The 52,654-nt window shown below is 51.0% G+C and overlaps 2 protein-coding genes across 2 annotated transcripts; one reads left to right on the plus strand and one right to left on the minus strand.

The window, feature by feature from the left end:
* Positions 1-10,055: 10,055 nt before the first annotated feature.
* Positions 10,056-16,645, minus strand: Kiaa2013 (KIAA2013 ortholog). Its single transcript, XM_038335452.2, has 3 exons — positions 15,358-16,645; positions 11,877-12,730; positions 10,056-10,777 (listed from the first exon to the last, which is right to left on the minus strand). The coding sequence occupies exons 1-3, from the start codon at positions 16,388-16,390 to the stop codon at positions 10,760-10,762; spliced, it is 1,905 nt and encodes a 634-aa protein (XP_038191380.1). The 5' UTR covers positions 16,391-16,645; the 3' UTR covers positions 10,056-10,759.
* A 5,007-nt stretch (positions 16,646-21,652) lies between these two features.
* On the plus strand, positions 21,653-50,756 carry Plod1 (procollagen-lysine,2-oxoglutarate 5-dioxygenase 1). The gene is made up of 19 exons (XM_038334461.2): positions 21,653-21,810; positions 27,638-27,729; positions 28,693-28,826; positions 29,301-29,464; positions 31,167-31,279; positions 32,356-32,419; positions 33,816-33,913; positions 34,831-34,932; positions 35,455-35,586; positions 38,529-38,650; positions 40,861-40,965; positions 41,223-41,348; positions 42,049-42,190; positions 43,434-43,547; positions 44,156-44,221; positions 44,844-44,948; positions 46,348-46,494; positions 46,840-46,965; positions 49,931-50,756. Exons 1-19 carry the CDS (start codon positions 21,735-21,737, stop codon positions 50,084-50,086), a joined length of 2,184 nt encoding a protein of 727 aa, XP_038190389.1. The 5' UTR covers positions 21,653-21,734; the 3' UTR covers positions 50,087-50,756.
* The last annotated feature ends 1,898 nt before the right edge of the window (positions 50,757-52,654 follow it).

Here is a 52,654-nt window from a genome sequence, read left to right on the forward strand (position 1 = left end):
CACCTAAGAGCACTGACTGCTCTTCCAGAGGCCCAGGGTTCAATTCCTAGCACCTACATGGCAGCTCATAATTGTCTGTATCTCCAAGATCTGACACCCTCACACAGACATCCATGCAGGCAAAACCACCAACGCACATAAAAATTAAATTATTTTTTAAAAAGATACATTGTCAACTGGGCGGTGGAGGTGCACACCTTTCATTCCAGTACTTAGGAGGCAGAGGCAGGTGGATCTCTGAGTTTGAGGCCAGCCTGGTCTACAAAGTGAGTTCCAGGACAGCCAGGGCTACATAGAGAAACCCTGTCTTGAAAAACAAACAAAAAAGCAAGAAGTACATTGTCACTAGCTGTGGTGGTGTGGGCTTTTAATCCCAGCAGAGGCAGAGACAGGTGGGTCTCTGAGTTCGAGGCCAACCTGACCCTGTCTTGAAAACAAAACAGAACAAATTAAAGTACATTATCTTGGGTTTGGGATCTAGTTAGTAGAGTGCTTGCTTAGCATGCCTGAAGCCCTGGGTTTAGTCCCAACACTACATAAACCAGGCATGGTGGTGCACACCTGTAATCCGTGATTTGGTGAGCAGAAACAGGAGTACCAGAAGTTCAAGGTCATTCTCAACTATACAGTGAATTTGAGACCAGCCTGGTATGCAGAAGAACTCGCCCTCCCCAAAAAGAAAGCCTATTGTCATATCTGTCACCCTGACCTTGTGAGCCTGCCTGGGCAGGTTAGCTGTACCCATCTAACAAGCTGGGGAAACTGAGTCCCAGCTAAAGTGAAGCACTTTGAAAGCGTCCTGCAGCATCAGCAGAGTTCAGATCTAAGCTAAGGATGTCAGTCATTCCAAAGCGGTGCTCTCTCCAGTCTACAATGCCAAAGCCAGGGGAGAGGAGAGGAGCAGGTTGGCCTCCAGCTTGTCCCGGAGTGCTGAGCCACCCCTTCATCCTGCACCCTGCTCTCAGCATCCTCAGAAATGCTCAGCGTGGAGATAAAGTGACTGAGGCGCAGATGAGGCACGTAACAGACATCTCTAGCTCTGCTGATGCCCCCCCCCCCCTGAGGGGCCACTGTGGAATGCAGCAGGCGTCAATGATGGGCAGATTCCAGTGTCCAGGCAGAGACTGCCTCTCCCCTGAGGTTACACCCCATTCACAAACTTCCTGTGGCCCCTTGCCCCATCCATGAGCTTCCTTACCTGCCAGACCATAATCTCACCGCTGGAACTTGCTCGCCCTTGGGGTCCTGATGTATGGGACCTCCCACAAAGGAAGGACAGCTCAGCCGCCTCCCATTGGCTCCCTCCCTTCCTCGACAGTAAACTGTCTTGCTGCAGACCCTGTCTGTGAAAATGGACCTTTTAATGTCGGCCCCAAAAGAAGCTAGTGGAACCAAAGAAAGCCTTTGTCCACTTAGCCAGAGCCTGGGGTGGGATCTAGTGTCATTCTGCCAGGTAAGGAAAAGGCCTTCAGCGCCACCTGCTGGAGATACAGTAGCAACGTTCTATAAGGGACGTTTTCCGAGACTGTCTTGTGAGAGATTGGTGAGACTGAGTAGGGACAGAAAGGGGACCAGAGGCCTCTCTGGAGGCCTATACTTGACTCTGTAAATAGGCATGAGCATTCTTCTTGTAGTAACCTCAGGAAACTGAAGCTGGAGAGTTCAAAGCATGAGGTCTTACAAGGGTGGGTGGGTGGATAAATGCATGGAGGCATGGATGGATGAATAAATGTAGGGATGGAAGGATGGATGGAGGATTGGATGGATGGATGAAGGAATGGAGGGATGGATGAGGCATGGATAGATCAATGAATAAATGGAGGAATGGATGGATGAATAAATGGAGGGATGGGTGAATGGATGGAGGAATGAATGGATTAGTTTCCTCATCTGTGGTATGGGCTGGTGGTCACAGCGTAGACCCAGGGGGTCATATCACTCGGTCATCACAAATCAAAATAGCAGCCAATGTTAGTTTGATCTGGAGACTGGACTGTGTGCTTGTTGCAGCAATTTTTACATTTATTTTTATTTTTTATGTGTACGAGTGTTTTGCCCATGCATATGTTTGTGCATCATCTGCATGCCGAGTGCCTGTGGAGATCAGAGAGGATGTAGGTTTCCCTCAACCTGGAGCCATGGACAGTTGTGAGGCACCATATGGAGGTTAAGAGCACTGGCTGCTCTTCCAGAGGACCTGAGTTCAATCCCCAGTATCTACATGGTGGCTCATCACTGTCTGTAATTCCAGTCCCAAGGGATCGGATGCCCTCTTCTGGCCTTTGAGAGCATCAGGTGCAGAGACATACATGAAGGCAAAACACCCATACATGTAAAATAAATTAATAACAAAATTTAAGATTTTGGTGGCAGCATACACAAACTTAGATCACATGACTTGTTCTGAGTATGTTGGTAAACTTAGGTTCTACAGGGGTGTGGCAGGCAGCGGCCACAGTCATCTGCACCCAGAGAAGGTTTTTATTATAAAAACTATTAGGGGCTGAAGATATAGCTCAGATGGTAGTGTCTGCCCAGCATGCAGGAGGCCCTGTGTCCATTTCTCTTGCTGTGATAAGTAGGGGCAAGAGAGTGCATCTTCGCTGACAATTCCAGCTTGCAGTCCATTGTTATGGGGAAGTCAAGGAAGGGAAACCAGCCAGTCCCATCACATGCACAGTGAAGAGCAGAGAGACAAGGAAGCATGCATGCTTAGTGCTCGGCCCTCTCTCTCTACATGTGTGCAATCCAGGGCCTCACACCAGGGAACGGTGCTGCCTACTTTCAAGCTCCATCCTCCCACATCAGTAAAGGCAGTCAAGATGATTCCCTTCAACCAGGCGGTGGTGGTGCTGCACCTTCAGTCCCCGCACTCGGGAGTCAGAGGCATGAGGAGCTCTGTGAGTTCCAGGACAGCTAAGGATACACAGAGAAACCCTGTCTAAAAAACAAACAAACAAACGAAAACAAAAACAAAAACTGGCCCCTACAGACCAACCTGATCACAACAATTCCTCACCGAGACTTGTTTCCCAAGTGATTATAGGCTGTGTCAAGTTAGTTTAGTTAACAAAACTGACTAAACTAAACTAACAAACATACCCTACCTAGTACCTGAACTGCCAAGTACAGCTCCCTCACTTCATACGACAGGGGCCTTCTGTCATACAGAAGACTTGGGTTCAATTCCCTGCACCCACATTATGACTCACAACCATCCATAACCCCAGTCCCAGGGTCTGACACCCTTTTCTGGACTCCACAGCTACCAGGCATGCATGCGGTGCACAGACACACATGCAGGCAAAACACTCATACACAGAAAATAAATAATTAAAAATGAAAACTGCCCTTCGCTTTTTCTCCAAAGAGCCCATCCCCCATCCCAGCTCCAGTCTCTGTGGTTTAAGTGTGTGGTCCCCTCCACACCACAGCATTAGATGTTCCCTGACTTCCTCTGGGATATCTGGGACCCCAGGTTCCCCGGAAGCCATTTCTTCTGTGGTGGAGGGACTTTTAAAGTGTAAGGTATACCCCTGGGATGGAGAGGGACATGCTCTCCCAATGACAGCATTTGAGACCCTGGATCCAGCCACGCGTGGAGTTGCATAGCATTTTTCAGGAGCAGGGGCTAAACTATCCTCTTTTTCTGCTTGACCCACGTTGAACTGGGGTCCTCTTACTAGAACTGTGGTGCCTATAAGTGGTGCCACCCCTTCCTGCCCACAGCCCAGGGTTGGGATGTGTCTTACATTAATGTGGCCGTGTTTGCTTCTTTTTCTCAGTGTCAAAGGCAGCTCCTACACCTCTCCACCTTCAGCCCATTTCACGGTGGCAGCTTCTAACCCTTCCTCTAGGGCGTCCCTGGCCACCTGTCTTGACTTGATGACAAAACACTGGGTGCTGTGGAAAGGACAGAGTCTGGGCTTGGACTGGTCACCTGCAACATCCCAGGGTGTCCTCTGGACACTGGAGTGCCTACTTTCAGGGAGCCAGAATGTTTCCCTAGTCCCTTCACCTTTGAAGAAGAGAAAACACATGTTTCCCACTCCTGAGAGGGGAGATCCTTCAGGGGTCAGAATGAAGTCAACATTAGGGATGTATTTCTGGAATCAATGAATGAATGAGTCTTATTGGGCACTTAGTAACCCTCATCCTACGTAGAAACAGAAATCAGGATAATCCAGGGCCACAGAGAACCCAAGAGCCTTTGAGATGCTTCTCTCTGGGAGCTACACTGGCTGGTGTGTAACCAGTGACCCCGTCTCAACAGTTCCCTTTGGGGGCTTATGAGCCTGACACAGTTCATTCATATATGGTGTCTGAGGCTACACATGTGGTCTGCTGGCAAAGCAGGTCCAGCATGTTCCAGATGAGGACTGTTTTGAGGATGCCCTGGGTGGGAGATCAGGTTCTGTCCACGGTGCTGTAAACGATTGTTCACGACTTGCTCAGCTCCCAGATCTGAGACACCCATGTCTTACAGGAAGCTTCCTCTTGGCAGGATTTGTTTCAGTGGTTCAGAATCTCCACCCTCAACCTTGGTACTTGCATGTTCAAATACTGCCTTCTGCCCATAAAACTGTCTCTAGAACATTCTGGGTGCTTCTTTGAGTACACATCAGAGGCTGACCTCAAATTCACAGATCTTAAAAAAAAAATTCCATTTTAGAATTGTTTAAGAGAAAGCAGAAGCCACTAGTTCTCAGGGAACAGTTCCTGAGGCTGGAGAACTAGCTTAGTGGTTGAGAGCACCTTCAGAGGGCTGGAGTTTGGTACCCAGCGCCCCCGTCAGGTGGCTTTCAGCTGCCTGCAACTTCAGATCCAGGGGACCCAAGACCCTCTTCTGTTCTCTGCAGGTACCTTCATTCCTGTGGTGCTCAAACATATACTCAGCTCTACAGGCATATACATAAAATAAAAATAATAAAGTAATTGTTTACTTCAAGCTTACATTTTGCTATGCAGTGAGTTTGTAGCCAACCTAGGATACATGGGATCCTGTCTCAAAAATAAAAGTAGTAATAAAATAAAGGAGGAAATGTTAAATTTCATTTTGAATTTTTTTTTCATTTTGAAGTTAATAAATAAAACAAAAGATGGTTTTCAGATAGTTCACAGAACCCCTGAGTTCTGTCCTTGGCTTTCGGGTAAAGAAGGGCTGACCTGCTCCCACGGTATGTAATAATGATCATATTTACAGAGCACACACAGTCCTCTAGAGTCTCTTTTTTTTTTTTTTAAATATTTATTTATTATGTATACAATATTCTGTCTGTGTATATGCCTGACGGCCAGAAGAGGGCGCCAGACCCCATTACAGATGGCTGTGAGCCACCATGTGGTTGCTGGGAATTGAACTCAGGACCTTTGGAAGAGCAGGCAATGCTCTTAACCTCTGAGCCATCTCTCCAGCCCCCTTTTTTTTTTTTTTTTTTTGATTTTTCGAGACAGGGTTTCTCTGTGGTTTTGGAGCCTGTCCTGGAACTAGCTCTTGTAGACCAGGATGGTCTCGAACTCACAGAGATCCACCTGCCTCTGCCTCCCGAGTGCTAGGATTAAAGGCGTGCGCCACCACCGCCCGGCTCTCTAGAGTCTCTTTATCGGCACTTCCCAGCCATTCTGTGAAGTGGGAAGATACTATAGGCCCATTTTTTATAGGTGAGGATGATGTGTGTTGTATATGTGTTGCTTTTATTGGTTGATGAATAAAGCTGTTTCAGCCAATGGCTTAGCAGTGTAAAGCCAGGCAGGAAATCTGAACAGAGATATAGACAGAGTAGGCAGAGTCAGGGAGACACCATGTAGTTACTGAAGGAGACAGACACTAGAACCTTACCGGTTGGCCACAGCCTCGTGGTGATACACAGATTACTAGAAATGGGTTAATTTGAGATATAAGAGCTAGCTAGGAATACACCTGGGCTATTGGCCAAACAGTGTTGTAATTAATATAGTTTCTGTGTGATTATTTGGGTCTGGGTGGCCGGGAAACAAATGAGCAGTCTCCGTTTACATGGGGATGTAAAAGCTTAACTCACCAGTATGAGGTCATAGTTATGAGGTCACCTAATTACATAGCCCAAATGGGACTCATGGCCCACTCTTCGCACAGCTCCCTGGGAATGCAGCCTAGTGCCCTCAGAAGGTTTCATTCTGAGAAGCCACAGGCTCTTCTCCCACCCGCTTGCCAGTCCTGTTTGCATCTAGGAGTCAGGGTTTATAGTGCTTCTCAGGAAAGGCAAGGCAATCATTAACAAGAGCCTGCTAGGAAGCCCTTGCCTCCCAGCCAGCCCAGGCTCTCTCAGCCATCTCTCTGTGAACTTTGGCAAGTCATCCTCTTTTCCTTTGGTCTCAGTCTTTCGTGGGTGGGATTGGGGGTGGGGCTGCTCTCCTTTGGTTTTAGAGGGAACTGTGAAGACTGACTAAAAGCATGACAGTGATCAAGACAGAGGTGATTAGCATCTCTCCTGGATTGGGACCCCAGAGCCAACCCTCCCCCTCTGAGGTCATGGTGGAGGAGGCAAACCCCAGCTTCTGGCTCGTCGACTCCAGATTGGTGGGTATTTCTGCTCCCTTGTACCTGGACCTTCCCTGGATCTGACAGTGTACTCATACCACTCCTACCCTGAATGGGCACACTTGGGTGCCCACTCGAGGTCTTTCCTCCTCTGGTGAGCCACCCTGACCCTCCAGAGAGGTTAGGGACCGGCACAGTGAGAGGAGGGAACCGAGGGAACTACAAGCTGTTCTGACTTTCACATGTGTGCTGTGGGATACATACTACACACATACACACAAATACATGTATAAAGGGATGAAGGAGTTTCTTTAAGAAAGGAGAGAGGGAAGGAGGGAGAGAAAGAGAAAGAGAGACACTAACTGTGCATCCCAGAAACAGGACAACACATTGTAATATTCTCAGAGGTGAGATGTCGCCCCCAAGTAGTGTTACCCTCACAGAGCTTCAAAGTTACATCTGCAAATGAGAGTTCCCCAAACAAATGCTGTGGGGTTATCACACCTGTGCCACGGCAACAACAAGGATCAAAGGTAGCCTGCGGGGTGAGGGATGGGGTACAAGAAGCCATACTGTGGGTGAATCCTTTCCATTTTCCAGCTGTTGGGAAGGACCAGGTTGTGTGTGAGGAACCAGCAACGCTGCAGCAAAGATGGACAGCAAACAGACAGAGAACACATCATGGGAACAGCAGAAGTCAGAGTCTGCCTTAGACACCTGGATAAGTTGTGCATTTTATAGTTAATGCTGAGAGAGACTCCTGGGAAACTCAGGAATAGTGGCTCATGTCTATAATCAGCACTTGGAAGGCTGAGGCAGGAGGATTGTCAAGAGTAGAAGGCTAGCCTGAGCTACCACCTCAAAATCAAAACTCGGGGCTGGAGAGATGGTTCAGTGGTTAAGAGCACTGACTGCTCTTCTAGAGGACTCGGGTTCAATTCCCAGCACCCACATGGCAGCTCACATCTGTCTGTAATTCTAGTTCCAGGGGACCTGACACCCATGGCAGAACACCAGTGCACATAAAAATAAAAACAAAAGTTAAAAAATTTAAAAAGAGAAGAAAGAAAAGACGAAACTCACAAACTAGAGAACACAACTCAGCAGTTGAAAGCATATACTGCTTTTGCAGAGGACCCAGGTTTGATTCCCAGCACCTACAAAAGCTAAGTAACAATTGCAGTAACTCCAGCTTCAGGGCACATGTACTTACAGGTATATATCTACACACAGAAGCATACATATAATTAAAAACAATGAAAAAACAGTAAAAGTCACAAGCCACACTAGGCATAGTGGCACATGCCTACTGTCTCAACACTTGGGAGGTGGAAGCAGGGAAGTCCCAAGTCATCCTTAGCTACATACCAAATCCAAGGCCAGGCTGGCCTACATGAAACCCGTCTCAAAAACAAAACAAAACAAAACAAAAACAAACAACAACCAAACGAACAAAAAGGCCCAAGGAAAGGCTCATTGGGCAAAGCACTTGCATGCAAGCATGAGGACTTGAGTTTGGATCTCCAGCACTGATGTAACAAGTTGGGTGTTTGCTATGAAGCCATGGGTAACCCCAGCTCTGAGGACAGCAGAGACAGGGGCTTGCTGGCTTCTATCCTCCCTGAGATGCAAGCTCCAGGTTTAGGAAGAGACACTGTCTGAGAGAAACAGAAACAGTGCCCTCTTCTGGCCTCTGCAGGCACCTGCACATATTAAGGACACTGTGTCCCACCATCTCTGTCTCTCTGTCTCTCTTACACACACACACACACACACACACACACACACACACACACACACACACTAAAAAAGTCCAAACCCAAAGACCCTTCAGTGGGATGGCTCCTTTAGTAGCATGTCAGAGGTGCCCTGCAGACACCATGCCAGCCGTCCCACAGAAGCCGCTGGGGGTGCTGTGGGGAAGAGGGGCTGAGAGAAAGCCTCAATCAGTTTGCTTCTAGTCTGACACTAGAAAGTTGCATGGACTTGCATGCTTGCTCTCTGGGGCCTAATTCCTCATCTCTGAAATTGAGGGGCTTTTGTTGTTTGAAACAGCGTCTTTCTATATTGTCCTGGCTGTCCTGGAACTCGCTATGTACACCAGTATAAAGTATAAACCGAGTATAAAGACCATCTTGCTATGTAGCCCACACTGGTCTTGAACTACTGTCCACAGTGCTGGGACTACGGGTGTACACTACTATACCTGGTTTGCATTTGAGTTCTTAACCCCCCAACATGCTCCTCCCACATGAAGCCATACTGATATAAAATACCTAACACAGATAGTGAAGGGCTTTGGGTGTGGGGACATTAAGAGTATCTTGCTCCGTAGCCCTGGCTAGCCTGGAACTTCCTGGTACTTGTTATGTAGCAGAGGTTGGCTTCAAACTTGCTTCAATCCTCCTGCCTCTGCATCCTCACAGTGCTGCAATTACAGGTATATGCCACCATACCTGGCGTAAGAGTTTGTAAGCGAGAGCTGTAATTTACAGGTACTAGTTTAATTTGAAGCCAGTTTAACATTTGTATTATGTATTATGTGTGAGTAATAGTTCACAGGGTCCACGGTACATAACTGGAGATTAGAGGATAACTTTAGAGTGTTGGTTTTCTCTATCCATTACAGGATTGAAACTCAAGACATGAGGTTTAGGGCTGGAGAGATGGCTCAGAGGTTAAGAGCACTGACTGCTCTTCCAAAGGTCCTGAGTTCAATTCCCAGCAACCACATGGTGGCTCACAACCATCTATAATGAGATTTGGTGCCCTCTTTTGGCATGCAAGCATACAGGGAAGGAATGCTGTATATAATAAATAAATAAATCTTTAAAAAAAAAGACATGAGGTTTGCAGGGCTGGTTTCAAACTATGAAGTCAGAAATGACCTTCAACTCCTGGGATTCGAGGCCTGCAAACTGCACCTAGCTATGAGCAGCTTCCACTTTACTGGAACTGCAGGGCTTGTCACGCTGTAAATGACACTCCTCTCTGGAAGAGGCGAGCTGGCCCATATCCGTGTCTCTGCACCTCACAGTGCTGTGGACTGAAGCAGTAAAAACCAGGGCTGCCCACATCACAGCCCTACCCTCTTGTTTACTCTCGAGCAGCTGTGGTGGCACAGACACATGGGTCCTTGGCAAGCAAGCCAGGCTTTCTAGTGAGTCAAAGTCAGGGAAGCCAGGGAAACCACTAAACCCCAAGGATGACAGCTCCCACCAGAGGGCGGCTGTCCCCATTCTGTCCCTCTCTCTCCCCACAGTGAGCAGAAGGCTCATCACTGTCTGCCACCCTCTTCCCTCTAGCTAGAAAACCCCCGGGAGGGAGGATCCAGACCCTGAGGATGGGTAAGGGAGGAGGAGCCTGCACCACAGCAGGGAAGATGCTTTGGTCCTGCAGCAGCACAGCCAAAAGTCACATGAGAAAACAGCTAGTTGAGGCGGGGTATAGCACTGAAGACCGCCCCAAAAATCTAGTGATGGGGGAGGGTGTGATGAATGTGTCCAAGGGTTCAACCACACACAAACCAGTCATGGAAGTTTAAAAGATATTTATTTAAAAAAGAACAAAAAAGCTTTGGTATTTCAAAAGCCAACAACCATCCATCACTAGAAAGTTAAACACCTTTTTCCCAAGGACCCAAAGTACAAAAGGACAGATCCCACTGGCTCACGGTAAGAAAGAGGCAATGTGCACACCAGTGGAGGGCAGGGGAAGCACACCTTCCCCAGGCAGGGTGGCCGCCTGGAGCTCAGGCCCTGCCTCCAGACTGTGTGGGGTCTCTGGGTGCCGATGAAGTGGCAGGGATCCGTTGTTGCCACCAACAGTCCTGATCTAAGGTGGATGAAAAGCCACCCAAGCAAAACTTCAACAAAAATAAATTAGAAATCCATTCAAGAAAGAACACATTAAATTAGGAAAAGAACACGATTTTCCTCAGCAGTCTTTACAGAGGAGCTATTTCCTGGGATAAAAGACAAGGGGGAAGTGGAAGGAGTGCGCTCAACTTCAAGTATTCTCCCTACGGGTTTGTTTTATTGACTGGAAAACTTACACAAGTCCTCGGCCCTCTTTCCCCTCCAGTGCAAACTCTTGTACCCACAAGCGCTTCTGAGTCACTGTCCCCCACAAGGCACAAAGGGTTGGTGCTTCCAAAGGCTCCCTGTTCATGCAGCAGCAGGATGCTCAGTGCTGGGTGTCTTGTGCAAACGGTGGCCGAGAGCAGGGCTCGAGGTTCACTCAGACACTGGGATCTTCCTGCTCAATGAAACAAGAAGGTCACGATTCAGTACCAACCCAAAGCCCAGCTACAGAAGCAGCTGGGGAAAGCCAAGCACGGCGGGGCACACCACTGATTCCAGCACTTGCGAAGTAGAAGCAGAGGAGAGTTCAACTGCACTGCAAGTTCAAGGCCAGCCTAGGCTACACAAAGCCATCTCAAAATAGACAAATATACACACTGGCAGAGGAACAGACCACAAGGACAATGTCTCAGATTCAGCCAAATAGACAGTTCCTGGCCCAGGGCCAGGCCAGATAATTACTATGTAGCGCCCCATGAACCTCCTTGGGCTGATGTGGCATGTTGGCTGGGGCTTTCTCTGGCATGGGCAGTTCCTCAGGGAGGCAGTTTGTCTTCCCAATTGTATGTTGAACATATAAGAACATACATACCATGCAAGAACAAGGGCAGGAAGCCAGTGGCCAGTAGAGGAAAGAGTCTGCTGACTCCAGAGGCTAAAGAGCCTGCCTTTTCTACCATAGCTGGCCAAGCTGGCTACTGGGAAGGTCTTCTCCACACTGCTCCCTATCGTGAGGAACTCAGACCTGCCTCCATCTGCTGCCTTGCCCTGAGGGTCAAGCACTACTTTTTTTGTAAGCCTGGCCTGAAACCAAATACCAGTTTCTTGGTGGCAGAGACTGGCCCAACTCCTGCATGGGATGCTGGGCCCAGATCCACTCCCTGGTCTCCTATGGCTTGGGAGGAGCGGGGCAGGGAGGACCTGGCTCTCCTGCTGCTGTGGGCTGACAAGATGACCGCAGCACCCAGACCCACGCTGAGAGCCTGACCTCTGGGAGCAATGGGTTTTTTGGGTTTTGTTTGTTTTGTTTTGCCATGCAGCTCATGTTGGTGTCAAACGGACAACCTTCCTGCTTTAGCATCTTCAATGATGGGATAACAGGAGTACACTATCATAACTAGTTTGCTATCAAAACGGACTCCTCTCTGATATTGAGAGCTGTGGGCATGAGCACCGGCCTGAAGGATATTCCATTATTGCCTAGGCTGTCACACCCGTTCTGGATATGACAGAGAATGGCAGAAGATGGGGCTCTAGGAGTAGAGGGAGCTTACCTTGCTCCTGAAGAAGGGCTTGGCTCCAGGCCCACAGTACTCATTGTAGATGAGTTTGAAGAGGAAGAGGTGGAAGAGGGTGATGAGGGAGGCCACACTGAACCAGAAGAGGAAGGGCAGGCCGGGATCTTGCTGGGCCATGTGCTCATCGTGGGCCAGGATGGCCTTAAGGTGCAGCGTGTGTCGCAGGTCCTGCAGGTGTGTGAGGTCGGTGGAGATGTACAGCAGGGGTGTGATGGGCTGTGTCACCATGACGGAGAAGGTGTGGCCTCCAGGCTCCGAGGTCAGTTCCACAGGGTCATGGAGGCAGCCTGCCTCACAGGCGTAGATCTTGACAGGTTGGCCTCGGGACTCCACAGACACGTGCAGATAGGGCTTGCCCTCAGCGTCCACCAGCACGGCCAGGTTGATGTGGTCGTTCTTGTAGCGTATTCCATGCAGCGCATAGCTGTTGTGGAGCACCTCAGGGTCGGCCTGGAACTGCAGGTGGTTTTCTGTGAACTGTAGCCCGCCGAAGCTGAGCACCATGCCTTGTAGGATGCCTGGAGCGCCAACCTTCACAAGCCCCTTGCAGCCTCGCTTCTGGAGGGTCAGCTTCCACAAGTCAGCCAACTGCAGGATCTGCTGCACTGAGGAGAGCTGGCCTGGCCACAGGTTCTCAGCATGCATGGTGGCATGGCCACTGAAACAGTGGTCTTCGTAGTTGAGTGTTGCCTCCATTTGGTCTCGTTCCCTGTGGCTCAGAGAAGGGCTGAGCAGTGGGGCTGGCGAGCAGGAGAGCATGTAGTACAGTGTCAGGTTCACGGTCAGGCCAGACGGCGTGTGGGCGTCTGTGATCCTCTTCATCTCCACACCTGAAACACGGAAAAGGCTGCGCGTTAGGGAAGAAGGCCTGGCTGGAGGATCAGGGCTACAGAAGGTGGAGCTTCAGGTCCAGGAATAAAGGATAACAGCTGGGTGCCCTGGGTATGGTAGAGCCATCCTAACTTCCTGAGATGCCAAATCTTCACTCAACTTGGTGGGGTTTAGAACTGCCACAGAAACAAACTTCTGGGCACATCTATGGAAGAGTTTTTACATTTGATTGAAGTGGGAAGATGCACCTTAAATGTCGGGGGTCCTATAACATGGGCTGGGGTTCAGGAAACAGCAAGCTGAGTACCAGCATTCACCTCTCCATTTCCTGAGTTGCAGATGCTGTGTGACTGTGACTGGCCACCTCCTGATCCTGCTACCATGCCTTTCCCACTATGATGAACTACAAGCCAAAATAAACTTTCTTCAGTAAGTTGCTTTTGTGACAGCGATTAACAGAGGTAAGTAACAGGGCATCTAACATGACCAACTAGGGTCTGTGGGACTTCCTGTCAGAGCTAAGAACAACATACATGGGTTAGGTCTTCTCAACCCCATGGTCTAGAACCCTCAACCAGATGTCATTTGTGTCCTAGAAAATACTAGCTGGTTCTTTTACCACTTTCTCTGGTAACTATAGCTTTAAAAAGTTATTGCTGGGCAGTGGTGGCACACACCTTTAATCCCAGCACTTGGGAGGCAGAGGCAGGCAGATCTCAGTGGGTCTGAGGCCAGCCTTGTCTACAAAGTGAGTTCCAGGACAGCCAGGATGATTACATAGAGAAACCCTGTCTTGAAAACTAACCCCCACAACAAATTATTGTATGTATGCATATATGTATGTATGTCCACTTAATTTATGTGCAGAGCCCTTGGAGGCCAGAAGATGACCTTGAACCCTTGAAACTGGAGTTATAGTCCATTGTGAGCTGCCATGTGGATGCTGGGAATTAAACCCACGTCCTCTGAAAGAGCAGCAAGTGCTCTTACCCACTGAGCTATTTCTTTAATTCCTCCTATAGCTATTTTAATATTTTTTCTTTTGGAGGCAGGGTCTCTCTATGTAGCACAGGCTAGCCTTGAACTCGTCCTCCTTCTCCCTCAGTCTGAGTGCTGAGACTGTAGATTGAAAGTACCTTAATCTCGTTTAGTACACTGGCTCCGATTTAAATGATTCTAGACTCACAGGGCTGATCAAACCCTCAGCGTCTCCACCTGGATATCTGACAGGTACAAATGATCTGATATGAACTTTCACCCCAACCAAAGCTTCCCCTAGTTATCTCCAAGCAACTGCTCACACCCACACATCAGGGAGTTATTCTCCAGATCTCTCTTCCCTTAGCCAAACCATGGCCCAACAGTCCTACCTCCCAAAATATCAAGGTCCACCACTTCCATCTCCATGTGACAACCCAGGGACCTCCTCCTTCCCCTGGGCTCCCCAGGAACCGTTTACCTGTGTCCGTGCCCCGTCTCAGTCTACACTCTGACGACTCCCACCTTTCCGGCTCAGAACCAGACCTCTTGTCCTTCCTCATGGCTTCAAGCTCACGCCACCCCGCTCCTGCTCCGGGCAGTTTCCAGGCTAAATGCCCACTTCCCTGTCACATGACTGGACGTAACTCTGGCTCCATGTCAGGGGAGCTGAGCAGCCCTCCCAGCCCGCACTTGACTCCCACCAGCTACTCACTCTCTTCCACACCCACAGCACTTTCCAGTCTAGGAGTTCTTCTTCCTGACCCAGGCAAACACTGTGCAAACAAGAACTCGCTTGCTAACTTGTCCAACAGCCTACGGCAAAAGCACCCATTGAATGAACTAAACTCTTTCTGCACAACCTTACACATGGGTGCTGATATCAGTAAACCTGGAAACCAAAACTCAGTACTATGGATAGCAATATTTTTTTTTGGGGGGGGGGGGGTCCTCTATGTAACTCTGTCCTGGGACTTGCTTTGTAGACCAGGCTGGCCTAGAACTCACAGAGGTCCACCTGCCTCTGCCTCCTGAGTGCTGAGGATTGCATTTTCTTTAACAGTTGAGAGTAAAGGGTTTCATTTGCAAAGAAATTCGCAAATAAAAGACTTTAAAAAAAAAATAAAAGAAAGGAAGAAAGTTCTCATTTAGCACGCACACTCCAGCCGGCTGGAAGAAGCCTCCAGCATTCTGGTAATAGCTGCAGCCACAATGTCAAGATGAAGATCAAAGGTCAGAAGCTGAGGCCAGGTCCAGGCAGGTTGTGGGGCCCAAGCAGAGTGTCTGGGGGAGTGGGGTCTCCCTGGTGGTTTATTCTTTACAAATTGACCCCATCCCCACACAAAACAAAACCCTCCACCTGCTCACGTCAGACCTCAAGGCCTAGAACAGACAATAAAAGTGAAACTTAACACTCAGATCTTCAATAAAACCCTTAACATATACTGTTTTACTCAGAAAGCTAAGACCACAGAAACGAGGTCATACAGCTTCAAAGTGGTCAAGAAGAGAGAGTCAACCCTTTCACATCAAGACCAAGTTCCAACCCTCGGTGTAAGCGCTGCCTGGCACGGAGAATGTCTCTAACGTGGAACACAGGGATACTGGTGCAAGTGGAGACTGCACCGAGCCTCTACCAAGGCCTCACCTGGGCTGAACAGCTGGGCCCAGAGGTGCTGGTGATCCTGAAGCAGCTCCGAGGCTGGCATCTCTAACAGCTCTAGCATTTCCTTCCTTGCCAAGTCCTGCAGCGCCTTGAGTTCCTTGGTTCCTTTGCTTTTGAGCACCTGGGAGTGGATGGGACCAGAGACATGCACCACCCACAGCACCGTCTCATCCAGCTGGGTCTTGGGAGCCACCTGGAGCCGGTTCACTAACTTCTTAGAGGCCACAACTACCAGGTGCACTGGCCCCGATGGAGTGAGTGAGGAGTGGCCCGAGTAGAGAAGAAACTGATGATCCCCGACCTTCTCCAGAGTGCTGGTGAAGGACTTGGCAAGGGGGCCCGCGGTGGGCCCCACAGTCTGCAACGCGGCCACACGCTCCGTGGGATTGCTGAGCTGGATGCGCTGCAGATAGACATGGGGTCGGCCTCGGTGCGCCAGGAAGTCCTCCTGCAGTAGCACGCAGTCACGGCCCGACCCCGCGGAGAGACCGGAGGCCGGGGCGGGTCCGGCGACCCCAGCGGCAGGGCCCGAGCCTGGGGTCCCCAGCTGCAGGCAGCGCACTCGGCGCAGCAGACCCTCCCGTAGCAGCAGCACCGCCTCTCCAGCCTCAGCCAGCACATTCAGAGGGCGCAGCTGCACGAAGGGCACGAAGTCCGGCGCCACCGCAGGCTCCCGCTCCCCGGGCGTCACCCACAGCCGATTGGAGGCGGCGTCCAGAGCCAGAAAACCGTTGGCAACTAGGGCTGGCACCCCGGGGCCCAGCGGCACTGCCTCGCCGCGATCACGCAGGCCGCGCCAAGCGCGGGTGGCCGCTTCCAGGCAGGCGGACGGTTCCGCGGCGCCTGGCTCGCTGCGGGACCAGGACGGCAAGCGCAGGCCGCCCGCCGCCCTCCGCGCTCCGGAGCTCCCGAACCACAGGAGCAGCAGCAGGAGGCCGAGCAGGCAGAGGAGGCGGCGGGCCCAGCTGCTCGACAGCAGCCCTGGCAGCCCCTTCAGGCGCTGCTGCAGCCACATCGGGCCCGCCGCCCAGCCCACCTGCCCGGCCGCCGCCGCTTACTCACTGGCCCGCGTCGCCGCGCCCACCTCGACGCCCGCCACAGGCGCCCCGGCAGCTACCGCCACCGCTTCCTCCTTCTTCTAGGCTGCGTCCCAGCCGTCAAACGCCGCCAGCCGTAAAGCGTCGCCGAATCTTTTGCGACAGAGGAAAAAGCGGCCGGGGGTGGGATTTGGAGGAGAGGTGGAGTCTCTGGGGGCGTGGTCAGAACTCGGGGCGGGGTGGGGGAGAGGGAAGGCTTTGGAGAGCCTAGTGGTGGGCAGGCGTCCAAATATCCCGTTTAAAAAAGAAAAAAAGAGAGAAAGAAAAGAAAATCACAGAGCAAGCCAAACCCAACATGTGTTGCGCCTCGTTTGCTACTGATGGTTTCAACAGCCCTAAAGTTAAAAAATAAAAGCGTACTGTTTCTGTAAAACTATTTCTGGATGAAGAAAAGGCATAAGGGTAAATGGAAGTAAGGAAGGGAGGAAAGGAGACGGGGAGGAATAAAGGAAATGGAGGGAGGCGGGAAGGAAGGGGAGGAGGGGGAAGAGTAGTCAGGGAAAATTAATTTCTTAGGAAATATTTTATCAACATTTTCAAACTTTCAAATCTGCCTGTCTGAGAATACACCAGAGGGAGACATAAATCCAGCCCAGGACTGCCTGTCTCTTGAGCACACCGACTCGTTTTCTTGATGTCAATCCTGAGTAACTCATTAAATAACACAAAACATTAAGATCTCATTCTTTATCAAGGCCTGCAGCATCCATCTGGGGAAAAAAGTCAAGGGGACACTCTGACAGACGACAGACGACAACGGGCAATTTCCACTTTGGATTCTGGTCAATCCAGACCCAGACAGGCAGTTGCAGATTCGCAGCTGACAGTCATTTGAAGTGGCTTCTAGCGGGCTAAGCAGACAGAAAACTGTTTGCTGAAATTGTGAGCCAGTGTCCCATTGGAAGAGTGCTCATCCTGTTTTGATTGCATTTAACTATTTTTACTATTTTTGTTTATTTATCTTTCTTTTTTTTTTTTTTTTTTTGGTTTTTCAAGACAGGGTTTCTCTGCAGCTTTTTTAGAGCCTGTTCTGGACCTAGCACTTGTAGACCAGGCTGGCCTCGAACTCACAGAGATCCGCCTGCCTCTGCCTCCCGAGTGCTGGGATTAAAGGCGTGCGCCACCACCGCCTGGCTGTTTATTTATCTTTGAGACAGGATATCTTAATGTTCAAACAACTTCTGGGCCCAAGGGATCCTCCTCTTTTCTTACACGCTAGGATTAAAGGCATGCAAATGGCCACCAAGTGTGATGAGCTGAGTTCTGTACTGAGGGCCTGCATGGCTGAAGGAGAGAACTGACTCCTTCAAGTTGGCTTCTGACCTGCACATGCGCAGTGTGGTGTGTCTAAGTCAGAGGGTGGTGTGGGATCCCTGGAGTTGGAGTTACAGGCGCCTGTGAGCTGCCTGATGTGGGGTGCAAGCCGCCGAACCATCCCTCCAACCCCTTTTTAATTTTCAAAAAATATATCATTATTGTGCGTGTGTGTGCGCATGCGTGCACATGCATGCAGGCGAACATGATATTTGTATGTTTGTATATGTGCACTACATGAGGCCTGAGAACAATTCTGGGTGGTCAGTTCTTTACATGAATTCCAAGGGTCGCATTTAGGTTGCCAGGCTTTTGAAGCAAGCACCTTTACCTATTTGGCCATCTTGCCTACCCTCCATCTTTTGAAACAGTTACTAAGCCTAGAGCTCATTGATTCTGCTAGACCGCCTGGCCTGCAAGCCCCAGACAGCCTCCGGTCTCTACCTCCCAGTGCTGGAATTTCAGTGCCCACCACTGAGCTTAGCTTTCAGTGAGTACTGGAGATCAAATCCAGGTCCCCTGCTGAGCCACCATCCCAGCCCCTGTGAGTATTTTTGCTGCAAACTTTGGTGTAATCGAAGTATGTCTTGGCCTACTTCTGGCATGTTTCTTGGGAAACAGTTCATCAAGACAGATTTCTAGATCGAAGGCTTATTTATTACTTGTGTTCCTAACTCCTTGTCATCTTCAAACACCCCAAGACATGGCCATGGGAATGCCCAGAGGCAGGAGTCAGCCGCATAGCCACAGCAAGGCCATGGGAACATGATGGGTTCTACTTTTGACCTGACTCCTGCTAGCAAGTCAACTAACCTCCATGGGCCTCGGTGTCTCTACCTATAAAATAGATATTATACCACAAAGTAGGCTTGTTCTGAGACTTAAACTGGGCAAGTGCTTGAGGCTTTAACACACCTACCTGCCTGGCTCATATGAAGTATTCAGTATTTAGCTTAGAGTCATTTTCCTTTCTGAGGCCCCAGTCCTGGTGCAACGTACTTGTTTCTAGGACATTCTCCATCCAGTCTCTCTGCTTACAGATAAATATACGTATTTTTTTTCTTAGCCAGAAATTATAGCATAAATAAAAATCTTTATTTGCCTGGTTTTTGTTCTACTTAAAGAAGAAGCTGAGAAAATTCTAGTGTTCTATTGGGGCTAATTCCAGTGGGAAATGACAGCCCATCAAACACCTCAAAGTGTGGTCATCCCACTGAAGCTGTGGCTCCTCCCCAGACCAACAAAGGAAATTGGGGATACACACACACACACACACACACACACACACACCTACCTTCCCCCATCCTGTAGTTGTCCAGCACCTTCCTAATAAAGTGGCATCCTGCGCCTTTAACAGTCCAAAGCACGCGTAGCACGTACTAGAAATTTGAGAAGCAACATCTGGACAGCAGCCACCACCTCTTCTTAAAGAGACAGGCCATCCTGGACGATACTTGGACCAGGTTCAAGTTCTAGCCATTTGGTGAAACAAACAGGAAGCAGATACCAAGAGAGTGAAGCAAAGCTCTGTGAGAGTGAATTCTTCCTCCTGAAGAGGCAGGCAGTCTCTAAAACCGATCCCTCATCTAAGTCAGACTCTGGAATGGCCCAGGAATGTTTCCTGTCTGGGGTATATCACTGTTGAGCGTCTCCTTGGACTCTGGGAACTGTCCAATGCTTCCTTACTGTGGCCCAACATCAGGCGTGTGATGCCAAGCAGATGCTTCTCTGAGCCTCAGTTTCTCATTTTGCCAACAGAAGTAAACTGCCTGACTAGAAAGGCAGTTACGAGCATGAAGCGAGAGCTTTAAAAATGAACCAGCCGGACTGGGCAGTGCTAGCACGCTCCTTAATCCCAGCACTCTGGAGGAAGAGGCAGGCAGAGCTCTGACTTCGAGGCCAGCCAGGTCTACAGAGTGAGTTCCAGAACAGCCAGGGCTATACAGGGCACACAGAGAAACCCTGTCTAAAAACAAACTAAGCCCCCGTCCCCAACCCCCGTGCCTGCAAAAAAGAGCCAGCCAACACAGGTTGACTGTTTCTTCCTTCCTTCATCCTTGCTTTTCCTCTTCTAAGGGTTTGGAATCTCAGTCTGCAGTCTTCTGAGCCAAAAACAGCCGGTGGATGCTTGGCACCAAGTCCTGTCCCCAGCTGCAGCAGCTCCCAACCCTGGGTCCCAGCGAGGAAGTAAATATTCTAGATTCTGCCGAGGCTTCTTCCTCTGGCTCGTCTTGTGGCCTTGAGCTTGCTGCTGGGCAGCCCTGGGTCTCACTGCTACTGTGTGAGGGAGTCAACCTCTGTATAGCAAACCTCTGCAATTTTCCAGCCTGTTCTCATCTTCTCTACCTCAACTGTACAAATATGGTACATCTTCCTCAAGAAGGAAAGGAAAAAGAAAACAAGAACTATCCAGAAATAATATGTCATTGCAATACTGTGTAAATTATAAACATTTTTATACCACAATCTAGAAATAATCGTTGCAAACGTTTGTCTATAATTTTCTTTTTTATGGGGGTGGGGCGGTTGTTTTGAGATAGGGTCTCATACAGTTCAGGCTGGCCTCAACTAGCTATATGGCTGAGCATGCCTTGAACTCCTGATCCTGCTTCCACCTCCTGAGTGCTGGGATTCCAGCTTGGCCATGACGCCTCTCCCTTCCTACCCCTCTTCCTCTGACAGAGTCTGGCTGTGTGTTTTGCGTCTGAGGCTGGCTTTGGACAACAGATCTCTTCCCTCCACCTCCTGGGCACTAGGATTTGGCATATCTCACCCCACCCCAGCCAGCATTGTTTTTACCTGTCCACGAGAAGAATCTGGTTTTAACGAGTGAGCCTTACTGAAGAGACAGCCTTTCCCACTTAGAATCCTGAAGATTCACGTTTCCTTGCTGACACAGCAGCACCCGTGAAAGACCTCTGCTCCCCAGCTCCCTGACTCCCTCAAGTGCCTTCCCCACAACTCTGCCCCTAGAGTTTAATCTGAGGAAAGGAGGCTCCAGGGTCCCTGTTTGAGCTCTCTTTCCACAGCTGGGCAGGATTTGGTCCAGATGTGGATGTGTGTGGCTGACATCTGGACCAGGAGCCCTTGCTCTGGAAATGTTTGATGAATTTTTACTTTGGTTGTCTGTGAAATGCCTTGAAAGATTTCACTCCATCCACCTACCCACCCACCCACCCATCCACTTACCCATTCATCCACCCATCCACCCACCCACCCACCCATCCACTCACACATCCACACCACAGTTAACCTCTGCAGCAAAAATTTTCTTCACTCTTTTTCACACTTCCCCCTCGGGGCAGAAAGGCGAATTAAGTGATTCCCTTTTGGGAGCTGGGACTAGCCTTTCTATGGTTTCAGCAAAGGTGTCAACACCTGTGTCCACCCCAGGCTCAAACCCTCACTTATGGAGTCTGGTGAAGGCATAAAGAAAATGAAATCTCTGAGAGCTAACTCTGAGGTGCCCTACAGATCCCACCATCTCTGTGCAGATCCCAGTGAATATTAAGTCCCACTCTTCTAGACATCAAACCCTCGTCCTCCTAGCCCATTTCTTCCTCTGGGTAGCGTTGCATCCCTTGGAGAGAGATGGAGAGAGAGTTGGTTTTACCAATGTATTTTGTTGAACTTTCAGCTAATAATACAGGAGAAAGAAATGTTTGAAACCAAGCGTCTCTGGAGAGAGAGTTGGGAGAGCATGGACCGGCCGGCGACAGGACCCAGGGACCACAATGACCTGCCTCACGTCTGGAAGACCTGAGCGCCTTAGTGAGAAAAAAAAAAAAAAAAAAAAAAAAAAAAAAAACCTTCCCTGGGGCGGGCGGAGGAGTGCTCGACACCGCCCCCGGGGCGGGACCCAGTGCGTGGCAGCGCCCGCCGGCCCAGTCGCGAAGTTTCCAGTTCAGCTCGAGTCTCTGTGCAGGCGGATCGTACCCAGACCCGGCTATGCGGCCCCTGCTGCTCCTGGCCCCGCTGGCCTGGCTCCTTCTGGCCCAGGCGAAGGACGACGCCAAGCTGGAGGGTGAGGGCGCGGTGTGTGGAGTGGTGCCGGGACCCGAGTGTCCAGGCGACCTGGGAAAGGAGGGCGGGGGAGCTGGGTTGCGGTCATTTGTCCATTGCCCGCGGGTGACTCCGACAGATCACTTCCTCTCATGGGGCCACGATTCCCACGTTTGTGCAGCGGGCAGGAGAGGAGGCAGCCGAGATACACCTCCCCATTCTCCACCCCCATTCAGAGCACAGAGGAGCCCGTGATAATTCCCATAATAAGTAGCAAGGCTCCTGTTGTTCGGACAGGACCTACTGCAGCCCGGCCTCACCAGTTAAGTGTATTTGCTACTCTGGGAGTGTTTCCTTATATCGTCCCCATTTTTGAGCTTCACAAACTGAGGCTCCAGAGTTGATTGGTTTCCCCCAAGGCCACACAGCTTGTGGGCATTGAAAATGGCTTCTTTCCCCCTCTCTGGACGTGTCTGCTTCCAGAACCCAGCTCTGAGCTCTTGTTATCTTTAGGGTGAGGCAGGGGCTTTGGAGTGAAGGAGGTAAGCGTGGCTTGCAGCTGAGAGAGGTTGATCCCAGGTCGGCCAGACTGCTGGACAAGTGCTCATTCTGCTTCTCCAAGGGCTACTGGGTTCCTAACTGTGTCCCACTATCCTGAGTGGGTGCTCCTGTCATCCCACCCCTTGAGGGACCTTAGGCCCCTAGCACTGTTCTCTGCGTCCTTGAGATCCCCCACCCCAAGCCAGGAGGTCAGACTGGACCACCCAGACAAACAAAGACAAACTGACCACATTCTCCAGGGCATCCTGTTTCCCTCTCCCCATCCCGCTTGAAGACCCAGGAGGTGGCCTTGACATGGTGGGTGGTAGGGTAGTTAAAGGAATCTGGGTGGGTTGGAGAAGCTGCCCGGTCGGTAAGAACATATACCCAGCATGCATGCAGCCCAGAATTTGGTCCCCAGCACGGCTTGAGACACTGACACACACAGAGAGAGAGAGAGGAGAGAGGAAGAGAGAGGAGAGAGAGAGAGAGAGAGAGAGAGAGAGAGAGAGAGAGAGAGAGAGAGAGGAGGGAGAGAGAGGAGAGAGAGGGGGGAGGGAGAGCGGAGAGAAAGAGGGAGGAGAGGAGAGAGAGAGGAGAGAGAGAGAGAGAGAGAGAGGAGAGAGAGGGTTCTAGCTTTGAGACTCATACTGGGAACCAGGGATTTTTGTATGCCTCCCGATTCTGTGCTAAATTATACACAGGGTCACACGCCTCCCGCTGGTAACGTTGATGACATACAGTCTCTGAGACTCTTAGTGTTCACAACCTAGGAGCAGGACGGCAATACCTCGTTCCTAAAGATCGTGAGAGATGGAGGCCAGTTCCTGAGTCCCCTTAAAGTCAAGGTATTGGGCATAAAATCTCTCTGGGCTCAGAGCAGCTAGTTTTTCTGGAGGGTCTAATCCATCAGGGCAGGAGGACCGATAAGAGAATATCTGATGGAGAAGTCCAACCCCGGGGTGCAGCCGGTGATGTGTGCAGAGGATCCACTCCCTGGCAGGAGCCTGGAGCCCTGCGTTCAGCCACTCCCATCCACCTCCAGCATCTCACTTTCTCCTGCTGCTGCTGCCTGCCCTTCTACTCCAGCCCATCCCAGTTAGAACCTCGGCTGCCCTCTAGGACGTCAGAGACGACCCTGCTGGTGACCGGGCTCCAGGTGCCCTGATCTTACTGAGGCATTTGCTGAGCTGTCTGTCCTCGTCACCCTGCTCTGCTGTCTCTCTCTCATCTCTGAAGACCTGGGTCACAGTTTTTCCATCTGGGAAAATGGCTGCTGGACTTTGGGCAGCAGGTGGAAAGGCTAAGCTTACAGGGTGCCAGGCCCATGCTGCCCTGGTGGCTGTTGAACATACACAACAAGCAAGGAAGTAGGAGTGATATCCTGGTGCAACCCAAGCCCCGTGTTGACACTGGTTGGGTGGCCCAGAGCTCCCAGGCGGCTCATAGTGGACTGGAGAGGATACCTGCCCTGGAGGAGCCTGGAGAAGCCCCAGTAGTTCTGAATTCTACCTTTAGCGTGCTCTACCATGCTGGGTGCTGTGGCAGGTTAAGAGTGTGGACGTGGCTGGGCGTGGTGGCTCACATCTTCCACCCCAGCACTCCGGAGGCAGAGGCAGGTGGATCTCTGTGAATTCCAGACCATCCTCTCTACAGAGTGAGTTCTTGGACAGCCAAGGATGTACAGAGAGATCCTACCTCAAAACCACAACAAAAAGCATGTGGCTGTGATCTGTGCATGGTGGAACAGTCCTGTAATCACAGCCCTTGGGAGGCTGAGGCAGGAGGATTGTGAGTTTGAGGCCAGGCTAGGTGGAGCAGTTCTGTAATCACAGCCCTTGGGAGGCTGAGGCAGGAGGATTGTGAGTTTGAGGCCAGGCTAGGTGGAACAGTCCTGTAATCACAGCCCTTGAGAGGCTGAGGCAGGAGGATTGTGAGTGTGAGGCCAGGCTAGGTGGAGCAGTTCTGTAATCACAGCCCTTGGGAGGCTGAGGCAGGAGGACTTTGAGTTTGAGGCCAGGCAAGGCCACTTAGTAAGACACAGTGTTGAAAGCAAAAAACATCCAGGCATGATGGAAAATGCTTTTAATCCTGTCACTTTGGAGACAGAGGCAGGCAGATCTCTCTGAGTTCAAGGTCAGCCTGGTCTACACAGTAAGTTTCAGATCAACCAGGGCTACATAATGAGACCCTGTCTCAAACAAAAATGCTAGTCAGTTCGTTTGTTTCACTCCCAGGTCTGTGACCTTAGGCATATCCCTAGCTTCTCCGTGCCTCAGTTTCTCCATCTGTAGAAGGACGATAAAAGTGTCACTGCCCTTATAGGGAGCATCTTTGTTTTTGAGATAGAATCTCATTTAGTCCATGCTGGCCTTGAACTGGGATATAGTGATGGGTGACCCTGAACTTTGGCTCCTCCTCCCCTCTCCTTCAAGCTGGAATTACAGATGTGTGCTGTAGGCCCGAGGCCCCAGGGAGTACTGGAGTACTGGATACAGTGAGAACATATGCTCGCTTCTGGCAACGTGTGGCCTCGTGGAAGGACTCAGTTGACAGCCGCTCTTACTAAAATCGGCTTGTCCTGTTGCTCCTTAAACAGTATACTCTGCCTTGGCGTGAGAGAGGGAGGCCAAGGAAGAAGCTGCAGCCCTAGGGAAGAGCGTCAGGTTTGTACGGGTATTGGACCAACCAGGTTCAGGAGTGAAATGAAGGAGGGCTTCCTGGAGGAGGTGGAGCGGGGGAGAGGAGTGAGTGTTGAGGACAGGTCAATGGAGTGGAGAGGAGGCTTCCTGGGGGGCACGGGGAAGGTCTGGGAAGCCAGGGGCCGCCCCTTCAGCCCCCTCAGCCATTTCCTAGGGTCGACGAAGAGATGGTGTTTTTGTCTCTCCCTGCCTGTCTCTGTCCCTCTCTCTTTCTCATCTGCGTTTACTCGTTTGTGTAGACACACGTGTTGAGGTCAGAGGACAGCGTGCAGGGGTCTGAGTCAGTTCTCTCCGTCCACCGTGTGGCTTCTAGGGATCACGCTCAGGTCTTCAGACTGGGTGCCGGGCACTTTTACCTGCTGAGCCATCTCGCTGGCTTAAGGTCAGCCATTATTGCTTAGTGTTGTTTGGAAGCAGGGCCTTGAGAATGGAAGACTTGGTGCCGAGTCCCCTCTTCTGCTCTCCTGCCTCTGGCCTCCTCCCTTGGAGAATCCAGAATCATATACACGCCCTTGGAGAATCCCAAATCACACACACACACACACACACACACACACACACACACACACACACGTGCGCACGCATGCTGGCCTGACACTCTTCCTGCCCCCCCCCCCTTTGGCAAGGGGGCCTCAGAGCTGGTGACTGGCTCTTCTCACCTTCAGGAAGACTCGACCATCCAGGCCAGAGCTGGAGGCAGCCTTTCCCCTCTGGGAATGGCAGTTTTCTTCTCTGAACCCCCAAGTGGGTCAAGTGGGGAGTCATCGTCCACTCCTGCTCAGACCCACACTACTGGGTCCTGCCAACCCCATCTTGGTCCCTGTGTCATTGATCCCTTGCTATGGGACAGCCTCCTGCCTGTGTAGCCTCAGCCAGCTTGGGAGAGCTGGTCCCTTTGTTCTCTGGGCTCTAATTCCTGATGTCTAGTGGTAGGGGAACGGGAAGGACTTACCTGCCTGCTGCTGGCCTGGCTGGGTTTTTGAGTTTGTTTGGTTTTGTTTTTCTTCTGGGGGGAGGATGTAGCACAAATAATAAAAACCCAGAGACAGATATTGGGATTCAACCTGAAGGTCAGAAAAGCAAAGCAGCCGGCCACTGTCTCTTACCTCTGCTTCTTTCAAAATGGTGATCCTGCCTCTAGGAATCTCAGAATGAGACTGTGTGTGAGAGCTGTCTCTTCTCATCTTATATTCCTCTCTAGTGCTGGGATTAAAGGCATGCACCACTACCACCTAACTATGGCAAACTAGCGTGGCTTTGGGGATTAAAGATGTGTGTCACCACTGCCTGGTCTGTATGGCTGACCAGTGTGGCTGTTTTACTCTCTAATATAAGCTTTATTTATTTATTATTAAATATCACTATGGTACCACGACAACAACGACAGTATTTTGGTCACCTAGGTAAATGGGAATCCTGGATGCAGAGGAACCATAACAACCAATGAATAGTGGACCTGTCCTCCAAGGCCAGAAGTCTGAGTGGGATTCACAGGGGTTGATAGTGGGAAGGCGGAGGGTGCTATGGTGCTATGATGACTGGCCCTGGAATTCCTGGCAAGAAAGACAGAAGCCGGCAGGAAGACTCAGGCTGAAGAGCCTACACAAACCAAAGAATGAGGCCACCTCTGGCTGCACAGAGCCGTGACTGCTGGGCAAGGCATTCCCCTTGCTGGTCAGCCCCACTGACTTCTCTCTGTGCCAAATGTCTGGTAGCCCTGAAAGACAGGGACTTCAATGACCTTACTGCATAAAGTCAGGGACTCGCCCTTCTCAGGCATCACAGCCTCCCAGTGGGGTCTAAAGGGACTTCTGGGGGCTCCCACCCACAGAGGATATCTTGGGAGCAGCTTCTAGCATGTTCTGTTGCAGAGATGAAGTCATTCTGCAGAGCGGGGAGAGGCCCCCTGTTAGGAAGTGTTAACAAAGCCAGGCTTGTTAAGTGTGGTAGTACATGCCTGCACCCTCAGTGTTTGGGAGTGGGGGCAGGAAGATCTGTAGAGATGTTCAAGGGCAGCTTTGTTACCTGTGGAGTCGGATATGGGGCTGGGTTACATGAGACCCCTTTTCAAAATGAGAGGGAGGGAGGCGGAAGAAAAATCGTACTACAGACATGGACGACTGATGGGATTTCAAGTCAGTTTCTGCCCCAGGCAGTCTGAACGGGAGGCATGGCATCGGGAGAGTCACCCTCACAGATTGGGGGAAGACCAGAGTGGATGAGTATGTCTACGCTCACTGTCCGCATTGAGAACAGGTGGCCATCTCTTCTCTGATGCCCAGCACTGGCCAGAGATCCCCCCCACAGAGAGCATTCTTCCCCTCCACCCCAAGTGGTGCTTGCACCCTCTAAAGCCAGAGACTTGGTTTCATAAACCAGGGTGCAGACACCCTCTCCCCTGGGTGCTGCCCAATATGTTTGTCAGTTTCCATAGCCAAGGAGCCCAGGGCGTAGGCAAAGAAGGGTTATGCCCCAACACTGTTCTTAACCCACTGGGTGGCCCTGGCACAGCCCGAGCCCTTGTCTGTGATGGTGTGATGAGGAAGACCACTGATTAAGACTCTCCTCTGCCCTCATTCAGCTCACCATGTCCTTCTCTGTCTACAGACAACCTTTTGGTCCTCACTGTGGCCACAAAAGAGACCGAGGGCTTCCGCCGCTTCAAGCGTTCAGCCCAGTTCTTCAACTACAAGATTCAGGTGAGGGCTTCCTAGGTAGGGTGGAGACAGTGTGTGTGTGTGTGTGTGTGTGTGTGTGTGTGTGTGTGTGTGTGAAAGAGAGAGAGAGAGAGAGAGAGAGAGAGAGGGGCTTCTCCTTCCTACGCTTAGGGCTCTTGGAGCAGACTCAGGCTCCAGGAGGAACATAGGTTAGGATGAGGGACAGAGTGTGAGCAGATTCTTGGAGGTGAGAGAGAGATGCGGAGTAGCTCTGGATGGTAGCATAGGGAGGCCTCTCTTGGAAGACTAGTGTGGATCGCAGGACCTAGGCACCATCATTCCCACAATCCCCTGGGGCATCTTGGAATGGATGTGCTCTGGAGACCTCTGGAGTCTGTACACTATCACAAAGAGACATGCTTGTCTGCCGTGCCTGTCTTCTGTGGGCAGTTCATGGGGCCCAGCCCTGCAGGGAGTCAGCCCTCCCCTCGGCGGCCCATTCTGAGTACTTCTCTGTCAGTCATGGTGCTGGGCGCTGGGGACAGAGATATACTCAACGCTGGCGTCATTGTGGCCTACACAGAAAGAAGTGTGTCGGCTGCCATGGATCATGGTGACGCAGAGTGCTGCTTCAGGCATGGCTGGATCCAGGGTCCCAAGCAGCCAAGAGCTTCATTTTTCTATCTCCAGAGACAAGCTCTTTCCACTGTGCTAAGGAACTCTAGCCCCAGGCTTTGCACCCCAACTTTTCAACCTTAGCCGATCAGAATACAATGGACCAGGGAAGACTCTGATAGGTCATGTTTGGGTTAAATACTCAAAGCTCCAGCTGTGGGAGGGGTAGAGGAGCGGGAAGTGATGATTGGTTATCCCGGGTCACGTGACCACCTCTGGCATCACCTGGTATGGTTTCCCTACATTGGGTTGAAAGGAAGCAAAGAAGTCTACTGCCCAAACTGGTGGAGGAATATTCCTCTACCGAGAGCTGGGGACCTCTCTCTGCAGGCACTGGGCTTGGGGGAGGACTGGAGCGTGGACAGTGGGCCATCGTCAGGGGGAGGACAGAAGGTCCGGCTGCTGAAGAAGGCACTGGAAAAGTACGCAGACAAGGAGGACCTGGTTATTCTCTTCACTGACAGGTGGGTGTGCTGGGAATTCCTGTTTGGGTCTGTGGGGTGCAGCGGTGTGTGTGTGTGTTTGTGTGTGTGTGTGTGTGTGTGTGTGTGTGTGTGTGTTGGGGGCAGGGAGTCCAAAATAAGACCTGAACATCACACGTAAGGGAGTCTCCCCCTAACTAAGCTTATCTAAGGTCGGGAGACCCCAGGAAAAGTCTCTCTGATGTAGGCCAATGCTCTCTTGGTGAAAAGATGGGAGGTGTGAACTGCCAGAGATGATGGATGAGCCACATTCAAATATGACAAGGGCATGGATTATGGGGACTGTGTCTCTACCCAACATGGGCATGGAAATGTGGCAGACTGAGGGAAGTAGGGGCATGCAGCTCCGTCTCCCAGGTGGTGGCTGGTGCAGGATGTGAGGGGCTCCTGATCCCTGGGTCCTTCTGTGGGATCTCTCTCTGGACCTGTTTCAGTTTCTTCCTGCTTTGACCACAGTTACGATGTGGTGTTTGCCTCCGGGCCTCGAGAACTCTTAAAGAAGTTCCAGCAGGCCAAGAGCCGGGTGGTCTTCTCGGCTGAGGAACTCATCTACCCCGACCGGAGACTGGAGGCCAAGTATCCGGTGGTCTCTGACGGCAAGCGGTTCCTGGGCTCTGGAGGTAAGAGGCTGTGTACAGGGCGTGGGGTCCAGTACCTGACGTTGCTGTGGGTCGTGGGTTCCAAAGGCACAGTCTTAGAGAGAGCCTCCGAGGGATGTCTTCCTCGATTAGTTGAAGCCATCCAGCTGTGCTGGAGAAACTGGAGTCACCACTGAATCCAGTAGCCCAGTGTGGGCTACACGAGACCTGTGTCAAAAAATAAAAATAAAAAAAATGGCAGGGCTAATGAAATTTCTCAATGGCCATAGCATCTTGCCATCAAGCCTGACAATCTGGCTTGATCCTTAGAGTCCACATGATGGGGGCTGGAGAGATGATTCAGCAGTTAAGAGCACTTGCTGCTTTTCCAGCAATCCTGAGTTCAATTCCCAGTAACCACATGGTGGCTCACAAGCATGTGTATTGGGATTTGGCGCCCTCTTCTGGTGGGCATGAAGATAGAGCACTCATGTACATAAAACATGCATAAATAAATCTTAAAAAATTCCACACGAGGGGGCTGGAGAGATGGCTCAGAGGTTAAGAGCATTGCCTGCTCTTCCAAAGGTCCTGAGTTCAATTCCCAGCAACCACATGGTGGCTGACAACCATCTGTAATGGGGTCTGGTGCCCTCTTCTGGCTTGCAGGCATAAACACAGAGCTTGCAGGCATAAACACAGACAGAATATTGTATATATAATAAATAAAATATATTAAAAAAAATCCACACGATGGAGAGCAGCAGCTTCTGCAAGTGGTCCTCTGATTTACACACACACATACTTAACACCACACACACTTAACACACAACTCATGCGCACATACTTTCTCGTTCTCTCTCTCACGCACACACCCACAAATAAATGTGTAGAAAAATGAGAAACAAGAAATAGGGCTGGGGGTGTAGCTCAGGTGGTAGAACCCTGGCTTCCACGGCCAGCACTGCACAGGCGATATGGTGCCCCACTCCTGCACTCCTGGAATTGGAGAGATGGTGGCAGGAGGATCATAAGGGTCTCCTTGGTTAGTTAATGAGGGCAAAGCCGGCCAGAGCTATGTGAAAACTTTTCTTAAAAACAGCTAAAAACTTCTGTATCTATTGAGACGTACACCCACTGCCCTCTGGGCCTCCTCCTCTCCTGGTGCTGAGCCTGGCCCCTCTGTCTTTGTCTTGTAACCCCTCTGGCACTTCAGCCCTCAGCTGTTTCTCGTCCTTTCAGAGAGTAGAACCACAGGCCCCACCAGCCAGTCTCACTGGCCCAGAGAGCTAACAGGGTTGCTATGATCAGGGGCGGGGATAGGGAAGTTGCCTAGCCCAAGGGTCATGTCCTGTTTCTTCCCTTTCTTGCTTGTGCAGCTCTCAGTTTATCCAGGAGCTCCTCTGGGCTTCCCCTGCTTGTCAGGGCTCAGACCCTGGAGTGCTCTGTGTCATTTTTCCAGCCTCCCCCCTTCTCCCATCTAAGTTGCTCGGATGACTATATAAAGGTGATCTAAGCTTGGATCCTTGCAGATCTGCTGTCTAGGGAGCTAGCACTAAGTGGGTGCAGTTCAGCGGGTTCCATTGATCTTGGGAAAGCTTCGCTGGTGGCTTTAGCTAGCGTGTATCCCACCTCCCCTCAGTCAGAAGTGACGAGGTAAGGTTTACAGTGGGAGGTGAATGAGAGGGGAGAAAGCTAGCCCAGGGGTTGGAGGCTAAATGTCTGTCTCCGTCCCCTCTACCAGGTTTCATTGGTTATGCCCCCAACCTCAGCAAACTGGTGGCCGAGTGGGAGGGCCAGGACAGTGACAGTGACCAGCTCTTTTACACCAAGATCTTCTTGGACCCAGAGAAGCGGGTAAGAGGTGGTAGGTGGTAGTCTGGGACTCCTGACCCTGGATCACGCTAGCCACGCTGAACTGAGGACAGTCCTTTGGGGTCTGAGCCACTGGGTTAGTGCCTCTGTCCATTTGGGCTGTTGTGACAAACTGCCATAGACTTGGGGCTTTTAAACAATATGGTCATTGCTTACAGTTCTGGAGTGGTTGGGTTAAAGCAAAGCCAAGGGCCTGTGTTGTGGTCAGTGGGTAAAGGTGCTTATTGCCTAGCATGGTGACTTAGTTCAGTCTCCTCCTGGAGCCGCATGTTAGAAGGAGAAAACTAACTTCTGTAAATTGTCCTCTGTCCTCCATACATGTAGTACGGCACATACATGCACACAAACATAAACAAATGCAAAAATAAGGAAATGTTTGTGGCTGGAGAGATGGCTTAGTGGTTAAAAGCACTTGCTGCTGTTGGCAGAGGGCCAGGCTTCTGTTCCCGGCACCCACGTGATGGCTCAAAATTGTCTGTAGTTCTAGTTCCAGGGATCTGTTGCCCTCTTGGTTTCTGTGGGTACATGCACTTGACACACTTACATACATGTAGGCAAAACATGCATATACATAAAAATATACATTAAAAAATAAAAGCTACACCTGGTGGTGTCTCTGTAATCCCAGAGAGACTGGAGGATTGTGAATTTGAGGCCAGCCTAGGCTACGTAGCTCAAAACCAGCCTGCACATTCTGTGATCCTGTCTCAGAAACCAAAAATTAATGTATTAAGGAGTAAAAAAACCATACCATTAGCATTTCTCTCAGGAATGTTGTGATGATCAGATTCATGTACGTACATAGGAGCTCAGGTCTGGAGACTGGCACATAGGAACATCACGCCTTAGCGTGTGCTGTCACATAGCTGTCGTCCTTATGGCTGAACCAGCTGCTTCCTTAGCTTCTTTCCGGCCTTGAGATTTCCTGGTTCTCTGAATAGAGCCAGGATGTAGCAGGCAAAGCTAGTGTGGGGACAGGATCCCAAAGCTGGGTGTGCTGGGGACCTGGTCTTGGCTGGGGCCTGTCCCTGCTGCAACCCAGGCCCTCCTTCCTGCAGGAGCAAATCAATATCAGCCTTGACCACCGCTGCCGAATCTTCCAGAACCTGGATGGAGCCTTGGGTAAGCAGTGGCACCGGCAAAGGGTGGGACCTGAGAGGGGAGGGGGTGAAACCTGAGGAGGAAGTGGGGCTTAGGTGGCGGAAAGACTTGAGATTCCCGTCAGGCCTGGAACCAAAGAAGAAAAACCAAGTGGCCCCTCCTCGGTCATTGCACTAAACTGATGTCAGCCTTCTGCCCGGATTGCAGAGACCCTCCGGATGTCATGGGGGCAAAGTTGTGTCTCTCAGAAGGTGGGAGGAGGGCAGCTGTTCAGCTTAAGAGACTGCGGGATAGCCACCGCAGGCAGCTGGCCCTCGGCCCCACCCTGCATGCCGTGTCAGTACAAGGGACCCCTTCTCCTTGGGCCCAAAACTGGAGATGACTTCGCTTTGCTACAGGTCTTCCTAATTGACCACACGTATCATACACACCGCTTGCAGTACTGCCCCTGTGTCTGAAGCTGGGATGGTCTAGTCTTTGCTGCCCCTCCCCACCCCACTTTTGGCTCTAATGGGTCACCACACAAAAGACAGGGGTCGCTGTTGCCCCTGTGTTCCTCCCATGCTGCTGTGTTGAATGTTTGCCAACCACACATTTACCCCATGAAGAAGGGATTTTAAGACTGGTGAGATGGCTCAGCGGGTAAAGGCGCTTGCTGCCAAGCCTGAAGATCCGAGTTTGAGCCCCAGAATCCACATGGTTGAAAGAGAGAACTGACCTTGGCAAGTTGTTCTCTTACCTCCACATATACACCCCCAACACTAAATTAATCAAGGCAACTTTTCTTTTTATTTTGAGACAGGGTTTCTTTGTGTAGCCCTTGCTGTCTTAGAACTCACTCTATAGGCCAAATAGGCCTTGAACTCAGAGATCGGCTTGCTAGGATTAAAGGCACGGGCCACCATGCCTGGCTAAATGTAATTTTAAAAGTGGCCAGGAGATCTTCCAGGAGATGGGAGTTCAGTTCCCAGTACCCATGTCAGGCTCACAACCACCTGTAGCTCTGGCTTCAGGGGATCTGATGCCTCTGGCCTCCTTAGGCATCTGCACTCATGTGCACAGACACACATACACACACACACACATACACGTACATATGCACACACACACACACACACACACGCACACATGCACAAATAAAAAGAAATCTTCAAAAAGAAGAAATTTAAAATGGGGAGACCGATGGTGCACACCTTTAATCCCAGCACTCGTTAGGCAGAGGCAGGAGGATCTCTGTGAGTTTGAGGCCAGCCAGATCTACAGAGCTAGTTCTAGGACAGCCAGAGCTGTTATACAGAGAAACCCTGTCCCCTGTCTCAAAAAAAATGGGTGAAATGCCTTTCACAGAGCCCCAGCCTGTGAGTCCCCAGCCCTGGCCCCTCTGCCACTGTGTGGATCTGTGCTTTCTAATCCCCAGATGAAGTCGTACTCAAGTTTGAAATGGGCCACGTGCGAGCACGGAATCTGGCCTATGACACGCTTCCAGTGGTTATCCATGGCAATGGGCCCACCAAGGTAGGGAGGGGGCCAACCGTGGGGGAGCGTGGGGGGAAGCCAGAGTCCCAGTTCTGCTTCTCTTGTGACTGCACCCTGGCGTTTGTGCCACTGTTTGGGGTCCTCTGATACAAGCTTGGCCTGGTGTCCTGTTTCTCCACTGTGGTGGCCATGGTGCCCCTGTCCATCCCTGCTGGATCACAGGATCCGTAAGAGGCCACTGTCCCCATCTAGGTTTTGAGGAAGGCTCCACAATCATCTTACGCTGGTGCGATATGGCAGTCATTTATTCATTGAGTGGACATGTATTGGATACCTGCACTGGGGACCAATCTGTCACTCGTGGCATTGTGGAAGGGGTTGGGGCAGATGGTGGCTGGGGACAGCAGACCCTAGTTAAGTGGTCCAGGAGGACTGGTTGTCAGCCACCAGCGTTAGAATCCTGTGGGCGGGAGAGGAGAGAGACCCTGAGGGAAAATGCAGATATTGGGCTGGAGGTGTTACTCAGCTGGTAGGGGGCTTGCCTGGCATGCATGAGGATCTGGAATTGGTCATAGGGACCACATAAGGCAGGCATTGTAGTGCATACATGTAATCTCTGAACTCAGGAGGTAGAGGCAGGAGGATCAGGAATTTAAAGTTATTCTTGGCTACATGGGGAGTTCAAGGCCAGCCTGGACTACTTAAGACTGCTTACCCCTGCCCCCAACCAAATTAAGAAAAATGCAGGTCTTGGTTCTACCCAACATGAAATCCTGTGAGGCCCAGTCCCTAGGAATCTGGATTTTTATAAACTCCAGCAGCCAGGTGCTCTCCTGGGGGATGGAGCGCCCCCCACCCCCAGGACCCTGAAAGATGGCAGGCAGAAGGGAGATGGAATTGGCTAGTTTGGGGGTGTGGCTGGCTGGGCCCTTACTACTGCATTTGACTTCCACCAGCTGCAGCTGAACTACCTGGGCAACTACATTCCTCGATTCTGGACCTTTGAGACGGGCTGCACCGTGTGCGACGAGGGCCTGCGCAGCCTCAAGGGCATTAGGGTGAGGCCTGGCCTGAGCTGAATTGAGGACAGTCCCATGAGATGGGGGGAAGGGGAGGTGACCCCAAGCGGAGTGGTGCATTGGCAAGAGGTAAAGAGGGGCCACCCAAGTGCCTCCTCCAGGAAGCTCCTCCAGACCACGCAGGCTCCAGGTTTTTTCCAGATGTCTGAGTCTGTTTTCTTCTCACTGGCCCTTTATTCTCCCCTAGCCTCTTCCGATGCTGTGAGCATTTGTCGCTCTTTATGGCCTAGCTTGAACACAGCATCAGCCAGGATCTGGTATCGTGCTATCCACTGGTCCTTGTTAGAACCTGGGAACTGGTTGTGCCTTTCTTAGGCAGGCCTCACCGTGTGTCCTGCCAGCCCCACACCTGCATGGCCTGCATTGATGCTGTGCAACTCAAGCATCTAGTTTCCTGAGGCCATGGGCCTCCACCTCAGGTTTCCTTGGGTTGCAGTCAGGACTTGGTGGCAGACAGTGACGAGACCCTTCTTGACTCCTTTTCCGTCCTTCCCTCTGCAGGATGAAGCTCTGCCCACTGTCCTGGTCGGTGTGTTCATTGAGCAGCCCACACCGTTCCTGTCCCTGTTTTTCTTGCGGCTGCTGCGCTTGCGATACCCCCAGGAACAGATTCGACTCTTCATTCACAACCACGTGGGTAGAAGATGCGTGTGGGGCTTGACTCAAGGGTCCCAGCCTCGTGAGCTGGCCTGAGACCTCTGAGGATCCCAGTGAATCTGGCCTGAATGGAAGTGGGCAGTGGGCTATGTCCCCAAATCACTAGGCTGACTGGGTCAGACCTGTGCTTAAATCCCAGCGGTGGTACTTGGCTGTGTGACTGGGGCACCAGCCTTAAACTCTCTGCTCCTCTTTCCTTACTTATGAGATCGAGGTTGGAATTGAGGTAATCACACTGAACTGTTGCAAGGATTAAACAAGTTGACCTGTGAAGTGCATAGAAGAGTAAGGGGTTGGGGTGGGAGGAACTGCCTAGCTACCGAGGAGGCCAAGGTGTGAGGTTTGTAGTTAGGGGCCAGCCTGGGTTACATAGTGAGCCTGTCCCTCTCCCATAACAAAAGTTTCATAAAGCGTTAAGGGTGTAACTTAGCTATCGCATACTTGCCCAGTGTGTGTGGGGAGCCCTGGGTTCCAAATACTTTAATTTTTAGAATTATGTGTGCATGTTCACGTCAGTGCAGGTACCCATGGAGGCCAGATGAGGGTGTTGGATTCCCTGAAGCTGGAGTTGCAGATAGCTGTGAGCTGTCTGACGTGGGTGTTGGGAGCCAAGCTCAGGTCTTCGGGGAGAGCAGCAAGCACTCACTATTTGTCTGTCTGTCTGTCTGTCTGTCTGTCTGTCTGTCTGTCTACTTATCTATTTTGGTTTTTTGAGGCAGGGGTTCTCTGTGCAGCCACGGCTGTCCTGGAACTAACTCTGTAGACCAGGCTGGCCTCAAACTCAGAGATTCGTCTGCCTCTGCCTCCCCCATGCTGGAATTAAAGGTGTGCACCACCATGCCCAGCTCAGCAATCACTCTTAGTGACTGAACAGTCTCTCCAATCCCAAATCCCTAGGTTTTACCCATAGCAGTAGGAAAAGGGCTGTCCCACTCACAGCACACAGTGACACCTTTGTGTCTAGTTATCTATCTGTTTAACAAAGACCGTGATCAAGGCAATTTATAAAAGAAACTGTGATTGGGCTTATAGTTGCAGAAGGTTAGTGTCCATGACAGTGGATCAAAGGCGTGGTGGCAGGACCAGCTGAGAGCTCACATCTAGAAGAATCATGAGCAGGAAGCAGAGAGAGAGAGAGAGCACTAGGGATGGCAGAAAGCTTTTGAAACCTCAAAGCCCACCCCCCAGTGACACACCTCCTCCAACAAAGCCACACCTCCTGATCCTTCCCAAACAGTTCCACCAACCAGGGGCCAAGTATTCAAACATCTGAGCCTGTGGGGGCCATTCTCGTTCAACCCACCACACTTGACTTTTGTCATTTTTGTTTCTTGTCTCCTTAATGTGTGAGGGTTTGATCTGGTGAAAGTCAAGTTGGTTTCCATTGCTTTAGCTCCTTCAGGGAAAATAGGTACAAGCCCTGAGCGCTGAGCTCTGTGGGAAGCAGGCCTGGTAGTTCAGCACTCTCCTGGCTAGGGAAAGCCTGGCCTCCTCTGCTTTGCTGTGTCTTTCACTGGCCAGATCTTACCCAGTCTACAGGGGCCCTTTGTCGGCTCTGAGTCCCTCTCGGCTGTCTTGTCTGTGTCTCCCCTGTGTATCATTTAGCTGCAACAAGATGCCCCATCCCAGGGACCCACAGTCTCCCACTCAGCTTGGCTCCCTGCCTGGCTTCCTCACATTCACCTCCCATGCACAGCAGGCCCTACAAACAGCTAGGCAGTGGGATCTGCCCTCGTGTGGCTCACAGCTCCCCTGAGTGAACATGAACTGCCACTGTGGGTAGAAAGAGAACAGTCACAGACATGAGGACCTGCTGTGTGCTGGCTATGACTTACTGCCTGATCCCAGTCACCTGAGGGAGGCGACATCTTTCCCTAAAGCAGAGACAGAAGCAGGGCACTGCCATAGGTCATAAGCTCTTCGGAGCAGAGCTGATGTTGGTCTACTGATTGAATCACACCTGTGATAGATCAGGCCACGTGCATCCCTGGATGCCATTTGTAGATGATGATGTGGCACCACAGTGTCAGTAGCTGGGGCTTCCCTAATTAGGTTTGGAACCAAAAAGCCTGTTCTCTCCGTGTCCAGGGGCAGGGCGGGGGCAGGTGCAGACTGTCGTATATGCATTCTGATCGCCCTGTATATGTGTTAACATCACATTCCAAAGATCCTCAGATCTTCTGGATATAGGGTCCTTGGGAGGAGGAGCTATTGTGATGACAGAGCTGGAAAGAGACTTTTGGGGCGGGGCCTAGCCAGGGAAGATGAGCGTGAAGGGATCACCAGAAAAGGGCACCTGACAGATTGAAGGGAACGCAACTGACTCAGGACACCCCAAGAACAAGTTCTCAGCGCAAAGGAGATTTATTTGCACCAGAGGGACAGAAGGAGAGGATAGGGGACAAAGACAGAGATAGAGGATGAGGGAGAAGGGGGAAGTGAAAAAGGGAAAAAGGACAGGATGTTTGTCTTGGAGGGGGGCAAAGACTGCCCCTGGATAGAGGAGACAGATGTGGCTCATAGGCAAATGGCAGCTTATAAAGGTAAGAGGGGAAGCCCTCTGCTACGATGAGGGGTTTCGTTTTAATGGGCATGTTAATTAGGTGAGCCAAAGGGGGCTTTTGATTGCTGGACTTCAGTACCTTGGTAGCTGGATATTGATAGACTCAGGAGGAGGAAGTGGCCAGATAAGGAAATAGGTTTAGAAATGTAATCCAATGGTTTTTAGCAAGGCAGAGGGAACAGGAAAGAAGATCAAAGCCAGCGAGAGCCATGTTTGCCATGCTCGGGCTGGCTAGAGTCCCTTCAGAGGTGCTGGTGGCAGGAGTGTGCCAGAGACAGCATCCTCTGGTGAGTGACAGGGCTGCTATGTTTCCTGGGACCTGACTGTCATCTGCTCCTTGCCTTCCCACTTCCAGGAACAGCACCACAAGCTTGAAGTGGAGAAGTTCCTGGCGGAGCACGGCAGTGAGTACCAGTCCGTGAAGCTAGTGGGTCCTGAGATGCGCATGGCCAACGCCGACGCCAGGAACATGGGCGCGTGAGTCAAGCACAGGAGCCTCTTCGTGGATGGTGGTGGCGGGTGGGCCATGGCATTGGGAGCAGCGGGATGGATATTCAGAAAGCTCTGTGGTCTCCAACATAGTTCTGTCCCTGTCTGGGTTCCAGGGCTTTCCTGTAAAATGGAATAGACTCTGTCAGGATGACTTGGGGGCTCCCGGACAGTGTCATGTGGGTTTAGGAAGCAAATTAGGGAAAGGAGAAAGACTGGAGGGCTAGAAGTAGATCAGGGCTGACCGAGACATTAGAAATCTGGTGACTCCAGTACTCGGGAGGCAGAGGCAGGTGGATCTCTAGAGTTTGAGACCAGTCTAGCCTACAGAGCAAGCTCCAGGGATACATAGAGGAAAACCTGGTCTCGAAAACAAACAAAAACCACGGCTCTTCAGAGGCCAACCGCCAGACTGTGGAAGCATAGATCCAACTCAGACTCATCCTCTGACCCTTGCATGTATGCCGTGGTGTGCTCACATGCTAATGATAAAGAATAAATAAATAAACCAGCCCCAAAACAAAGGCACAAGAAGCCATGTCTAGGGGTGGGGATGGAGCTCATTTGGTAGAGTGACTGCCTAGCACGTGTTTGGTCCTCAGCTCCACATAAACTGACCCTTGTAGAACACACCCAAAATCTCAGGCCAGAGGGTCAAGAGTTCAAGGTCATCCCTCAGTTACATAGCTGGCCTAGGGCCAGCTTGGGCTACGTGGCTACGCGGCTGTTTCAAAAAATAAAACTTCCTCTGTCTCGCTGGGTGGAGGTGGTGCACATCTTTAATACCAGCACTGGCAAGATAGAGGCAGGTGGATATCTGAATTCGAGGCCAGCCTGATCTACAGAATGAGTCCAGGACAGCCAGGGCTACACAGAGAAACTCTGTCTCAAAAACCAAAAAAAACGAACAAACGAAAAAGAATTCCTCTGTCTTAATCTGTGGCTGGCAAACATCCCTAAAATAACTGGATAGCTCTCAGCTCTGCCAGTCAGCTAGGTGGGCTCCATCGCCCTTGCTGAGCTGTCTGCCCTTGTAACATAAAGATGGCCACTCATGTATAATGAATGAATGAGATTGTGTTCCAGAAAGATTTTATTTCGGGACACTGAAGTTTAACTTCCTCACAGGAAAGCATAATTTTCTTTTGATGTTTTTTTCCCCTTTCCTAGTCATTTAAGAACAGAGGGCAATTCTCAACTTCTGTGTGGAACAAAACTGGCAGTGGGGAGCTTCAGGTCAGAGACTGTCGTTTTCTGACTAGTTGAACAAAAGGGACTTTTTTTTGTTTTTGTTTTTGTTTTTGTTTTTCGAGACAGGGTTTCTCTGTATATCTTTGGCTGTCCTGGAAACTCACTTTGTAGATCAGGCTGGTTTTGAACTCTCAGAGATGTGCCTGCCTCTGCCACCTGAGTGCTGAGATTAAAGGCATGCACCATCAAGCCCGGCACAAAAGGGACATTTTTAGGAGGTTTTTGGCATTTTGAGGCAGGGTCCCATGTAGCACATTCTGGCCTTGAGCTCACTGTGTATACAAAGCTGGCCTCAAACTTCAGATTCTCCTGTCCCAAATGCTGTGATTACAGGTGTGCATTTCATACCCAGCTGCATGCTTTTAAAAATTAGTAGTAGTAGTATATTATCTGGGGGGAGCGTTCTAGAAAGGGTTTTCTCAGTGTAGCCTTGGCGGCCCTGGAACTCACTCTGTAGACCAGGTTGGCCTCATACTCAGAGATCCACCAGCTTCTGCCTCCCGAGTGCTGGAATTAAAGGTGTGCGCCACCACCACCCAGCTTATTATTTGTGGGGTGCTATCAATAAACCCAGGACCTCATCCATGCCAGCAAGCACTCTGCCACTGATGGATTCACCCCTCCAGCTTCCATGGGTACTAGTTGCCCAGCTGCTCTCGAGACAGGCAGGGTTGGTTGAGCCCCATCTGGTGGGCTGTGCTTCCCCCAGATCAAACCTTTGCCATAGCTGAGTGGTTGATCTGAGAGCTAAGAAGCCTGGGGTTTGGGTATTGAAATTGCAAGGGATCTTTGAGGTCCCAGGCTACTCCTGAGTTTGCATGAGTTCTAAGGTCCTTTGCCAAACTATAATGACAGATGTGGTATCTTCTGGGGAAGCTCTGGGACCAGCCTGAGATGTCGTGATGACCTCTCCCTTCCTCTCCCCTTCACCCTTTTTCCTCTCACAGAGACCTGTGCCGCCAGGACCAGACTTGCACCTACTACTTCAGTGTGGATGCTGATGTGGCCCTGACTGAGCCGGACACCCTACGGCTCCTGATTGAGCAAAACAAGTAAGACTGTGGGTGGACCCTGAGCAAAGTGGGAGACCCTTGGCTTTCTTCCCCTCTTCCTGGGCCTCCCAACCTGACAGCTCCAAGGCGGATAGAATGGCCCCTTCCTGAGTGTGTCCCTAGAGTAGAAAGGATGAGGTTTCTGATGAGCCAGGCCTGCCCTGTCCCAGTGACAAGTCTAGAGTTCCCAGCATGCAAATCCCAGGTTGCTGGGCCCCTCCCCTTCGCATCCGTAGCATGGTCTGTCCCCTACTCAGGAATGTCCTTGCGCCACTCATGACCCGCCATGGGAGGCTCTGGTCTAATTTCTGGGGAGCACTGAGTGCGGATGGCTACTACGCCCGCTCTGAGGACTACGTGGACATTGTGCAGGGGCGGCGTGTGTGAGTACCCGTTACCTTCATTTCTTCTCCTGGGTTTGTGGTACCGCCCCCCCGGAATTCCTGTTCTGGTTGCCCTCAAGTCGCTACTGAACCTCAAGCAAAGAGGACCAGAGTCAATCACGCAGAAGACGTCCTAAAGGTTGTTGTGGGCTCCCATGCCCAGGGTGGGAAGAGGAGATGAGCACTGTTGAGTTTAGGATTTGACTCGGGAGTAGAAAGTTTGCAAGGCCCTGGGTGTAGTTCCTAGCACTGAAACAAAACAAAACAAAATGAAGACAGATTAGATCTGTCAAGATGGCTCAGTGAGTAAGGGCGCCTGTTGCCAAGTTTGACAACCTGAGTTTGGTCCCGGAGACACACATGGTGGAAGAAGAGACCCAGCTCCCAAAAGTTGTCCTCTGATCTCCTCTCATGTCCTGTGACTCAAACACATACACACACACGCACACACACACATGCACATACATACACGCTCGCACATGCATGTATGCGAAATAAAATAAAAACAGAAAAGTCCAGATTAGCACCCTCAGATGAACGCCCCCTGCCCCTGGAAGTTCTGGGATTATAGATGTGTGTGTCCACACCAGGTTATTTATATTTTTGATAGAACCTTTTCTTCCTGGCTCCAGGCTCCCAGGCTCCCAGGCTGTGAGCCTTCCTGCTAGACTGTGACCTTGTCATTTCCTCTCTCCTGCAGTGGTGTCTGGAATGTGCCTTATATCTCAAACGTCTACCTGATCAAGGGCAGTGCTCTGCGGGCCGAGCTGAAGCACGCAGACCTGTTCCACTACAGCAAGCTGGATGCGGACATGAGCTTTTGTGCCAACGTCCGGCAGCGGGTTAGTGGGGCTCTTGGGAGGTCCTGGTGCCAGGGGTGTGTCCTCTAGCCTTGACCAGAACACTGGGCTAGCTTGTCATCGTAGGCCTAGGAGCTTCTGAGGGGCCAACAGGGTCCTCTGGGCACTGGGTGTGAGGCCATCCCTCAAGTCTGCAGAGACCAGGGACTGGTTGTTGAACTGTCTGTGTCTGTTTTGTTTGTTTTGTTGATGTTTCAAGAAAGAACCTTTAGCTTACCATAGACCTGAGCTCCTGATCCTCCTGCCTCAGTCTCCCAAATTCTGGGATTACAGATGTGTGCCGCCGTATCCAGTTTATATATAATTTTGATACAGCCTAAAGGAGGCTGAGAAGTTGGTCCAAGAGACTGTCACATCATTTTCATGGTTTTGGTGTGTGTATTTTTTTGTTGTTGTTTTGTTTTGTTTTTTGATTTTCAAGACAGGGTTTCTCCGTGTAGCCTTGGCTATGCTGGAACTCGCTCTGTAGACCAGGCTGGCCTCAAACTCAGAGATCCGCCTGCCTCCGCCTCCCTCATGCTGGGATTAAAGGCATGCGCCACCACCTGGCTTTGTATATTGTTTTGAAATAGGATCATACTGGCTTTGAACTCCTGATCCTCCTGCTTCTGCTCCCTAAGTGCTAGGATAATTAGTGTGTGTTGTGACACCTGGTTCCCAAGGTAGATTTATTGTCTAATGTTGGGATCAAACTGAGTGTCTCACTTAGTAATGTGGAACTTTTTCTCTTTGTGTGTGTGTACACATGCGCATGCACACGTGTGTGCACATATGTCCCACAGTATGTACGTGACGATGAGGAATCTTCATGGAGTCAGTTTTTTCTCTCCACCTTTACACGGGTCCCAGGGATCGTACTCAGGTTGGCAGGCGTTTATCCACTGAGCCATCTCGCCAGGCTCGATGCATTTGTTTTTAATGTGACAGCTTGGTTAGGTTTTCCCCTGTGACCAACATGTCAGGATAACAGCCCTTGGCAGTGCTCTTGCCCTGCAGGCTTGAGGCTCTGGGTTCAATCCCCAGTGCTGCAAACAAGAAAGGGCAAGTGAATCCTTTTCTTTTATATTCAGTCCTCCAGGAAGCCTTCCCTGATTGCCTGGGGGGGGGGGCTGTGCTGGGTGCTGGGTCTTGAACCTTGTAAGCTTGAATCTGGTGGTGGAGCACTCACTGCCCCTCCCTGGGGGTGCAGGGTGAGAAGGCTTTTCCAGCTGTCTGCTCTCCGTAGGAGGTGTTCATGTTCCTGACCAACCGCCAAGCCTTTGGTCATCTGCTGTCCCTGGATAACTACCAGACCACCCACCTGCATAATGATCTCTGGGAGGTTTTCAGCAATCCTGAGGTGAGACCTGGGTCGGTGGGGCTTGGGCTGGAAGTCAGAGAGACTCCATTTCACTAATCTTTGTGGCCAAAGACCCTTGCATGACCTGTTTTCCACATGTCCCCGTTCACCTCCAGGTCTCTCGTATAGCGGGAACCTTAGACACAGCGCCATCTAGTGGAGCAGAGAGCTGTGACTTATTTGAGCCTTTTTAACCTTTGGACCTCACTTACCTAGTTTCTAACATTGATCTTCCCTGGCTTGGCTTACCCCTGAGGCTGGCTCGATGATCAGAGGAAGCAGCAGTTGTGACAGCATGTGACAGTATACCTAAATGACGGGGTTTGTCACTCACATTGGCATTTGTGCACGCCTGTGCACAGACACATCCAGACCCACAAATGTACTTATCAGTGCAAATGTGAGATCCTGGACGTCCAGACTTCACTCCCACACCCAGCAGGCACTGGTGATAACCCGCCTGCCTCTCTTGAGTTCGTACCTACTCAGGTTTTGAGGGCCCTGAAGGCTGAAGACTGCCCAGGAACGTCCCATGCTTAACATGACCACAGCTGACTCAGGACAGGCGTGGGAACCGCATTCCTTGTTACATTTTCCATTCTCCACAGGATTGGAAAGAGAAGTACATCCATGAGAATTACACCAAGGCTCTGGCAGGGAAGCTGGTGGAGATGGTAAGGGGCTCACGTCCCACGCTTGCTGCTGTGGGAGTACACGGGGCGGGGGGAGGGGGGGGTTGGAGCTTGAATGGGGATGGAGAGGGAAGAGGGGCCCCTTTCAGTCTTCCGTCCCCGGCAATGCTTGGGATGGGTTGGCCTCTTTCCTCAGTAGCACTTTCCAGCTGAGGTCTGTAGACGCTTTGACAAGAAGGATGGAACTGCTGGGTATGGTAGTCTAGGCCTGTGATAGCAGAATTCAGGAGATGGATCAGGCGCTCAAGGAAGAGGAGGAAGGACCAGCCCCAAATCTGCCTCTGAGCCAAGAATGAGGGATGGGGGCTGCATCTTCTCATGTCTGTAGTCTCTGCCCTAGGTGTGCAATCTCCCATGCTGATGGTAGCTGTGGCTGTTACCTTGTCTGGAAAGTCTTGTCTGATCTCTGTCCTGTTTCACTCCCTCGATCAGTCTAACCAGCACCCACCAAGCCCTGACTTCTTGGGGACAATCACAGAGTCCCCGAGGCTCAGGGAGTGGGCTGGGGGAGACTCACCAGGAACTACACAGGGGATCCCACAGTTTGAGGAGGACATGGTGCTGTCACTCTGGATGCCTGTGATGGAGTCTCCCCTCTTTCTAGCCTTGTCCGGATGTCTACTGGTTCCCCATCTTCACGGAGGCGGCCTGTGATGAACTGGTGGGGGAGATGGAGCACTATGGCCAGTGGTCCCTGGGCGATAACAAGGTAGTGCCATGGACACCTGGGAGGCTGTGCCTTCACCCAGGATGCCCTTCAAGGCTCTTCTCCTGGTTACCTAGCCGGTCTGCCCAGGACTCTTTACTTTCAGGGTGCAAGCAGGCAAGAACACACACAATTTAGAAACTGGGAGTGTTGGCCCCAGTTGTGTGGCCTTGAGCTGCCTTAAAGTGAGGTTCAGGGTTTTCATTTCCTGCCTTGTTATTTGTAATGCTTCAGCTTCCTGCCCCAGGCAAGCATGTGAAATGGGGAGAAATGAGCCAACAGGGGACGAAGGGCACTGGGTACCAGGTCCAAGTTCATTAGACACCTGATGCAAGTGGCGCGGTGAACATTTGTTCTCAGGAGGAGTCCCTGGCCTACAGGACTTGGGGACTTTAGGCATTGCCTTTAAAGATGCATGAGTTCCTAGATCCATACCTGATCCAATTGACTGATCTCTGACCCTACTGTGTGCCTCTTACTGACTGATCTCTGACCCTACTGTGCTTCTGGTTACCTGCCTAACCTAGGTATTTTGGTGTCTGGGCAAACAGGCACAGTCCATGGACCCCAGAGCGTCAGTGAATGGGTCCCATCCCCCATCCTGTTCCCACCACCTACACTCCCACATCGTCTCCCCCAGTTCTATGCCATTTCTTTTTTTTTTTTTAAATATTTATTTATTTATTATTTATTCTGGCCTGCAGGCCAAAAGAGGACACTAGACCTCATTACAGATGGTTGTGAACCACCATGTGGTTGCTGGGAATTGAACTCAGGACCTTTGAAAGAGCTGGCAATGATTTTAACCGTTAAGCCAGCCCCCCTCTATGCCATTTCTAAGAGACTTAAAACACCATGTAGTTCAACAGCGGAACACCTGCCTAGTGTTGCAAGATTCTGGGTTCAGTTCTCAGCACCAAGACAAAGCCCCCAAGCACCCATTCATTGTCTCCTGGCTTCTGAGGGTCAGGATCCAGGTGTGCCTTATCCAGGTTCTTTGCTGGGGGCCTCACAAACCTGCAGACTAGGGGTCTGTTGGAGCTGTTCTTTATTCTGGATTGGCTTCTCATTATCAGCTCATGGTGTTGTTGGAGCACACCAGTTCCCTAAAGCTGGAGACCTTGGAACCGCTGGGTTCTCCAAGGCCAGCAGGCACCATGACCTGTCTGCCCAAGAAGCTCCTTTAAAAGGCTCACGGATTAGATCTGACCAACCAGGATGACCTCCCTGTTGATTAACCCAAAGTCAACAGCAGATTGGGACTTTAATAGCATATGCAACCCCCCACCCTTTGTCATATAATGTCCCATCCTGTGCCAAGGTCAAGGGGAAGAAATGAATCAGAGCCAGAGCCCGGGAGTCCGGGTGCCATCTTGGGTTCACTCTCCGTGGTCACTTCCAGGACAACCGCATCCAGGGTGGCTATGAAAACGTCCCCACTATCGACATCCACATGAACCAGATCACCTTCGAGCGGGAGTGGCACAAGTTCCTGGTGGAGTACATCGCGCCCATGACGGAGAAGCTCTACCCGGGCTACTACACCAGGGTGGGTCTGCGGGGGGTGGGGGGGGCGGCAGGATGGGGGATGGTGGGCACAGTTCCAGCCTTAGGGAGAAGCTAGACGTTTGCTCCCCAGGGAAGAGTAATATCTCCACACCATTAGGTGAGGTATGGAGGGGGATGTGGTGTGGGGGGGACCCTCAGCCTGGTCTCTCCCTCCCTCCCTCTTTCCATCCGTTCTTCCCGAGACTCTTACGTGCCGGCTGCTGTGGCGGGCACTGGAGGACATAGCAGGTTACATGGACGCTCACTGAGCCCATTCTGCCTCTCCCTGGTCCTCCACAGCCTCTCTTGACTGATCCAGGTTTTCCTGTCCCCTGCCCTGTCACAGGCCCAGTTTGACCTAGCCTTCGTTGTCCGCTATAAGCCCGATGAGCAGCCTTCCTTGATGCCTCACCACGACGCCTCTACCTTCACCGTCAATATAGCCCTGAATAGGGTTGGGGAAGATTACGAGGTAAGCCAGCGCCTGGGGGCTCAGAGGCAGACAGAGGGAGGGGCCAGGTGAGCAGAGAGTCCAGGGGTTGAGAGGAAAATGGGGCCAGGTATGTGGGGAGGGCTTCCTGGAAGAGTGGGATCATGGCACAGCTCGGCAGGAGCCGGAGCACAAGCTCCAGAGGGCCTGGGGGTCGTTCTGCACCCAGCCTTCTGCCTCACTTATCCCTGTGTCCTGTAACAGGTTTCTTGACTTCTCTGTTTCCTTCTGTTTTCATATGAGGCATGAGAACAAGAGAGGGGACCCGGGTCATGGCTTATAAGAAACCCCGATACTCAATGAGTGACAGCAATTGGTCAGGGAGTCTGGGGTTCTCTTTATGAGAAGGAAGAAGGCTTCTTTGGGGGGTGGGGACTGTTAGCCTTGGTGTGGGGCACAAACCTGTGGTTGGAAGAAAACTATGGAAACCTAGAAGGCCTTGAGATCGAGAACGGCCGTTCTGAGGGCCTCAGCTAGGCCTCTGCATCGGGCCAGTTCATGAGCTAGCTTAGGCCTCCGTCCATTCCTTATGCAATTAAAAAAACAAGGTCTTGCGAGAGGGTCTTACTCGGTAGCTTGGCTAGACTCAAACTCGCAGAGATCTGCCTGACTCTGCCTCCTCAGTGCTGGTTAAAGGTGTGCACCGTCAAGCCCAGCTACAACCGTGCTTTTAGTTCTTTTGGACTTGGCCCTGGAAGGGGCACTGTGAAGGACACCCATGAATACAGCTGTGTTGGGACAGGAGCTGTGGTTCTGTGCATAGAGTGATTGCCTGCCATGTGCAAATCTCTGGGTTTACCCCCAAACTGCATGAAACCAGACGTGGCGGTCACACCCATGTCTCAGCACTTAGGAGATGGAGGCAGCAAGATCGGAATTCAAGGGTGTTCTCAGCTACAAAGCATATTTGAGGTCAGCCTGGGCTGCATGAAACTCTGTCTTCAAAACCAAAACAGCTGTCGTTACAGGGAGCTCACCAGAGGTGACCAATCAGACAGTTTGTAGCTAACTGGGAGCCTTTATTTCAGCTGGCTGGGACTACACAGTGTTGTGGTAGCCCTGAGTGTCCAGAACGTGGCTGTGTTTTAGTTTGGTTTGATTTGTTTTTTTTTTTTTTTTTTTTTTTCGAGATAGGGTTTCTCTGTGTAGCCCTGGCTGTCCTGGCACTAACTCTGTAGACAGTCTGGCCTTAAACTCAGAGATCCACCTGTCTCTGCCTTCCATGTGCCACCATGCCCAGTATGAGAACTTGGTTGTTTTTTGTTTGTTTGTTTGTTTGTTTTTTAAGGCTTCAGAAGCCACATCCTGCCACCTCACGGGGCAGCTTCAGGGAGCTTCACACACTAAGCAGTTTAAGAGTTGGGTCATTTTCCATGGGATTCTCCAAAGGGGATCACATCCTAGTTAAACCTGGAATGACCTCAGTGAGAATACAAGATGGAGGAACTGTTATGCCCAAGTTTCTGGTTCCCAAATGAATTCACAGAGCTGGATTTCCAATGCAAATTACATGAGGGTTTTTAAATAATATTCATATTCATACTCGAGTGTGGACTCCACCTCCACCACGACAATGCAGCGGGTGAGGGAAGTGCAGCCCCAAACCTGGCGGGGGGGGGGTACTTTTAAAGGGGAAACGCAGCAATCAGGGGGGTTGGAGTCCTGTTGTCTTGGGATTGGGTGAGGAGTACATAGGATAAGCTAGTTTCTGAACCCATTGGTTAGTTTTGGGGTGCCAAAACCCTAACAAAGGGCCATTAATAATTGACAAGATATCTTCAAGGACAGGATGCCTTCTAGGAACATCTGGACCTCATTAAATTTTATGGCCCTGCTCCCTATCTTCTTAATTGGCTATTTTTAGGGTATCTGTTTAGATTTCTGCTATGGTAGCACATTTCTGGAGCTAAGATCGCCCACCCCCCAGCTCATTATATGGCCAAAGATGAAGCCCCTTCTTTAAAATGGAGTTTGCAAAGTCAGCTTCTCACAGAACCTCTGCATTAGTTTGCTCTGTCACACTGGTTTTCAAACACTGGCCAGTGGGATGTTATGTGTGGTGTAGCAGCACTTGGGAGGCAGTGGCAGGAGGATCTATACAGCCTGGTCTATATAGTGAGCTCCACGACAGCCAGGCCCATGTAGAGAGACCTCTGCTTCTAGAAAGACAAACGAAACAAGTCAACAGTGAAGCAATATAGCCCTGAGCCATGAGTTCTCAACCAGGGCCGGTTTTGACCCCTGGGGAACATTAGCAATGCCTGAAGACATTTTGAAGTGTCAGACCCTGAGGTTGTTACTGACATCTAGTATGACTAGAGGCCAGGATTAACCAGGACAGTCACGGACAACAAAGCATCTGTAGTTCTAGAAATGAGCAATTTTGCTGTGAGCCAAAGGAACCCAGGGGTTCTTGCATCCTAGGCAAGTGCTCTCCTGCTAAGCCATACCCCCAAGCAGTACTAAGCTATATGTATGAACGCATGTATGTATATGTTATTTTTGGTTTTTTTTGTTTTGTTTTTTTTTTGACAAGGTCTCACGTATCCCCAGCTGGCTAAGGCTGGCACTGAATTCCTGATTCTGCTGCCTCCATCTTTGGAGCGCTGGGATTCCAGGCCCTACCACATCTGGCTAAACCACACTCTCTGTGTATACTTTTATTTATTCCTGTCAGCTGTCTATAGAAGCGGAGCCTGAGGCTTAGGGGAATCATAAGCTTGGTAAAGGGTGAAGGATGGAGGTGACCTTTGCCCGTGGCGACCTGACTCCGAGGTCCGCCTCTGCTTCTCCTAGTGCCTTTTTCAGACAGCTGGTGACTGTCACTCCACTGTCATCCCCAGACAGTGCTGGCAGGCTCCTTGGCTGGGATAGAACAGAGGACAGGGAGCTATGGGGAAACGGTTGAGACCGCAGAAACAATTCACTGATGCTTCTTCTCTTCCAGGGTGGAGGCTGCCGATTTCTGCGCTACAACTGCTCCGTAAGAGCCCCAAGGAAGGGCTGGGCCCTCATGCACCCTGGGCGGCTCACACACTACCACGAAGGCCTTCCCACGACCAAGGGCACCCGCTATATTGCTGTGTCCTTCGTTGATCCCTAACTGACCAGGGCCTGCTTCTGTTAGACCTTTCTCTTCATTGACAACCACTGCTCAGCAGCCCTCAGGACCTCTGGGTCCCAAGGAACCCAGTCCAATCTCCGATTCCTGAATTCCTATTGCTCTTGAAGCTGCCAGTCAGAAAGATTGGGCACAGACCAGAGATGCGGTGCCCCTCCAAGACTGGGACTGCCCATGGTGCTCCCACCGGTTCCAGGAGACGGTGGTAATGTTCATCTTCCTGGAGTATCCAGCCCTCCTTCTTCCTCTAACTCTCTGGGGTCAGACTTCGGCTGAAGCTGCCTGGGAAACTGTAGAGCCAGAAGCTGTGCCCAGGATACCTCTAAAAGATCTACCCCCTAGGATTCTGTTTCAGGTTTCAGTGCCACCAAGATCTGGGCATACCTACCCCCACCTCTACCCCTGGACCTAAGACCGTTGAAGCCCTCCCTTCCAGGTTTGTATCAGCAAAGCCAACAGTTGTCTCTCTTGAGACCGTGACTCAGAAATCCTCCCAGAGGGACAGGAAAGACATCTGTGCCACAGCGTGGTTCTCTACTGACCCTGCTTATGGGAGAGGCATGATATGTCCACACTGTACCAGGTCACCCTGCCCTGATGCCTCTGGAGACAGGGACAGAGATGAGAGTTCTATTAAATGTTGTTGAAACCATTGTATGAGCAATGTGTGGGGTGGGCCAGTGTGAATGTGATTGGCAGACATCTGCAGGGAGGGTTGTAAGAGCCCCTGGCTGTGGATCCGGCTTTTAACAGACTTGAGGACTCGTGTTCCCCAAATCCAGTGCCGTGTGGCCTCCAGGGTACTGGCTGGCACATACCGTCTCATCACCAAGAGCTGCATTACCTGTCAGTGCCACTGTGGTTTTTGCCAGCCCTTTTGCAGCGGTGATTATGAAATCAAGAACCACCACACCCTGGGCACACTGGTCTGACTTTAGGGCATTTGCTAATAAGGTCTAACGTCTAGCTGGGTGATGGTGGTGCGTGCCTTTAATTTCAGCACTCCAGAGGCAGAGACGGGTGGATCTCCATGAGTTTGAGGCTAGCCTGGTCTACAAAGCAAGTTTCAGGACAGCCAGGACTGTTACAGAGAAACCCTGTCTCCAGCTCCCCTCCCCCCAAATCTCACATTGGGTATAATGGTGCACATCAAGAATCCCAGCACTGGGAGGCAGAGGTAGGAGGGTGGAAAGTTTCAAGCTACCCTGGGCTACATAGAGACCCCATCTAAAAAAAAAAAAACTACCACCACCACCACCAACAATAACAAAAAAAAAACCCAGTAACAAACGAAACCAAAGCGCAGAAGTTTACGTGTTCTGCACCTCTGCGAGTTTAGCCATGCTGGAACATCACGTGGCCAGGCAGAAGGTGATGCTACCTCAGATTTCCCTTCCGCTCAGGCCATCCACCCTCATGATCACATCTAATCTTGATGGCTCCCCAGAAGCCATACCTCCAAATGCCACGAATGGAGCTTTCTCAGAATGAGGTTTGCAACAAGTGAAGGCCATGCATGATGTCTTAGGCTTCTGTTGCTGTAATAAAAACCCTTGTGAAAAGCAGCTTGGAAAGGAAAGGGTTTGTTTCAGCTTGTAATTTTCAAGTCACTCTCCGTCACTGAGGGAAGTCAGGGCAGGAACCTGGAGGCAAGGATTAAGGCAGAGGCTACAGAGGACTGCTGCTTACTGTCCCTATTGACCAGTCTTAGGTACTTTCTCAACTGAGATTTCCTCTGCTCAGGTGATTCTAGCTTGGGTCAAGTTCACAATCTGACCCCCACAGTCAGAGAACACAGAGTATAGGGGGCAGGGTCTGAAATGGGAGGAATGGGGCTGGGAGGAGCTTCCCAATACGTATAATCCTTCTACCTCAGCATCTGGAGTGCTGGAATCACATGTGAACCACCATGTACTTTCTAGAGCTGTTTTTAACTAATAGTGACCATTTTTCTGGTTACAAATGTAATTCACATGCACCGTGGAAAAATCAATCAAAATAGGAAAGAATGACATAAGAAAGGCTTCCTACAGTTGAACCCCAGTTCTCCCCGAACCCATATCTGGTAGCAGTCAGCAGTACTGGAAGAACTTTGTCATTGAGGGGCTGAAGGAAGGCCTCATGGCTTGGAGTTCTGGTTCAGAGAAGCCCAGGTGAAGGGTAAGATTAGAAGCCTGGGAATGGGCTCAAATGTTCTTTATGTGGTCTAGGATGGGATTAGGGCCTAGGCCAATGCTTGCAAGGGGGTTACAGGACAGGAGAGATTTTAGGTGAGGTCCTCCTGGCCTCTGTCTGGTTAAGATTCTGCCAAAGGGAAAGGAAATGGAGTTCACAGCTCTGTGATCAGAGAATTCCCTAGGGAGGCTGGGGACGGTGTGGGAGACACTCAGCACAGCTAGGACCTCAGTGTGCGCCATGCCCTAAGGCAAGGACTGGGTGTGACTGTCCAGTCCAGAGTCAGATATTACAGAGAGGAGGCTGCCCTGTGAGCAGTGACTTACAGCTTCCCCTGACTCACCTTCCTGGAGACTCATAACTGGAGTGCTAACT

This window comes from Arvicola amphibius, chromosome 6 (genome assembly GCF_903992535.2).
Source record: "Arvicola amphibius chromosome 6, mArvAmp1.2, whole genome shotgun sequence".
NCBI classification, from domain to species: Eukaryota; Metazoa; Chordata; class Mammalia; order Rodentia; family Cricetidae; genus Arvicola; species Arvicola amphibius.

Coding starts and splice junctions, on each gene's coding strand:
- Kiaa2013 (XM_038335452.2), bottom strand. CDS start 16,390: ATGTGGCTGCAGCAGCGCCTGAAGGGGCTGCCAGGGCTGCTGTCGAGC. Junction 12,731..15,357: donor GGCCCAGCTGTTCAGCCCAG/GTGAGGCCTTGG, acceptor TCCGTGTTTCAG/GTGTGGAGATGAAGAGGATC.
- Plod1 (XM_038334461.2), top strand. CDS start 21,735: ATGCGGCCCCTGCTGCTCCTGGCCCCGCTGGCCTGGCTCCTTCTGGCC. Junction 21,811..27,637: donor GGACGACGCCAAGCTGGAGG/GTGAGGGCGCGG, acceptor CTCTGTCTACAG/ACAACCTTTTGGTCCTCACT. Junction 40,966..41,222: donor CTCCTGATTGAGCAAAACAA/GTAAGACTGTGG, acceptor TCCCCTACTCAG/GAATGTCCTTGCGCCACTCA.